This window comes from Erinaceus europaeus, chromosome 14 (assembly GCF_950295315.1).
Source record: "Erinaceus europaeus chromosome 14, mEriEur2.1, whole genome shotgun sequence".
NCBI classification, from domain to species: domain Eukaryota; kingdom Metazoa; phylum Chordata; class Mammalia; order Eulipotyphla; family Erinaceidae; genus Erinaceus; species Erinaceus europaeus.
In genome coordinates, this window is record NC_080175.1 from 47,430,400 (window position 1) to 47,502,308 (window position 71,909).

The following is a 71,909-nucleotide window of genomic DNA, read 5'->3' on the forward strand; positions in this document are numbered from 1 at the left end:
AGAAAGGAGCAATGAGAGGAAAGAGTTGGGGTTTGTTTTTTTGTTTTTTGAATTAGCTAAGAAGATCAAAAAGGGAAAGTGGAAGGAAGAGGGAGAGACAAATTCCTCTCACAATGGATAGGAAACCCAGTCACCTATCAATTGAAAAAACAACAACAGGTAATTTTGGTCAACCTGAAGAAGGAGGGGGCAAAAGGGACATGTGTATATATAATAGTAATAATAATAAAATAAAATAGAGTAAAAAACCCTAACAGTCTGCTGCTTGAACTGCTACAGATTGGCTACAGGTAGCCTGAGCAAAGACAGCCAATTATAGTAAGTTTCAAAAAAATAAATAACCTCCAGGAAGACTTTCCCCAGACAGGGCTGAGGCTCTGATTGGTCAGGTATTTTTGTTACTCAAGTAGAGCTCCAGCTACCTTAAAAAAAAAAAAAAAAAAAGAGGAGGAAAACAAAAAGAAAAAGGCTTCTAATGGCACTCCTGGTGAGCCAGGAATCTTGGTAAAGAAAATAGCTCAGTGGGAAGCCTGCTTAGAGTGGCTGCCCAGCCCCTTGGGGCTGTTTCTGGGGTGGGAGGTAGGCTTAAGTTCAGAAGTAATCAAGCCAAAAAGATTCTCCTTTGTCCATTTGGCCTCTGTTTGCCTGGCTAGAGTGGGTTATACGACTCTTTTTTTTTGGTCACCCTGACCACCCCTTGTTCTCCCTATCCAGAGAATCTCAGGTTGTAAGCTGCTTCTGTTTGGAGCTCATGGCAGCTGTTGTTTCCAAGTCGTCATCTTGGCTTCACCCCGTGTTTTCTTATTTTCAATGTTACTTATTTTTGCCCTAACTTTATTTCAGTTCTTTTGGTTGTTTTAGGGTTCTTTTGTTCTTCTTCTGTAGGTCTTTATGGTGTGCAATCAGGCTGTTTATTTGTGCTTTTTCTTGTTTCCTAATGTGTATGGCTATGAACTTCCCTCTCGAACTGCCTTAGCTATGTCCCAAATATGTTGATAGCTTGTGTCTTCATTTTCATTGAACTTTCAAAACATTCTGATTTCTTTATTTCTTCTGAACCAGTAGTTGTTACATAGTGCACTGTTGAGTTTCCATATTTTTGGATTTTACTAAATATTTGTTTGTTGTTAAATGTTAAGTTAATTCTACTGTAGTCTGAGAAGATGCTTGGGATGGTTTCGATGCTCTTGAATTTGCTGCTGCTGTCTTTGTGACCTAACATATGGTCTATCCTTGAGAATGACCCATGTGGACTTGCTGGGAGCCAAGGCCTTAACTAAGTCTCTCATATAGAAAGTTACAAAACATCCTGAAGGTAGCTGGTGAGAACATTTACAGGTAAAGAGGACATTCTGACCTGACCATTGGTTCCAGGAACTGAGATTACCATCTAGCTGCTTGCAAAGTCCCTCCCCCTCCTCCCTCCCCCACGACCTTAGCAACCTTAAATATCTTCATGTAACTATAGATACCTTTAGTGGATTTATCTTTGCTTCCTTACATGCTGGAGAGGCTTCTAAAGATGTTATAGCCCATGTTTTAAACTGCCTTTCTGTCATGGGCAAGCATAAAACCATCAAAACTGATAATGTTCCTGGTTACACTGGACAAAAATTTCAAGAATTTTGCCGCCAGTTACAAATTAGACACATTACTAGCATTCCTTATAATCCTCAATGCCCACCAGACTATCAAAAATTCACTCCAAAAATTAAAGAGGGGTGAATTATACCCCCAGAATGGGTCCCCTAGAAATATTCTTCATCATGCCTTGTTTGTTATTAACTTTCTAAATTTAGGTGCCCATGGCAAATCTGCTGTCGATCGCCTCTGGCACCCTGAGACAAATAAAGATTATTCCACATTTATGTGGAAAGACCCTGTCACTTTCAAATGGAATGGCCCCCAGATCCAGTCCTCATATGGGGGAGAGGTTCAGCCTGTATTTATGACACCAAGGAAGGATCAGCTAGATGGTTGCCAGAAAGGCTGATAAAACTAATTAATAATAGAAATGAATCCTGGGAGCAATCTTCTCCCTGAGAAAATTTACCTTTCTCTTTTTCAGGAAAATGATTGGATTCAAAATACTGACAGTGTTCCTGTGGATGGTCCTCTTGTGCCTACAGTGGCAAGAAAGGAGCCACCTCCCCATTTGCTTGGCGATTTTTCCTGACAGAAAACTACACCAACTATGCTAAAACACAAAATTTTGGTTATCTAGCTATGGCTGATTGCCGACCTTAATGGTGCCAATCTGCCATTTTGCTAAAGTTTACAGATTTTAAGACACAACCCAGAAAGGTTGCCCTTGCCCTGTGCTTTTTGTTTGACCAACGTCATTCCTATTGCACAGATAGATGGATTGAAGAGAATGTGGGCTGCCCTATAAATCATGTAACATCCATAATGTTAAGATCCTAAGAAGTAATGAAGTTATTACCCAGCTTCCCTATAATAGCCATAAATTTTTTCGCTCCTGCACAGGCTATACCTGGGTTGTTTGGGAACCCTGGGATTCCTGCTGCACCACGCCAGTCAAAGGAGCCATATATATGACCAAAGATGAAACCTGGCCTAGCAGCCGTATTTATATTTGGCGTGCTCTTGTTCAAGTTCAAACAACCCTCCATGCTGAAATTCAAACACATGAGAAGGAGCTAAATACACAGCTCTCAGCTTTATCTACACATCACCCCTTTTCCTGGCTATCTCTATTGAGAGAAGGCCTAGTGCTTGCCAATATCACTGGCCTTGGCAATGTTTCTGCATGTTTTCTTTGTGCCGTGTTAGGACGTCCCCCTTTGACGGCAGTTCCATATCCCACCTCATTAAATACTTCTGGTACATCTGGTAAGGCCTTTTCTCCCATTTTTGAAGTTTCTTTGTTCCTAGCTCCTGAACAAGAACAATTTAGGTTTTGTTATTCCAATGCTAGTACTAGGTTGTGCAATCAGACTGCCTCACCTACCACAGATCTTATTGCCCCTGATGGGTTTTTCTTTTGGTGTAACGGTACCCTTTTTAAAAATCTTTCTAGCCAAATAGATGAGAGATTTCTATGCCTTCCAGTTACCTTAGTACCCCAGTTGACCCTGCTTACTCCTGCTGAGTATTTAGGCTGGGACAGCCCCTCGTCCCCTAGAACAAAACGGGCTGTTTTTCTCCCTTTAGTGGCTGGTGTTTCTCTTGCAACATCCGTTGTGGCTGCTGGTCTGGCTGGAGGCGCCTTGGGTCATTCCCTTCTTACCACTGCTAAGCTCTCTCAACAATTCTCGCTGGCAGTGGAAGCCTCGGCCGAATCTTTAGCCTCCCTACAAAGACAACTAACCTCCCTTGCCCAAGTTGCCTTACAGAATCGGCGAGCTTTGGATCTCCTGACCGCGGAAAAGGGTGGCACCTGCTTGTTTTTGAAAGAAGAGTGCTGCTTTTATGTTAATGAGTCTGGTTTAGTGGAGACCCGGGTTCAACAGTTACACAAGCTTAGTGTTGAATTACAAGAACAAAAATTTTCTGCTGCCACTGATAGTTGGTGGAAATCCTCCATGTTCTCCCTTTTGATGCCCCTTATGGGACCCCTGATTAGTCTTTTGCTAATGATTACCTTGGGGCCCTTTATTTTTAATAAGATTACTGGCTTTATAAAACAACAAATTTACTCCTTGGCATCGAAACCCTTACAAATACATTACCACAGACTTGATTTGGCTGACAGAGGCTTGGCTGAACCTGAAGGTGACAGACCTTTAGGAGCTGCATAAAACTCAGATTTATGCACGCCAGCCTTGGCGTGGCGTGGGCACCGGCAAGGGGTGCAAGGCTAAGCACTGCAGGGGGAGGACCCTATAGTCCACCTCTGAGTCCCCCGTGAAGCAAACCTGATTTGCGTAGAGGTTGGTGTCGGTCTTCAGATCCCTCGCCGTGAGATTTCCCACCAAAAAGATAAAGGCTCTGCCTCTCCTCCCCAAAAGACATCAAGACCCGTATAAGATGCGGGAGGATCAGTTCTATATTTACCCTGCGGGAGGAATCAGGTCAATACTTCGCCCCTCTGGTTAATGCCCACTCATCTGTTGATGAGGTCTCCTATGTCTCACCCTCATTTGCCTGCCTCTTTTAAATTGTAAAAAGGGAGGAGATGCCGGAGGCCAAGGCCTTAGCTAAGTTTCTCATATAGAAAGTTACAAAACATCCTGAAGGTAGCCGGTGAGAACATTTATGGGTAAAGAGGACATTCTGACCTGACCATTGGTTCCAGGAACTGAGATTACCATAGCTGCTTGGAAAGTCCCTCCCCCTTCTCTCTCCCCCACAACCTTAGCAGAACTTCCTCCTTGCTTGTGCTTATATTGTTGCTGTGAAATAAAGTTTTTAGAGCTTGATCAGACCTCCTGTTTTGCTCTCGTTCTTTGTGTCTCTTGTCCTCCTCATTCTCTCGCCCCCTACCCTAGGTCTCCGGTGATAGACCCCGGAGGCTGGGGCATGGACTTGAGTAGAAAGTATATTCCAGTTTCTGTTGGTGAATGACTCTGAAAATGTCCAATAGCTCCAGTTTATCTATCTCTTCACTTTGCTCCCTAATTTCTTTTTTGATTTCTCTGACTGGATGATCTGTCAAGCTGAGAGAGTGGGGTGTTGAAGTCCCCTACTATGACTGTGTTGCTGTTAATATATTGCCGTGGCTCTATCAGTAGATATTTGATGTATTTAGATGGCTTCTCATTGGGTATTTAGATGTTAATAATTGTTAAGTCCTCTTGATTGACTGATCCTCTGAGCATTAAGTAATGTCCATCAATATCTTTTTTTTTTTTTTTCCTGCTTCGCCCATCAATATCTTTTTTAATTTTATTTAAAGTCTATCGTGGCAGATATGAGAATATCTGTTCTTGCACTTTATAGTGGGCCACTGGCTTATATGATAGTTTTCCATCATTTCACTTTATGTCTGTTTGTCTTGTTGAGTTAGGTGGGTTCCCTGTAGACAGCATATTGTTGGGTTGTGTTTTATGATCCATCTTCCTACTCTGTGCCTTTTAATAGGTGAATTCAGGCCACTGACATTTATTGATATCAAAGACTGAAGACATTTTAACGCCATTCTTGTAGATTTTGAGAGTGTTCTGATATATGCCATATGTATTGTGGTCTGACTGTTTATAGTCTGACCTTTCATAACTACTTTCAGGGCAGTCTTGGTGATAGTTGATTCTTTCAACTGTTGCTTGTCTGAGAAGGTTTTTATGCCTCCATCTAGTCTGAATGACAGTCTAGCAGGATACAGTAGTCTTGGCTGAAAGCCTTTCTCATTGAGCACTCGATAGATATCTTGCCATTCCCTTCTGGCCTGTAGTATTTGTGTGGAGAAATCAGCTGCTAACCTTACGTGTTTTCCTCTGTAGGTGACTCTTTTTTTTTTCTCTTGGCAGCCTTTTGGATCCTTTTTTTATCCTTATTCTGTGGGATAATTGTGAAAGCATGGTAAGAGCATAGGGGAACTCCCATCATAAAGATGGAGGTCTGAAAAGATACCCCACCTTTCAGCCTCTCCCTTCCAGGGGTTGAGTATGGACGGAAAAGCTTTCCTGACTCGGTTTCCCCATGTCACTCTCCCAAGCATCACAGGAACCTACACCCCCCAACACTTAACTTATTTCCTTGTTATAAACCAAATGGTTTGCCTGCTTAAAGTTCACTATAGTCACCTGCTGTGATCACACATACTCCACATAACACCATTCTGCCTTGACCACAAAGCTCTTCCTATTTCCTTAAACCCCTCCTCTACTTTGATCTAACTCCTCTATCTTCCTTCAAGGCTCCTCTCTGTCTGCTTCTACCTTGTTGAGATAATTAACATGTCCTTCTAACACCTTCAGCTAATTGACTCTCTTACCCAATTGCCACTAATAATTCCAGAACTCTCCCCTCTACCACTGTCAATTCCTTAGAACCTTCACCATGGGGGTTCTGACCTTTCAAAGCCCACCCTTGCCTCCACATGTGAAAAATGTCCTTTGTTCCCTTCTGCTATTTAATCCTGCCTTCTGTACAATAAACAGATCGTTTGTGACTAAATGGTCTCCTGGTCTTTTCCTGTTGTTGGCCACTAGAGGTAACACGAGAGTCCAGTATGGTTTACTTGTGCTGCAAGGCCACCTACGCCAGTACCAGCATTATTCCTTTTCATTCCAAATATGATGTGTCTTGGTGTCTTTAAGTCTAGGTAAATTCTGTTTGGGACCCTCTGGGGTTCTTGAACCTTTTTGTCTTTTATGTTGTCTAGACTAAAGAAGTTTTCAGATATTATGTCCTGTAGAATGCTTTCTTCCCCTCTCTTTTTTCCTGTGGTAAGCCAATAATGCATATATTGTTTTTTTTTTGAAGTCATCCCATAGGTCTCTATTGTTGTTTTCAGTATCTCTTAATCTCTTTGAGATCTCTTACTTTTTTAGTTCTAATTCATCCTCGAACTTGCTAATTCTGTCTTCAGCCTCATTTATTCTATTCTCTCTCCCCTCTACTGTTTTCTGGAATTCATCTATTTTGTTACTGTTCTGATACTGTGTTGGTATGCTTCTAGTTCTGCTTCTGGGACCCCTTCTGTTACATTGCTTGATGTTGTGGTCTATTTACATGGTTATTCTGTTACATTGGTTTGGTCTCGCTCCCCCTGCCTCTGGGAGATTTTGGTTTAGTCCTTACTGGTTCGCGCTTCTTCCTTCTCCCCGCCCCCTAAAGTATGTGTACTTCCTTGGTTCCTGATGCTGCTGCCGGAGGAGAAGGATGCAGGACAGAATGGGGTTGTGATTAGATTAGATTAGTTTGGTGGTAGGAGTATAACATAATGGTTATGCATAGATTAAATTAGTTTGTTGAACTACATCCCTGCTCGTAAATAAAGATTGAACTGCATTCTCAGCTTAGCCATGAGTCTCTGTCCCCCGCCCACGAAGCCAGCCTGGCGAAAATGACAGTACTGTTTCAGCTTGTTCAGCTAGTTCTGTTCTTAGCCCAGCTATTTCAGCTTTCAGCTCTCTAATGACCTCGAGAGACTCATTTGTTGTTTCTGCATTTATGTTGACAATTATTTCAAACTCTTTACCCACTCCTGTGATTATTTCCTTAACTAGTGTTTGGATATTGACCTCATTGTTTTGTGCTTCACCCTTTGGAGGGATTTTAGCTGGACTCTTGTCCTGGTTCACTTCTCCAATATTTCCTCTTGTTGGTTTGAACATTTTATATAGTATGTTATGAGGCCCCTTTCTCAGTATTTTTCAAATTACTGATCAGTCTTGCCTGGATTGCCTTGTGTCTAAGTAAGGTAATTAAAGGGTTCACAGTTGTGGAAATTAACAGTTGTTTGAATATTATTTCAATCCCTGAGCTGAAGCACAGTGACTGTTAAATCCTCTTTTGTTCTTTTTCTTCCCTGTAGGCTACGGGTGTCTTTGGGCTTTTTAACTATAAGTAGGCTTCTTAGCTTAATCACTCACTCCTGATCAAGAAAGAAATCAGTGTGGGGCAGAGATAATCCAGTGGTTATGGAAAGAGATTCCCACACTCCAAAGATCCAAAGCTCCAGGGTCAGTTTGGCTTCTCTTCCAAGCTGGACAGCACTGCTGGCCCCTGTGAGTTTCTAAACTAGTCCCATTTATAGTTTGTAGGTTCTGAGGCAATTATTCACCATATTCTCATCAGGAGAACAATGGGGAAAGGCTTCCACCACACAGCCCCACTACTAGGCCTCCATGGTGTAGATCTCCTCCTGAGTTTCCTGGTCAGTTCTCTGTCTCTCAATGTCAGCACAGGGCCTCCCCCCTCCTGCTCCAGCTTCTGAGGGCAGTAGCAATGGAGACTCAGTTGCATTTGATGAGCTCAATGGGAGTCCTCTCCTCACTTCAGCAGTCTTTTTGTTGGTGAAACAGACTGGAGGTGGTGCCTCTATTGATATAGGACTGTTACCAATCACTCAGTCTCTCAGGCTCCTCTCTGTCCATGAGACACACCTATTTGTACTCACTGGTGATTTGGTGGGTTTCTGAAGTTGATCTAGTCCTGTCTTGTTTTGGTCCCAAGTAATCTCCTTTTTCACCCTCTATTTCTTTTAACAGTGTTTTATGCTTTTCCTTGAAAAGGTCCTTTACAGCCTTTGTTAGATTTATTCCTAAGTATTTTATCTTCTTGGATTCAACTGTGAATGGTATTGCTTCCTTCAGTTTCATTTCTTCTGACCTATGTTTTGCATAAAGAAATGCCACAGATTTATGGGCATTGAGTTTGTAGCCTACTACTTTACTGAATTTTTTATGATTTCCAGTGGTTTCTTGGTAGCATTTCTGGGGTCTTCTAAGTATACTAACATATCATCTGTGAATAATAAGAGTTTAACTTTGTCCTTTCTAATTTGGATTCCTCTGATATGTATTTCTTGCATGATTGCAATGGCAAGGACTTATGTTGAATAAATATGGTGAGAGTGGGCACCCTTGTCTAGTTCCTGACTTTAGGAGAAAAGCTTTCAATTTCTCCCCCATTGACTATGATGTTAGCAGTGGGTTTATCATATATAGCCTTTATTATGTTCAAGAATTTCCCTTCCTCTCCCAGTTTCTTAAAGGCCTTTATCATAAATAGGTGTTACACCTTGTCGAATGCTTTACTGAATCAATTGATAGAATCATGCGATTTTTATCTTTCTTTTTGCTGATATAGTGGATTATGTTGATTGACTTATGGATGTTGAACCATCTCTGTTTTCCAGGGATGAATCCCATTTGATTTTGGTGGATTAGTCTCTTAATATATTGTTGTATTTGATTAGCTAAAGTTTTTTTTAAGTATCTTTGCGTCGATGTTCATCAGGGATATAGGTCTATAGTTTTCTTTTTTTTTTTGGCAGGGCCCTTTCCTGCTTTGGGGATTAGGGTGTGTTAGCCTCATAAAATGTATTTGGGAGTGTTCCCTCTTCTATTTTTCTGGAAGAGTTTGAGGAGGATGGGTGTTAGTTCTTCTTTAAATGTTTTGTAAAATTCATTAGTACAGCCATCAGGGCTTGGGCTTTTGTTCTTGGGTAGGCTTTTGATTACTCTTTCAGTTTCGTTACTTCCTCTTGTGTCAAGGTTGGTAGTGGGTATGACTCTAAGAATGTGTTCATTTCTTCTAAGTTGTCAAATTTGGTTCCATACAGATGTACATAATATTCTTGCATAATCTTTTGAATCTCTACCTCATCTATTGTAATATCTCTTCTTTCATTTTTGAGTGATTTTACCATAGCATTCTCCTTTTCTCTTGGTGAGTTTAGCTAGTGGTTTATCTATTTTATATATCCTTTCAAAGAACCAACTCTTGTTTTTATTAATCTTCCCAATGGTTGTCTTGTTTTCTATTTCATTGATTTCTGCTCTGATTTTGACCATTTCCTGTCTCCTGCTGACTGTTGGTTCTTTTTATTGCTTCACTTCTAATTGATTGAGGTGGGTTGTTAGATGGTTTACTAGTGATTTCTCCTGTTTACTAATGTGGGCCTGTATTGGTATGAACTTCCCTCTCAGCTCTGCTTTTGCTGCATCCCATAGGGTATGTAAATGGTTTCTTCATTTACATTAGTATTGAGGTAATTCTTGATTTCTTTTTTGATCTTTTCAATGACCCATTTATTGTTCAGCAGTATATTGTTTAGTCTCCAGGATTTGGGGAAATTTATTTTCCTTTTTTGGTTATTTCTAGTTTCATGCCTTTGTGGTCTGAGAGGATGCATTTTATAATTTTAATAATTAAATATTTGTTTAGACTGTCTTTGTGGCCTAGCATATGGTCAATCCTTGTAAATGTTCCATGTGTACTTGAGAAGAATGTGTATCCATTACTTTTAGGATGGAAATTTCTGTATATATCTACTAGGTCCATTTCATTTATGGTTTTATTTAAGTCTGCTATTTCTCTGTTGGTTTTTTTCTTGGTTTTCATCTGATTTGCTTCTCTCTGTTTGATGTGGAATATTGTTTAACTGTCTATGTCTTTGCTTTTTCATGTATGGTGTTGGTTATTGTTGGCCTGCAAATGGTCTTTGCCTTCCACTTATTTGTATAATCTGTGGCAGTGGGGGGAGGGGTGTTTTGGGCTATCTTGTGGGCTGAGTTCTGTCTTTTTCTTAAACTCAGATTGAAAAAAACAAAAATGAACACTCAAAAAATAATAAAAATAAAAACCCTAAGTCAAAGATTGAGAGGTTTTAAGCTCCAATTTCTTTTCTTCTGAGGAGTCTGATAACTGCATTACTGTCCAAGATGGTGCGGGTCAGTGCTGAGTGCTGTCTTCCCAGAGCTCTTGTTTCCACCGACGTCTTCCAACCCACTCCCCCGTTTCCCCAGCTGTGTACACTGGCACCCACCTGAGGCTGTGGATTTTTTTTCAGCTGTAGATTACGTGTCAAATTCGATCTTTTGTTGTGTACAAGAGTTTCAGGGAGAGCGAAGGTCTGATTGCAGCTACTCCATAAACCATGCCTCCCAGAAGTCCAATCTTAAGAATAATTTAGGTTCATTAGTTGATTCTGGGTTTTAGTTCTGCCTGAATGACTTTGAGCATCTTGACCTTGGGCAGATATCCTTGCATAGGCTGTACCTTTATCATGTTGAATGAACAGTCAGTGAATCCACACTCCCCAAACCCCAAGGATTCAGTTAGTATCTACTTGTTTCACACCTACACAGAGCTGTTTGCAAAGCCTGGTAATGGGGACCTCTGGAGGTACAGGGCTGTCTGATGAAATACAGCAGTGAGTGTGCTCATTACAAAGAACTGCAGAGACTCCGAAGTCTTATAGCCTTAAGAACACTGGTGGGGAAGTAAAGAGACCCACACTGTGCTAATTAAAATAAGTGCTGCAAGGAGTGCTGAGATTCCCACATAGATGTAATGGGCCTAGACCTCTAACAGATCCCTCTCTCCACAGTCACTGGTCATCTCCATCAGGAACATCACAATGGATCCCTTTGTGAAGCCCTACAGGACCTGGCCCTCAATGTGGATCAACAATGGTAGGGAATGTTCCAGTCTTCAAAGGGAGGTTGGACAACATATTCTACCTACCACCCGAAGAAGATGAGTCCTGAAATTAGTGCAGCCTATAATGTTCCTAACCATGACCACGGAAAGCAAGCTCAGACCTACAGGGATGGAGATGTTACATAGGCTCCTGTGCTAAATATGGACCCCAGATGAAATCAGCGGGGTTTACAGTTAACAGTATTTATAAAATTTTCCCTTATTTGGGAGCTACTCTCTTCCTTGATCCAACTTTCTAGTTTTTTTTTCCAAATATGACACCATCTCCCCAGACAATACCTGCATGCTAGCTGTCAGACTGAAGCAAAAACTAGTAAAGTCATAGGCCCATTGAAATATACCTAAAATAGGTCTACCAGCATTTTCCAAAATGGAAACCCCCAAATCTTCATCTGCAATATTCTTGTCTTGAGGTTCACGATTAGTCAACAATTTGTTCTACTTTCTATCATTGTTCTCCTGATGAATTGGGAGACATGGTGAATAATTGCCTCAGAATCCACGGAGAACAAACGGATTTGTTTAGAAGCTCACAGGGCCAAGGAGTGCTGCCTAGCTTGGCTTTGGCTGCTGGCAGAGTAGCTGAATTGAGCCCAGGGCTTTGGACCCTTGGGGTGTGAGAGTCTCTTTGCATAACCTATGTCCTAGCTCAACCCCACTATGTTTTATCTCTTGGTCAGGAGTGAGTAATTAAGCTAAAAATCTACTTAGAGTTAAAAAGCCCACAGGCTCCCATAACCTACAGGGAAGATAAAGAATATATGAGGTTTAAAGTGGATTAAAAAGTACTGAGAGCGGTACCTCATAACACACCATATGCAATGGTTAAACCAAGAAGAAACACACGAGAAATGAGTACAAAAGCCCAGATTAAAGCCCCCCCCCAAAGGTAGAAGCACATAAGAATGACCAGGGAACCGGGCGATAGTGCAGTGGGGTAAGTGTACATGGTGCAAAATGCAAGGACCGTATAAGGATCTTGACTCAAGCCCCCATCTCCCCACCTACAGTGGGGTCGCTTCACAAGTAGTGAAGCAGATCTGCAGGTGTCTATCTTTCTCTCCCCCCCTCTGTTCTTCCCCTCCTGTCTCAATTTATACTATCCAGCACCAACAACAACAGTGACAATAAAACTAACAACAACAACAACAAGGGCAACAAAAATGGAAAAAAATGGCCTCCAGAATCTCAAAGGATCCCAAACAGAATTAACCCAGATTTAAAGACACCAAGACACATCATATTTAGAATGAAAAGGAATAAGGATAAAGAAAGGATCCTGAAGGCTGCAAGAGAAAAACAAAGAGTCACCTACAGAGGAAAACACATAAGATTAGCAGAAGACTTCTCCACACAAACAACCACTACAAGCCAGAAGGGAATGGCAAGATATTTATTGAGTGCTCAATGAGAAAGACTTTCAACCAAGACTACTGTATCCTGTTAGACTGTCATTCAGACTAGATGGAGGCATAAAAACCTTCTCAGACAAGCAACAGTTGAAAGAATCAACTATCACCAAGCCTGCCCTGCAAGAATTTCTGAAAGTTTTCCTATAAACAATCACATCACTATAAACATAAAATACATCTGAACAATCAAAATTTAGAATAATGGCATTAAAATACCTTTAATCTGTATCAATAAATGTTAATTTTCTGAATCCACCTACTAAAAGGCACAGAGTAGGAAGATGGATCAGAAAACACAACCCAACAATATGTTGTCTGCAGGAACCCCACCTAATTCAATAAGAGAAACACAGACTCAAAGTGAAAGGATGGAAACTTTCATACAAGCCAATGGACCACAAAATAGAGCAGGAACAGCTGTTCTCATATCTGATGCAATAGACCTTTAAATAAAAAACAGTGATGGACATTATTTAGTGCTCAGAGATCAATCAAGAGGACTTAACAATTATTAACATCTGAGCAACCAATGAGAGGCCATCTAAGTACGTCAACTAAATGAAGAGGATCTATAAAATATGATGCTATAAGCCATAGACCTGGGTTGTAGCCGACAGTAAAGTACAGTAGTTGAAATGTGTAACATTTCTCAGTTTTTTGCATAACACCCTTAACACCCCACCTAGATCCTCTACCATTGTGTTCCAGAACCTGAGCTCCTCTCCCCTCACTACCAGAGTGCTTTACTTTGGTGCAGTATATGAAATAGAGTCCAGATTCTGCTTCATGTTTCCCTCTTTCTTTTTTCTTTCCTTTCTTCCTTCCTTTCTTTTTTTTTTATTTTACTTATGAAAAGGAAACACTGACTAAACCATAGGATAAGAGGGGTACAACTCCACACTGTTCCCACCACCAGAACTCCATATCCCATTCCCTCCCTGGATAGCTTTCCTATTCTTTAACCCTCTGGGCAAAAAGACCCAAGGTCATTGTGGGATGCAGAAGGTGGGAGATCTGGCTTCTTTTTCTTTTAATTTCTTTGTTGGGAAATTAATGTTTTACATTCAACAGTAAATACAATAGTTTGTACATGCATAACATTTCTCAGTTTTCCATATAACAGTACAACCTCACTAGGTCCTCTGTCATCCTTTTTGGACCTGTATGTTCCCCCCCACACACCCCAGAGTCTTTTATTTTGGTTCAATACGCCAATTCTAGTTCAGGTTCTACTTGTGGGTTTTTTTTTTTTTTTTCTGATCTTGTTTTTCAACTTCTGCCTGAGAGTGAGATCATCCCATATTTATCCTTCTGTTTCTGACTTATTTCACTTAGCATGAATTTTTCAAGCTCCATCCAAGATCGGCTGAAAATGGTGAAGCCACAATTTTTTATAGCTGAGTAGTATTTCATTGTGTGTATATACCACAAATTGCTCAGCCACTCATCTGTTGTTGGACACCTGGGTTGCTTCCAGGTTTTGGCTATTACAAATTGTGCTGCCAAGAACATATGTGTACACAGATCTTTTTGGATGGATGTGTTGGGTTCCTTAGGATATATCCCCAGGAGAGGAATTGCAGGATCATAGGGTAGGTCCTTTTCTAGCCTTCTGAGAGTTCCCCAGACTATTCTCCACAGAGGTTGGACCAATTGACATTCCCACCAGCAGTGTAGGAGGGTTCCTTTGACCCCACACCCTCTCCAGCATTTGTTGCTGTTACCTTTTCTGATGTATTCTCACAGGAGTGAAGTGGCATTTCATTGTTGTCTTTATTTGCATTTCTCTGACATTCAATGACTTGGAGCATTTTTGCATGTGTTTCTTGGCTGTTGTTATTTATCTTAAAAAGTGTTTGGGATCTGCTTGTGGTATGTAAAAGGATTCACAGTGGGAGCTGGGAACTGGTTTAAACAATACAAGGTTCATTAGGGTGAAGCAGGTAAAATGCAAAATAAGCACTTATCATCAAGGGTTAAGTGTACACTGGGTCTATAAAGTCTGAATATAGTTATCAAAAATTTAGTCCCATATCAAAAATTTAATCCCATAAGATAAACTCATAAGCTCTGGTAAAGGTTGCTCATGGCTGTAGAGGGGTCTAAAAGTTTACCAGCTAGCAGAGTCACACGTGTTCAGGAGAAGTAGCCATGGTGGAACCTGGCGGACCTCTGCCCCCAGATGCTTTTGACCAGGAGAAGCAGCAGCAGCAGCAGCAGCAGCAGCAGCCACAGAGCACCACATGCCCACATTCCCTTCTCTTCTTCTTCTAGCGTTTGCCCTTCTTCCGTAGCCAGTCAACAGCATCAAGTTGAGCCTGATGTAAAGTTTTGAGACCTCCTTTGAATCTGGAGAGGTGGCAGTCATTAGGGTGAAGCAGGTAAAATGCAAAATAAGCACTTATCATCAAGGATTAAGTGTACACTGGGTCTATAAAGTCTGAATATAGTTACCAAAAATTTAATCCCATAAGATAAACTCATAAGCTCTGGTAAAGGTTGCTCATGGCTGTAGAGGGGTCTAAAAGTTTACCAGCTAGCAGAGTCACATGGGTGTGGGGGCTTACTTCTGGGCTCTCAATTCTATTCTACTGGTCAGTGTGTCTATTCATACTCCAGTACCAAGCAGTTTTGATGACAATGGCCTTATAATACAATTTGAGATCTGGAAGTGTGATGTCTCCAATTCTGTTCTTCTCAAGATTTTTTTTGGCAGTTCTAGGTCTTTTCTGGTTCCAGATAAACATTTGTAGCATTTGCTCTATTCTCCTAGAAAATATGGTTAAGATCTTGATGGGGATAGCATTAAATTTGTATATGGCTCTGGGTAGTATAATCATTTTGATGATGTTAATTCTTCCAAATCATGAACATGGAATATCTTTCTACTTCTTTGTGTCTTTTTCAACTTCCTTGAGTAGTGACTCATACTTTTCAGTATACTAGCCTTTCACTTCTTTGATTAGGTTTATTTCTAGATATTTTATTGTTTTTGTTGCTATAGTAAAAGGAATTGATTTCTGGATTTCATGTTCTTCTAACTTAGTGTTTGCATAGAGGAATACCACTGACTTTTATATGTTAATTTTGTAGCCTGACACTTTACAGTATTGCCTGATGATTTCCAAAAGCTTTTTGCTGGATTCCTTAGGTTTTTCTATGTATACTATCATAGTAGTCATCATTGTCTGCAAATAGGGAGAGTTTGACTTCTTCTCTTCCAGTCTATATGCCTTTAATTCCTTGCTCCTGCCTGATTGCTATGGCAAGAAATTTCAATACTATGTTGATTAGTAATGGTGATAGTGGGCATCCCTGTCTAGTACCTGATCTGTGTGGAAATGCTTCCAGTTTTTCACCACTGAGTATGATATTGACTGTAGGTTTGCTATATATAGACTCCACTATCTTCAGGAATTTTCCATCTATACTAATTTTTTGTAGTGTTTTGATCTCAAAGGGATGTTGTATTTTGTCAAAGGCTTTCTGTGCATCTATTGATATGACCACGTGGTTTTTGGTCTTGCTTTTATTGATGTGGTGGATCACATTGATTGATTTACATATATTAAACCAACCTTGCATACCTGGGATAAACCCCACTTGGTTATGATGAACAATCTTTTTAATATACTGCTGTATCCGGCTGGCTAGAACTTTGTTCAATATTTTGACATCTATGTTCATCAGAGATATTGGTCTGTAGTTTTCTTTTTTGGGTTGTGTCCCTGTCCGCTTTTGGTATCAGAATGATGTTGGCTTCATAGAAGCTGGAAGGGAGTATTCCTGTGTCTTGAATCTTCTGGAAGACTTTTAAAAGTAGAGGTGTTAACTCTTCCTTGAAGGTTTTGTACAATTCATTTGTAAAACCGTGTGGTCCAGGACTTTTTTTTTTTGGCAATGTTTTTGATAACTGTTTCAATTTCATTAGCTGTGATGGACCTATTCATGTTATCTAGTTCTCTTTTACTTAATTTTGGAAGTTCATAGGTATGTAGGAAATCATCCATTTCTTCTAGGTTCTCTAGCTTGGTGGCATATAGTTGTTTATAGAAGTCTTGCATAATATGCTGAATTTCTGCAGTGTTTTTTGTGATATCTCCTCTTTCATTTATGATCTGGTTACTTGGATCTTCTCCCTTTTTTGTTTGTGAGTCTTGCTAAAGGTTTGTCGATTTTGTTCACTCTTTTGAAGAATCAACATTTACTTTCATTGATCTTCTGTATTGTTTTCTTATTTTCAATGTTATTTATTTCTGCCCTAACTTTAGGAATTTTTGTCCTTCTGGTTGCTTTAGGGTTCCTTTGCTCTTCTTCTTCTAGGTCTTTAAGATGTTCAATCACACTGTTTATTTGTGCTTTTTCTTGTTTCCTAATGTGTGCTTGTATGGCTATTAACTTCCCTCTCAGTACTGCCTTAGTTGTGTCCCAAACATGTTGATAGCTTGCGTCTTCATTTTCATTGAAGTGTCGAAGCAATCTGATTTCTTCCTTAATTTCCTCTTTTGTGGGACTATGTGGAAGTTTGGTAGAGCTTAGGGAAGCTCCTCCCATCTTCACTGATGGAGGTCTGAGAAGTCATCTCTCTTGTTAGCCTCTCTCCATAGAGATGAGCAAAGAGACAAAAGTCTATCAGACTCAGCTTTCCCTCTGTAAGACTCCCGAAATCCACAAATAGCCTATTTCCCCTATCCCCTACTGTCAGCCAAATGGTCACACTCACTCAAGGTTCACACATTCCACTTCACCTTTTGATCACAAAGGAAGAACACATCCTGTCACACACTCCTAACACCTGACAAGTGAAAAGCCCCCAAGACGTTATTTCCTGTAGCCCTTTTGATATCTTTAAAGCCTTGTTTTTCCTTCTCTATCTTACCTTACTGGTTCAACCCTATTCTTCTCTCAAATGCCTTTGTATAATTAAATGCCTGCATCAGGAGACTAATTGTATTGATCTTTATGTATCAAATCTTGTCATACGAACCCCTGCCATAGGGGCATGCTGACCTTTAAGAAACCTGTGAATTCTGACATATGTGAAAACTGTTCTTTGTCTAGCCTTCTATATCAATCTAAGCCTTCCCCCCAATAAACGAGTGTGTTCGTACCAGAATCCTCCCCGAGTTTCTTTTCACGCAGTCTCTTGAACTGGTGATGGAAATTCGGTAGTTTACCTTTCCAGCTGAGAGACCACCCACGTGAGCTCCAACACTCTTTGACCCAATAGTTGATAAGTAGTGTACTGTTGAGCCTCCACACTTTGAAACTATTACTAATCTTTCGTTGATTATTAAGTGTTAGTTTAATTCCACTGTGGTCTGAGGAGATTCTTGGGATGATTTCAATGCTCTTGAATTTGCTGATGCTGTCTTTGTGGCCTAACATATGGTCTATCCTTGAGAATGACCAATGTGGACTTGAGTAAAATGTGTATTCCCCCTCATGCCTATGGACATTTAATCTTTGACAAAGGGGCCCAGACTATTAAATGGGGAAAGCAGAGTCTCTTCAACAAATGGTGTTGGAAACAATTGGTTGAAACATGCAGAAGAATGAATCTGAACCACTGTATTTCACCAAATACAAATATAAATTCCAGGTAGATCAAGGACTTGGATGTTAGACCACAAACTATCATATACTTAGAGGGAAATATTGGCATAACTCTTTTCCACATAAATTTTAAATACATCTTCAATGAAATGAAACCAATTACAAAGAAGATTAAGGCAAGTATAAACCTATGGGACTACATCAAATTAAAAAGCTTCTTCACAGCAAAAGAAACCACTACCCAAACAAAGAGACCCCTCACAGAATGGGAGAAGATCTTTACATGCCATACATCAGACAAGAGTTTAATAACCAACATATATAAAGAGCTTGCCAAACTCAACAACAAGACAACAAATAACCCCATCGAAAAATGGGTGGAGGACATAGACAGAATATTCACCACAGAAGAGATCCAGAAGTCCGAGAAACACATGAAAAATGCTCCAAGTCTCTGATTGTCAGAAAAATGCAAATAAAGACAACAATGAAATGCCACTTCACTCCTGTGAGAATACCATACATCAGAAAAGGTAACAGCAGCAAATGCTGGAGAGGGTGTGGGGTCAAAGGAACCCTCCTACACTGCTGGTGGGAATATCAATTGGTCCAACCTCTGTGGGGAACAGTCTGGAGAACTCTCAGAAGGCTAGAAAAGGACCTACCCTATGATCCTGCAATTCCTCTCCTGGGGATATATCCTAAGGAACCCAACACATCCATCCAAAAAGATCTGTGTACACATATGTTCTTGGCAGCACAATTTGTAATAGCCAAAACCTGGAAGCAACCCAGGTGTCCAACAACAGATGAGTGGCTGAGCAAGTTTTGGTATATATATACAATGGAATACTACTCAGCTGTAAAAAATGGTGACTTCACTGTTTTCAGCTGATCTTGGATGGAGCTTGAAAAATTCATGTTAAGTGAAATAAGTCAGAAATGGAAAGATGAATATGGGATGATCTCACTCTCAGGCAGAAGCTGAAAAACAAGATCAGAAGAGAAAACACAAGTAGAACCTGAAATGTTTTTGGCTTATCGCAACAAAGTAAAAGACTCTGGGGTGGGTGGGTGGGGAGAATACAGGTCCAAAAAGGATGACAGAGGACCTAGTGGGGGTTGTATTTTTATATGGGAAACTGGGGAATATTATGTATGTACAAACTATTGTATTTAGTGTTGAATGTAAAAGATTAATTCCCCAATAAAGAAATTTAAAAAAATATGTATTCCAGTTTCTTGGGATGAATGACTCTGAAAATGTCCAATAGTTTATCTGTCTCCTCATTTAGCTCCCTCCTTTCTTTATTGATTTCTCTGACTGCATGATCTGTCAAGTTGAGAGAGTGTGGTGTTGAAGGCCCCTACACTATGACTGTGTTACTGTTAATATATTTCTGTAACTCTTTCAGTAGATGTTTGATGTATTTAGATGGCTTCTCAGTGGGTACATAGATGTTAATAATTGTTAAGTCCTCTTTATTGACTGATACTCTGAGAATTAAGTAATGTCCATGAATATCTTTTTAAATTTTATTTATTTTAAAGTCTATTGTGGAATATATAAGAATAACTGTTCCTGCATTTTATTGTGGGCCATTGGCTTATATGATAGTTTTCCATTACTTCACTTTATGTCTGTGTTTGTCTTGTTGAGTTAGGTGGATTTCCTGTAGACAGCATATTGTTGGGTTGTGTTTTATGATCCGTCTTCCTATTCTGTGCCTTTTAATAGGTGAATTCAGCCATTGACATTTATTGATATTAAAGTTTGAAGATATTTTAATGCCATTCTTGTAGGTTTTGAGAGCGTTCTGATAGATGGCATATTTATGGTGGTCTGTTTATAGGGGACCTTTCATAACTACTTTCAGGGCAGTCTTGGTGATAGTTGATTTTTTCAACTGTTGCTTGTCTGACAAGGTTTTTATGCCTTCATCTAGTCTGAATGGCAGTCTAGCAGGATACAGTAATCTTGGTTGAAAGCGTTTCTCATTGAGCACTAGATAGATATCTTGCCATTCTCTTCTGGTCTGTAGTGTTTGTGTGGAGAAGTCTTCTGCTAATCTTATATGTTTTCCTCTGTAAATGACTATTTTTCTCTTCTAGCCTTCTGGATCCTTTCTTTATCCTTATTCCTCTCCATTCTCAATATGATTTGTCTTGGTGTCTTTAAGTCTAGGTAAATTCTGTTTGGGACCCTCTGGGCTTCTTGAACATTTATGCCTTTTATGTTTTCTAGTCTAGAGAAGTTCTCACCTATTATGTCCTGTAGAATGCTTTCTTCCCTTCCCTCTCTTTCTTCCTCTGGTAAGCCAATAAGGCATACATTTTTTCTTTTGAAGTCATCCCATAGGTCTGTTGCTGTTTTCATTATCTCTTAGTCTCTTTTTGATATCTCTTACTTTTTTTTGAGTTGTCTCTAATTTCTCCTTGATCTTGCTAATTACGTCTTCAGCCTCATTTATTCTATTCTCTCTCCCCTCTACTGTTTTCTGGAGTTCATCTATTTTTTTACCCTGTTGTGATACTGTTTTAGCTTGTTAAGCTAATTGTGTTTTTAGCTCAGGTATTTCAGCTTTCAGCTCTTTAACCTTGAGATAATTAGTGTTTTCTTCCAGAGTCTCATTTGTTATTTCTGCATTTCTGATGACAATTCTTTCAGACTCTTTACTCACTCCTGTGATTATTTTCTTAACCAGTGTTTGGATGTTGACCTCACTATTTTGTGCTTCACCCTTTGGGGAGCTTTTAGCTGGACTATTGTCATAGTTCATTTCTCCAATATTTCTTCTTGTTGGTCTAACCATCCTATATAATATGTTCTGAGGTTTCTCTCTCAGTACTTTTCAAATTACTGATCACTCTTGTCTGGATTGATCTGTGTCTATGTAAGGTAATTAAAGGGTTCACAGTTGTGGAAATTGACAGTTGAATATTATTTTAATTCCTGAGTTGGAGCACAATGGCTGTTATAGCATCTTTTGTTCTTTTTCTTCCCTATAGGTTATGGGAGCTGGAGGGCTTTTTAACTATAAGTAGGCTTCTTAGCTTACTCACTGACTGCTGACTAATAGATAAAGCAGGGTGGGGCAGAGATAATCCAGTGGTTATGCAAAGAGACTTTCACAGCCCCACCCCTAGGCCACAGAGGTGTAGATCTTCTCCTGAGTTTCCTGGTTAGTTCTCTGTCCCCTGGTGTCAGCACAGGGCCTCTCCCCAGTGGCTCCAGATTCTGAGGGCAGTAGCAATGAAGACTCACTGTTGTATTTGGTGAGTCTTAGGGGAGTCCTCTCCTCCCTTCAGCTGTCTTTTTGTTGGTGAAACAGACTGGAGGTGATGTCTGAACTGGTAAACTTCTGGACTGTTACTAGCCACTTAATTTCTCCCTAGACTCCTCTCTATCCACAAGCCACATGTGTTTGCACCTTCTTTCTTCCCTTCTTAAAAATAAGGATAGAGAGAAATTGAGAGGGGTGGGAGAGGCAGAGAGAGGAAGAGAGAGAGAGAGAGAGAGAGACTTGTAGAACTGATTCACTTCTTGTGAAACTTCTCCCCTTTAAGTAGGGAGTGGAGGCTTGAACCTGAGTGCACATGGTAAGTTATGCTCAGCTGGATGCACCACTGCCCAACCCTATAATTCTTAAAAAATCATTTTTATTACCATTAAGATTATCACTGGAGCTGGATCCCTGTATGATGAATCTTCCACTCTAAGCATATATATATATATGGCAGAAATCAAGAAGGGAGGGAGGATAGAGCGGGTGAAAGAGAGAGACACCTGCAGTGCTGTTTCACATCTTGTGAATCCTCCCCCTGAAGGTAAGGACTGGGAGTTTTAACCCTGGGCTTTGTGTGCTAAACCTGATGCACCACCACCCAGCCTTAAGAATGTTCTTTTTCTCATCTACAGCTGTAGGCAAAGAGACCCTTCAGATGGAAAGAAAAACTCAGCCAGTGTAACACCATGAAAGCAAATTGTGCTTCCTTTGGTCCCTTCTGACCCAACTTATCTGTCTTGTCCTGTGACTCTGGATGACTCTTTTAGCATTTGGATCATCCAGGATCTGCTTCTGAGTGACAGGAAGGAAGATGGGAGGGGGTGGCGGTGGCTGGGACTCCTTACTTCCCTCAGGTAGTGCTTCCCACCTCCTGCTCTGGCACCATCTGTGGGACTCTCTCTGTAGTCTTTCCTGCTTGGGGATCCATTATTGTCCCCTGCCATTTCCCTTCTGGCCTGGGAGTGGCCAGAAATTAGGATACCTACTCCTTGCTCACATTTCAGACACAGCCCCTATCCTCCTGCCTACTTTATCCTGTCATGTTTGCTACTGGGAGCCTGCTGTGGGCAGCCGGGGAGGAAGCCCATGCAGGGGTCAGCAGTGGGGCTGGAAAGTGTCTGTGCTCTGGGGACTGAGCAGGAATTAGTGTCCTGGGTCATCCTTGTGAGAACGCTTCTTGGAGACAGTGGTGGGGAACTAGGTATCTCAGGCTGAGAGAGAACCAGACACAGGTGACTAAGAAAGTTGTGGTACACATTCATGGTGCTTCCAGTGTGGGCAGGATTTCACTCACAATGAGGCCTGAACTCTACTGGGTAAGCTATTTCTGCCTCCCCCTCTCTTCCTCTGTCTCTGTCAGTAAATAAAGTAAATAAATAAAAAAAATTATGGTATATATACACAGTAGAATACTGCTCAGCTACTAAGAATGAGGAATTCACCTTCCTCACCATATGTGGAATGGAGCATGGAGGAATCCTGTTACATGAAGTAAGCCAGAAAGAGAATGGTGAACATGAGATGTTCATGGCCAGAAGTTAAGAAATAAGAATAGAAGGGGAAACAAAATAGAACTTGGACTGAGTTTGATTTATTGCACCAAAGCAAAGGACTTTGAAGTGTGAAGATGGGGGTTTTCCCATCCTGGTACATGATAGTGGAGGAGGACCTAGGCTGAGGGTGAGAGTGTCTTGCAGAATACTGACATATTCTAGACATGTACCAAGAACTGCAAACCACTAATTCCCCCAATAAAAAAAAACAAAGACAAATACAATGTTAGCAACATTAAAAAAAAAAAAAGAATAGCACTAGGATATTTATTTCTTTCCAAAGTTGAGAACCACTGAATTAGAGTAGAAGGGGGAAGAGGCAGGAGCAGCAGTAGTTGTAAAAGCAGGAGTAAGAGAAAGAGGTAAGAATAACAGAAAGGGAAACTCAAAGCAGAATCTGACTGAATTTGGAGTAGGGCACCAAAATAAAAATCTCTGGGTGGAGGGTGAGGGTGAGGGTAGATGTTCAGCCTTAGTGGGATGGGGGGTGGGGTGGGACACAGACCTTTGGTATAAAAAAAAGCAGGAGTAAAAGGCAAAAAGGAATTCCAAGGTCGTAGACTCATACAAGTAGTAGTTTGTTCTAGGTGTTCTTGTGTTGCCACCCCATGATTTAGATAAAAGGAAAAATCCCCTCCAATCCTCTTGGAATTGGGGGGTGGTGGTGGTGATGGTGGGGAAATGAGGTTAATTTCTATCTTCCCATTTACTAAAATATTTAAATAAAGTGATGCCATACAAAGAAAATTCCAAGCTCAGATGAATTCACCACACATTTAAGGAAGAAATTATATCAAACCCAAACAAAATCTTCCATGACTTTGGGAACTGGGAACATTTCCTGAGACTTGTTTTATGTGGGAACTGTTAACCTGAGACCAAAACCAGGTAGGTATAGTACAGTGCAAGAGAAATAGTTCTTAGCATTGTGTTAGTGAGTAGAATCCAGCCATATATGACAGTTACAGGCTGGCTTTTTTGTCCTGAGAGAAAAGCTAATGAAACATCTAGAGAATGTGCCCCTGTCACAGTTCTAGAAGAACCATGAGATAATGAACTATGTCCTCATTTCCAAAGAGACTCTTTTAGGAAAAGATAGTCAAAGAACTTCTGGCCCTTATATCTTCTCAAAGATAGCTCTAACTCTGTAAGGTAAGGGATCACTTTGAAGTTGTGAGAGATGCTTTTCCTTTATCAATGAGTTAAGTCTGTTAGAAAGAACCTCCCTCTTAACTGACATTGTTATCTGCTTCACAATGATAGGGAGTGCTGACATCATAGCACCACCTGTGTATGAACAACCCAACACTTGGTGAATTCTGTGGAAATGTTACCTGATTTTACCCAGCTGTCTGCTCTGTCCAGCACCCTGAGCTGGGCTTTCCTTGGGTCATACACAGGGAAATCCCAAATGGCAACTGCCTAGGTCACACTCTGCCATGGATGGTCCCCTTCAGTTTGAAGCAGATTCTGGCTTGGCTGCCTGTGGTCACTTCTCTCTGGGAAGCATATGACCTGGGAATCAGAGAGAGATGCTTTCCCAAGGGAGAGCCAACATTTGTTGCAGGAAAGAGATGGGCTTGTGGTTCACTGCCCTGCTCTGAGGGAGATGCTAGCTAAGGGAATGGCCATCATCAGGGTGGGTGATGGATCTCGGTGTGCCAAGCAGGCTCAGGAATCACCATGCCAAATGTGGGATGTGGATCCTGCAGTCAGGGCTGTGTGTCAGCTCATTGGCATTGCCCAGCCTCCTTTTCTCTGTACAAACCACCACCATGCAGCCTCCTGGGGAGAGGCCCTGAAAGGCAAGTCTCTCTTTCCTAAGGGGCTCCATTGTATTATTACTGTTCTAAGGTTTACTTTATTTCAAGAGAGAGGGAATGAGGGAAGAAAGAGAAGGGAGAGGGAGAGGGAGAGGGAGAGGGAGAGGGAGAGGGAGAGGGAGAGGGAGAGAGAGAGAGAGAGAGAGAGAGAGAGAGAGAGATGGAAGCCAGCATTTCCACAGACATATGCAATGTAGGGGATCAACCCCAGGGACACAGGCACACAGATCCTGTGCTCTATCTGTTAACTCATTTTCCCAAAGCAGGGCTTTGGTTTTAGAGTTTACATTTGAATGTGGCTCATAGGGTTTCTGTGGTGATGAAATTAGTGGGATGACTGTTTGGACCCCTGCTGTTCCAGAACACCCACACAGTCAAAGCTGAGAGCAGGAAGGGGGGGGGCCTATTGGCAGCCAATCCCTGCAGAAAGCCATGTCAGGTGGTTTCTGAAAATCGAAACTTTGCTTCCTTTCTCTGAAGCATTTTTTCAGAAGCTACTGATCATGCTGCACGCTGAGGAGCATCTTGAGAGAACTTGCTTCAGGTCTGCCTTTGGTATTCAGAGGTAGGTGAGCCTCTCCTCTTCAGGGGGTGGAGGCCCCTCTCTAGACAACTTGACTGAGTGGAATCTAAGCCACTCTGTCTGCACCTGATGGGGGATCTGATGGCACTCCAGTGCCCACACACCAGGAGTTGCTGCCCCTAGATCTGCAGGCTGTTCTGCACAGTTGAGTGAGTTGCTCATTGCACAGAGACACCAGCTCAAAGGGACAGTCTCAGCATGCAGCCTTCTGACTTGGGTGTTTCTGACCCAGACCTGCTGCCACCTCACTGATACAAAGGCACCATATGTGCTAGGGGCAAGTGGTCCCAGCCCTTTTCTGCAGTAGAGAATTACTGCAGTGATGTGTACACATCTGGGGAGGCTTTTCAGGAGAACACATATGTGATCCATTGTCTTGGTGTGCCTGGGGACCAACAACATGAACCCAGCACAGTCCCTGGGACACTGGCCACCCCCCAAGGCTTTTCTTGGGAGTTGTGGTAAGATCTTGTGAGTTGATGTGTGTGACAAGCTGGCACAGGAGATATCAGTTCAGGTTGGGGGCCAGAATCCCTGAGGTCTTATTAATACAGATTCTGACACCAGGGAACCCAGAGAGGTGGGAGCTGCATTTCTACTAGCTTTGGGCTGCCAGCATTGAGAAACCAGGCTGTGACTTATAAGACTTTCCCTGTAAACACCTTGTCCCTCTCTCCTTCTTCTTACTAGTGCACAGGTAATAGTGTGGGCTCATAGGACCATCTCTCTCTGTGTGTCTCTCTTTCTCTCTCCCCCTTCCCCCCCCCCCCCCATCTATATGCTCTTACTGAGTCTGGGAAACAGCCACTGGCTTATCTGTATATGGGCTGGGGCTAGAGAAGCAGAATGAGAGTGAAGATGAGAGCCCAGAAGCAAGAATTGCAGAGGCCAGGTCTCTAACAGAAGTTGGAGGGCCTGGCCCTTTCCTCCATCCTTACTCCCCACTACCACCCCGCCTGCAGCTGGCTTTGCCTCTGACTCCTGGCTTCTCTGAACCTGTCTCTTGAGGACATTGAACTGATAGGTAGCAGTGCCAGGTTTGTCTCCCCTTCTCTCCCTTGCACCTACTCTGCCCCTACCCCTGCCAGTTGCATAGCTAGAGACCCAGGCATAATCCCTGCCCTCTGTTCCACCCCCTGCCTGATCTGCCTCAGTGGCCATCTCTAACTCCTCACTGTCACTCCTATCCCTCAGCTTCTGGGGCCCAGTCCTAATGTACCCCCTGCCCTCTTTTGTCCCCCCTCCCTTCTAGAGTTCAAGGAAGATTTACTATCTGCAACTGACTTCTGGATCTGCCTGCATGTCTATTGCCTGAAGATAAATCCTCAGCAAAGCTTGCTGGGCCTTCCTCCTGCACACCCCAGCACCCCCCGCCCAGACCACACCCAGGACCCAGCTTCTGTCTTCACTATATCTTCACACACAGACACCCCAGCCATTTCTTCCTTGTCCTTGGAGAACAGCACTTCAGAAGAGGTGGGGGATCTCTTGGCTCTGCATTAGGAGTGGGCATTATTCTGGTCCCTGTGCTCCCCACAGAACTCAAGGGTAGCTGGGGACCATAGGCTGCTCTGAGGTCATCTAGCTGGAGGCTCAGCTGCCTTTTCTTTCTGCTACAGGGTCATGGCCCCTTCACAGATCTTCTGGATATGGCTGCTGGTGGCAGGGACTCAAGGTGAGTTGAGTCCTTAGGAATGTGAGGTAACCCTCTCCTATAGGAACTTAAGGCAGTTTTTCCCAGTGCCAGCTCATGGGCATTGGTCTGTCCTCTTTCTTGCTTGAGGCCCTGGTGGTCCCAAGTCATAGTAATTTGTAGGCTTTTCAAGAGAGTCTCCATCCCATGGGAGTCATTGGGGCCAAGCAGAAGCACCTGTCCTGTCACCTGCCCAAATGCTGTCAGAGTCATGGGGTCAGTGCAAGCTGAGTCCTAGATGTCTGGTCTTGTTCTTTTTGCTCTGTGAGGCCCTGGAGGAGCTTCCTTATTCTGGCAACCACATGGAAGCCTGCTGCCACTCAGCTGAGCCAGGGCCATTCACCCAGTATTAGCTCCTGCCTGAATGTCAGCACTGTCAGAAACCTAAAGCAGGCCTGGAGCCAGGCTGTCACTCTGCATCTGGCATTTTATGCCTATGTTACCTAGGCAATCCCCCTCAAGCCTCCCAGTGGTCCTTGAGGTGGTCACAAGGCAACACCTCAAAACCCTCAAAATTCTTGGGGAGCCATTAGTAATATCCCTTAGGGTCCTGACACTCCTCTCTCACCTCCCTCCTGCCTTGTCTCTGAAAAAGAGGAGTCTCATACCTCTAGACAATTAAGAGCAACTTCAGCCCTTCCCCGAATATGTGTGTGTGTGATCTATTTGTGGGAGATCCTCTCCTGTCCCTGGGAGGACTCCTCAAGGATACATTGGGGGGCTTTAAAGCAGAACTATCATTGTGATCACTCACTATCATTGTGATCATTCAACTATCATTGTGATCATTCCGTTGGTGGGGGGACCTTAATGCTCCCAGCAAAGCACATGGCCTAGGTGCATGACCTGTAGTCTGCTGATCTTTGACTTCTGCAGGTGTGAAAGATGGGGACATGCGACTGGTTGACGGCAAGGGGGCCAATGAAGGCCGAGTGGAGATCTTTTACAGCGGCCAGTGGGGCACAGTCTGTGACGACCAGTGGGACCTGTTGGATGCTAATGTTGTTTGCCATGCCCTGGGTTTTGAGAATGCCACTCAAGCTCTGGGCAGAGCCGCCTTTGGACCAGGTAGATTATTCTGTGCTCTGGGTCTTCCAGGTTGAGCCAGCTGCCAGCTTCTAGCCCCAGGAAGGGACCCTCGCTTGGCATTGTGCTAGGTGCTGTACTGATGCCTGTGCTAAGAGGCTGGCGCCTGCACTCATTCCTACATACAAAGGCTGTGTGATTGTCCCTCAGGGCTTCACTATAAGGCTCCCTCCCACACAGAGCTCCATTCCCAGGGATTTATTTTCTAGAAGCAATGTCCCCACCCCATCCCAGGAGAAAGGAAAATTTTCACTAAGGCTGTAAACCAGGAATTTGAAAGAGAGAGGAGAGAGAGAAGTAATCTAAATTCAACCAAACATGTGGACACATAAATTTGTGTAAAGTAATGGGATGGATAGGAAGACAGACATTATGAGAGTGATGCTCAGTCCATAGCAGCACTGACAGCAATTTGTCTGACACTATACATGTGTGGGTCTTGCCCCTTGGGACAAGGTGGGTGACAGCTGACAAGGAGGGTTGCAGAGCACACCCTATCACTGATATTTGCAAGAATTCTTAGGGGCAGCTTGTGGATAGGAGCTGTTTTCCCCCAGGGCCCCAGGCCCAGCCTTAACCTCAGTCTCCCTCATCATGCGCACAGGAAGTGGCCCTATCCTGTTGGATGAGATGGAGTGCATGGGAACAGAGCCCTCCCTGGCCAACTGCAAGTCCCTGGGCTGGCTGCTGAGCAACTGCAGGCATGAAGAGGATGCTGGCGTCATCTGTGGCCATAGTGAGTGCCCACCTTGTCTTGCTGCAGGCCCTGCCAGCTTCTAGCTCCTCCTAGCACATGCCTTCCATGTGGGCTACCACCTATTCAATGCTCCATTCTGCACCACCTTTCCTGGAGCTGTTCAGAAATGTATCTCTCACCTGTTGGCCTGGCAGTGATCCACATTTCAGATGTGCATGGTGCCTGCACAAAGCAGGCTCACTGTTCGAAATGCCCACTCTTCCTTTGTTGCTTATCTCATTCTGAAACACAACCCACAGGTTGCCTGTCTGCTAGACCAAAATACTGAATGTGCTATCAATGTTTTCTTTTTCTTTTGCAGGTTATTGCTGGGGCTTAGTGTCTGCACAGCTCTACCATTCCTAGTGATTGTTATTTTATTAGTTATTTAACAATGCTCAACAAGATTGTGGGATAAGAGGGGTACAATTCCATATAATTTCCACCACCAGAGTTCCATATCCCATCCCCTCCATTGTAAGATTCCATATTCTTTATCCCTCTGGTAGTATGGATCCAGGGCCATTATGGGTGCAGAAGGTGGGAGACCTGGCTTCTGTAATTGCTTCTCCACTGGACAAAGGCCTGTTTCTATCTTTCCCTAGTGGAGTAGGGCTCTGGGAAGGTGGGTTTCCACGACACATTGGTGAAGTTGTCTTCTCAGGGAAGTCAGATTGGTGTTAGGGTAGCATCTGCAACTTTGTGGATGAAAAGCATTAAGATATAAAGCAGAACAAATTGTTTAATAATCAGGAACCTAAAAGTAAGAATATAGCAAATGAGATTTGAGGTCTCCATTTTGGAAAAAGCTATAAAGTCTATTTTAGGTATGTATATTCCCAGGGGCCAATGACTTTACTAATATTTTTATATAGAGAGATATAAAGGAAAGAAAGAAGGAGAGCCACGTGAAACACTGCTCCATCACTCATGAAGCTTACCCTCTGCAGGTGGGGTCAGTAGTTCTTGGTGGCAGGAATACCAGGTAACCAGGCTCATTCTCCCCTATTCACCAACAACTTCTAAGTGAACCTGAGCCTTAGGAACTGTCCTAGGATCTCCTCACCCTCACATTTATCTTTGAACCATCCACCCCTTTGGGTCCACACAGGTCTTGGGGGACAGGAAACATGGGCAGCCAGGGTGTTCACATGAAGATGGAATGGTCCACATTCTAGAGGATTCACAGAGTGGGGGTGGGAAGGGGTGAGGGTGAGAGTAACACCTGGGAAATTGGGCCCAGGAATGAGGAATCCCATATAAACATACCCATGAGGGGAAGAAGGGCTATTTGGAGACTCCTGAGGGTCTATGGTTCAGGGAGAAGTATTTCTGGGATGAAGAGTAAGCGTACTTGGTTAAATGGTGGGATTGATTCAAACCTACTTGTGGCAAAACCAAATGAACAGAATTGAACTCCCAGTTAGGGTTCAGTTGTGTGTGTGTGTGTGTGTGTGTGTGTGTGTGTGTGTGTGTGTGTGTACTATCCCCTGAACCAGCCTGGGGATTTCTCTCTAGAGGAGGTTGCTAGGAACCCAAAGTTACCATACTGATGAAACCTTTATTCTTTAGCCTATGAAACCAAGGGAAGGTTTGGGTTTCAGAAGGAAACAGCTGGATGATAGAAGATTCTGATTGATTGACAAGCATTTTATTTTCTTTTTTAGTTTCTTTATTGGGGTATTTACAGTTGACAGTAAAATACAATAGTTGTACATGCATAACATTTCCCAGTTTTCAGCATAACAATTCAACCCCCACTAGGTCCTCCTCTGGCATCATGATACAGGATCAGAGCCCTCATCCCAACCCATACTCTTTTACTTTGGTGCTATACACCAACTCCAGTCCAAGGTCTGCTTAGTGTTTTCTCTTCTGATCTTGTTTTTCAACTTTTGTCTGTGAGTGAGATCATACCATATTCATCCTTTTGTTTCTGACTTATCTCATTTATCCTTCCAATATGGGGCAAAGAAGGTGAATTTATCATTTGTAATAGCTGAGTAGTATTCCATATATACCACAACTTGCTCAGCCACTCATCTGTTCTTGGACACCTGGGTTGCTTCCAGGTTTTGGCTATTACAAATTGTACTGCTATGAACATTGATACACACAAATCTTTTTGGATAAAGATTTGTTAAAGATAAAGTTTTTGGATAAAGATAAAGTTCCTTAGGATATATTCTCAGGAGAGGAATTGCAGGGTCATAGGGTAGGTCCACTTCTAGCCTTCTGAGAGTTCTCCAGACTGCTCTCCGTAGGGGTTGGACCAATTGACATTCCCACCAACAGTGCAGGAGGGTTCCTTTGTCTCCATAACCTCTCCAGCATTTGTTGCTGCTACCTTTTTTCATGTGTGACATTCTTACAGGAGTGAAATGGTATCTCATTGTTGTCTTTATTTGCATCTCTCTGACAATCAATGACATGGGGCACTTTTTTCATATGTTTGTTGACCTTTTGTATTTCTTCTGTGCAGAATATTCTGTTCATATCCTATCCCTGTTTTTGGATGTGGTCATTTCTTTTCTGGTTGTTGAGTTTGGCAAGCTCTTTATATATTTTGGTTACTAAACTCTTGTCTGATGTATGGCATGTAAAGATCTTCTCCCATTCTATGGGAGGTCTCTTTCTTTGGGTGGTGGTATCTTTTGCTGTGCAGGAGCTTTTTAATTTTATATAGTCCTATTGGTTTATTTTTATTTAGTCTTGTTTATAATTGGATTTGTTTCATTGAAGATGCTTTTAAAATTTAGATGGAAAAGAGTTCTTCCAATATTTTCCTCAAAGTGTTTCATAGTTTCTGGCCTAACATTCAAATCCTTGATCCATTTGGAGTTTACTTTTGTGTTTGGTTAAATATAGTGGTTGAGTTTCATTCTTCTGCATGTTTCAACCCAATTTTTCCAACACCAATTGTTGAAGAGACTCATCTTTCCCCATTTAATAGTCTGGGCACCTTTGTTAAAGATTAGATGTCCATAGGTATGGGGGCTTACTTCTGGGCTCTCAATTCTATTCCACTGGTTAGTGTGACAAGGATTTTCAAAACATAGACCTTTGATCTCTGAAAGTCAGCACTTCCAAATCTCCCACATGGAGGTTTTGGTGGCATTTGGGGGAGTAGAGGTGCTAACCTGTCATATTAGGTGGGGTGAAGGTGGCATTTGCCTTAGGAACAGCACCTCCCAACTTCTAAGCATGAGTTTATGTGACTGTCTTTATGTGGCTTCTTGAAACATTTCTGGTAGATAAAGTAGGAGTGGGGCCTCAATATGGAGTGATGACATGAATTCCATGGGCCAAGAGTTCATGCCTTTGACCTTTGTTTAATTTTTTTTTTTTTTTTACCAGAACACTGTTCAGTTCTGGATTATGGTGGTACAGGGGATTGAACCTGGATGTTGGAGCCTCACACATAATCATTATGCTATCTACCCTCCGCCCTCAAAATTTTTTATTGAAAGAATTAATGATTTATAGTAAACAGTAAATACAGTGGAGAATACATGTGTAAAATTTGTCAGTCATCTGAAAAACACTCCCAACCGAGGTCCTCCTTCACCATCATGTTCCAGGACCTAATCTGCCTCTCCTTCCCCAAGTGCCTTACTTTGGTGCAATACACCAAACCCAGTCCAAGTTCTGGTTTCTGTTTCCCCTTCTGTTCTTATTTCTCAGCTTCTCTCCATGAGTGAGATCATTCCATATTGAGCCTTTTCTTTCTGGATTATCTCACTTAAAACATGATTCCTTCAAGCTCCATCCCAGATGAGGTGGAGAAAGTGAATTCACATTTTTTAAATTGATTTAATAGTGATCGATAAGACCATAGGATAAGAAGGGTTCAATTCCACACCATTCCCACTATCAGAGTTCCATGTCCCATCCCCTTCATTGGAAGCTTACCTATTATTTACCCCTCTGGGAGTATGGATCCAGGATCATTGTGGGGTGCAGAAGGTAGAGGGGCTGGCTTCTGTAATTGCTTCTCTGCTGGACATAGGCATTGACAAGCCCATACTCCTAGACTGTTTCTATCTTTCCCTAATGGGTAGGGCTCTGGGAAGGTGGGTTTCCATGACACATTGATGAGGTTGTCTGCCCAGGGAAGTCAGGTTGGTGTCATGGTAGTATCTGCAACCTTGTGGCTGAAAAGCATTAAGATATAAAGCAGAACAAATTGTTTAATAATTAGGAATATAAAGGTAAGAATATAGCAAATGAAATTTGAGGTCTCCATTTTGGAAAAAGATAGGAAGTCTGTGTTAGGTATGTTCCACGGGGCCCATGACTTTAATAATATTTACCTGAGCCCAACAGCTACCATGCAGGTGGGCTAAAGGTACTGTCTGTGGAGAAGGTGTCAGAGTTGGAAATAGAACTGGAAAGCTGGATCAGGGAACAGATTAACTCCCAAATATGGGAAAAGTATATAAGTACTGTTAACTATAAGCCCCATCAATGTGATCTGGGACCCATATTCAGCACAGAAGTTTGTGCAACCTCTGCATCTGGTCTTAGTTCACATTCTGTGGTTATAGCTAGGAACATTCTAGACCACACTCACTTCAGGACCCATCTTCCTCAAGTGGCAGAGTTTGTTTCCCTTCAGAAAGTGGGGCAGTCCTTACCATTGTTGTTCCATATTGAAGGCAAGGTCCAATACAGCCTAACAAGTTGGCCCATGATGCTGTTCCTGATGGAGATGACCAGTGATGGTTAGAGGTTTAGGCCCATCATATCTATGTGGGATTCCCACATAGGGCCCCAGATGATGGAGTGGCCTGGTAGAATTCACTATTTTTATTTTTTATTATTTAAAAAAAATTTATTTATAAAAAGGAAATACCAAAAAAAAAACAAAAAAAAAACAGGATAAGAGGGGTACAACTCCACACAATTCCCACCACCAGAAATCTGTATTCCCTTCTCTCCCCTGATAGCTTTCCTATTCTTTATCCCTCTGGGAGTACGGACCCAGGATCATTATGGGGTGCAGAAGGTGGAAGGTCTGGCTTCTGTAATTGCTTCCTCCCTGAACATGGGCATTAACACGTTGATCCACACACCCAGCCTGTCTCTCTTTCCCTAGTGGGGTGGGAGCTGGGGGAGGGGGGCCCCAGGACACATTGGTGGAGTTGTCTGCCCAGGGGAGTCTGGTAGGCATCATCTTAGCATGTGGAACCTGGTGGCTGAAAAGAGAGTTAGCATATAAAGCCAAACAAATTGTTGACTAATTGTGAACCTAAAGGCTGGAATAGTTCAGATGAAGAGTTGGGGGGACTCCATTTTGTAGACAGTTAGTAGGACTACTTTAGTTATATTCTAAAGGGTCCATGACTATACTAGTTTTTTTTTTAGCCTGACCTGACATCTGATATGGAGGTGGATCCAAGTTACTGTCTGGGCAGATGATGCCATGCCTGCAAAATGACCAGAAAGCTGCATCAGGGAAGAGAGTAGCTTCCAAATATGGGAAAGGTATATAAATATTGTTGACTGTAAACCCCATCAGTTTGATGTGATCTGGGACCCATATTCAGCTTAGGAGCCGATGTGACCTCTGCATCCTTGTAGATCTGAGCTCACATTCTGTAGTCATGAGTAGGAATGTTCCAAGCTGCCCCAATTTTAGGACCCATCTTCATCAGGTGGAACATAGAGTATGTTGTCCAGCCTCCTTTTGGAGGATGGAACATTCTCTGCTGTTGTTGATCCACGTTAAGGGCAAGGTCCTATGGGGGCCCACAAAAGGGTCTATTGCTTTTCCTGATAGCAATGACCATTAACAATGGAGAGAGGGAGTTATTCTAGGTCTAGGCCTATCATGTCTCTTTTCGGAACTCAGGACTCCCTGACTAGGTCCCCAGCTAATGGGATGGCCTGATAGTGACTGAGGAGCCATCAGAATTCACTGTTTTAAAAAAATTACTTATTTCTTTATTTATTTTCCCTTTGGGGATCCTTACACCAGTCTTTGTGCTTTGCTCCTCATGCGCTTAACCCGCTGCGCTACCTCCTAACTCCCAGAATTCACTATTTTAAATAAGATGTTCCCTTCTGCCTTATCTTAGAAACCAGAGCCATCCATATCCTGGACCTGTCCAGTGAGCTGCCCAAGGATCTCAGACAGATCTTTGACAGCCAGAGTGACTGTGACCTTTCTATCTGGGTGAAGGTGAAAAAGGAGGAAACCGAGGAGGAGGAGGTAAAGAAGGACTTGAGCATCTGTGCACATAAACTGATCCTGTCTGCCAACCCTGAGGCCCAGGCCCTGCTGAGAGGGCCAGGCAATGTGATCACCCTGCAGGTGGACTCTGAGTGCATGCCATTCATTACAGACTTCATCAGGTGAGCATCCTGGGGGTAGTGGTGGAGAGGGTCCCTGTGCACAACACACACATGCACATATGCTGCATACCTGCACATGCTTACACACTTGCTCTTGTATGTGCTCATGTTTTATACTTACACACTCTCCCATGTTCATAATCTCATGAAATTCTCTCCTCAACAGATTCCCCATATGTTATCTCCAAGGGGTTGAATTTTGAAAGATGGATTTTTTTTTTCAAAACAGGTACTGCTTCTTCTTCTTCTTCTTCTTCTTCTTCTTCTTCTTCTTCTTCTTCTTCTTCTTCTTCTTCTTCTTCTTCTCCTTCTCCTTCTCCTTCTCCTCCTTCTCCTTCTCCTTCTCCTTCTTCTTTTTCTTCTTCTCCTTCTTCTCCTTCTCCTTCTTCTTCTCCTCCTTCTCCTCCTTCTCCTCCTTCTCCTCCTCCTCCTCCTTCTTCTTCTAGCGTTTGCCCTTCTTCCGTAGCCAGTCAACAGTGTCCCAAAGCTTCATACAGCTGAAAATGACTCTGTTGAGGAAACAGCAGATAGCAGTTAGATAGAATAGTATGGCCTAGTTCCAGTACAGGGTAGGAACTTGGTAGGTATCGTGTGCCTGCCTAGTAGAGCTGTTTTCTGTCACAGATGTAAAAGCAGGGGTCAGGTGCTGGCTCAGAATAGAATCATTGTCCTGTCAAAGCCCAGTGATTCTTTGGTACACTCTGTGAGTCAGTAGCCCACCCTCTTGTGTCTGTCTTAGCCTTTGAAGGTCTCAGGAAACCCCTTCACTGAGGCCACATGATAGGCTTCCCACTTCTTTCTGCTTAGTCATTGCCAGGCAAACCAGATGTCAGTAACCCATCTCATCACTCAGTTCCTCTGGTCCTTTCCCCTATATTTCAGGATGTTTTCTTCTCTGATGGTGACACAAGGGCAAGGGCACCATGTGACCCACTTCCCACTCACACTAGGGCCTTCTGAGGTGGGGCAACCACACAATCAGCAGTCTGGGGCTGTCCCTTTGGAAATGAAAATTAAAACATTTGCACTGTCTCCCTCCTCTTTGTCAAGCACATCTATGGAGATGTTAGAGGCAAGGAGGGTAAATCCAATGTCCTGGCACTACTCTAGCTTTGCCTGCTTCAGGCTGTGGACAAGTGAATATCAAGCAAGTAGGCGGCAATTCAAGGGGTCCTTATTGACCTTGGGTTCATAGGGAAATGCAGAAACCACAGGATTTACTGCATGATAACCAAGTGGGAGCACATGCCCTGCCACTGCCTCTGGGCTTAGTGGACTCCTCAGCTCCTCAGGATACAGCAGCTCATAACTCCAGCTGCCTATCTCCAATTTCAGGTGGGTATAGGGGCTACGGGTCTGCAGAGAAGTTGGGAGCTTCCTAGGTAAGTCTTAGTGTTCATGAGAGGCTGCCTGACTTCAAGTATCCAAGAGCTTTGGAGAGCATATGTTTCTTCCTGCTGGCAGGATTCCATCAACCTCCATCTAGAACACTGTGGCAGTTCTGACCTAACTTTGACTCTATAAGCAAGCTCCCTTTGAATATGTTTATTTTATTTTATTTATTTATTTTATTTTATTTAAGAAAGGATTAATTAACAAAACCATAGGGTAGGAGGGATACAATTCCACACAATTCCCACCACCCAATCTCCATTTCCCACCCCCTCCCCTGATAGCTTTCCCATTCTCTATCCCTCTGGGAGCATGGACCCAGGGTCATTGTGGGTTGCAGAAGGTAGAAGGTCTGGCTTCTGTAATTGCTTCCCCACTGAACATGGGCGTTGACTGGTCGGTCCATACTCCCAGTCTGCCTCTCTCTTTCCCTAGTAGGGTGGGTCTCTGGGGAAGCGGAGCTCCAGGAAACATTGGTGGGGTCTTCAGTCTAGGGAAGCCTGGCCAACATCCTGATGACATCTGGAACCTGGTGACTGAAAAGAGAGTTAACATACGAAGCCATGAATATGTTTTCATGAAGTAAAATGAGTCCCTTAGGTGGGGGGTGGAACCACACAAGTGCTGACCATGTGGGTTCACAGCTATCAGGGGAAATAGAAAGTTATGAAAGGGCAGTACCCATTTCTCAGGGGCATAGGACATGTATGGGGTTAGAGAGATACTCATTAGATCCAAGCAAGGGACTCACTGACCCCTGTAGACCCCCCAGTGAGATCACTACTTCCACTGAACAGAAGAATGATGAGACAGGTTCTCTCTCTCTCTTTCTCTCTCTCTCATAGGTGAGGAAAAAGGAGGCTGTGGTGCCAGTGCAAATGATTCTAAGCAAGTGAGCTCAGAAAGTGGATCTGGAGCTGGGTGGTGGCTCATTTGGTTGAGTACATATATTATAATGTGTAAGGACCCGGGTCCAAGCCCCCAGTCTCTACCTGTAGGTTTGCAAGTGGTGAAGCAGTGGTGAAGGTGTCTCTCTGTGTCTCTTCCTCTTGACCACAAACTTCTCTCTTGATTTCTGGCTAACTCTATCCAATAAATGAAGATTAAAAAAAGTTAAAAAGTGTATGGTCCAGGAGGTGGCCCAATAGATAAAGCATTGGACTCTCAGGCATGAGGTCCTGAGTTTAATTCCTGGCAGCACATGTATCAGAGCCATATCTGATTCTTTCCTCCTGTCTTTCTCATAAATAAATTCTTAAAAAATAAAAAATAAAATTAATAAAAAGTGGGTCTAATAAAGACAAATCAAGGGAGAACTGAGCACCCCTGGAAATCACCAGCACCCTAAGAAGGCAGTAGGTCAGCAGGTTAGGGCCACCTGCTGTTCAGTAGGGGAAGGGACAGCCAGAATGACTTCTCTCTACCTCCCCAGATACTTCTACTCCCGAAGGATAGATGTTTCCCTGTCCTCGGTGAAGTGCTTCCACAAGCTAGCATCTGCCAATGGGGCTGAGCAGCTGCAGGTTTACTGTGACCACCGCTTTGCCACACTTCTGCTTCAGGACCCCTCTTTCCAGTTGCCCCTGGACCTTTATACCTATGCTCTGGCCATGCAGAACTCCAAGCTGGAGGGGGTTTGTGTGCAGTTCCTAGCTTGGAACTTTGAGGCGCTAATGCAAGCCAAGGTCTGGCCATATGTGCCAGTATCCTTGCTCCAGGATCTGCTGTCCAGGAGTGAGCTTGCTGTGCCCAGTGAATATGCTCTGCTGCAGGCTCTGGACATATGGAGCAGGGAGAATCACACCTCTCCTGAGGAAATAGTGAGCCTGCTGGAAAAGGTTCGCTTCCCTATGCTGCTGCCTGAGGACCTCTTCAAGTTGCAGTTCAACCTTTCCTTATACTGGAACCATGAGGCACTCTTCCAGAAGAAGATTATGCAGGCCCTGGAATTCCATACTGTGCCTTTCCTGCTGCTGACCCAGTACAGAGGCTTGAAACTCTCCATGGACACCTATAAACCCCGGCTTTATACTTCTGCTACATGGAGCACCTCTATTATGGACATTTTCTCTAAGGCCCAGGGCTCTTCATTCATAGAAAAGGACCACTATTATAGACCATATACATCCTCCTGGTACCCCCAGTACAAATTTCCACAGGTCACATCTTCTCACTCCCAGTTCTTCCAGACACCCCAACACACCAGCTTCCTCTTCCAGAACAAGCACATTTCCTGGTCTTTTAGATATCTTGCCACCCCCCAGAACTGCTGGGACTATGGGGGGTTCTCATGTTCCTCCACTGAGCTCCCTCTTCTGGGGCTCTCCAAGTCTGGCTACTCAGATCCTGCCATTGGCTATGAAAACAAAGCCCTGATGATCTGTAGGGGGAACTTTGTAGCTGCAGTTTCTGATTTCAAGGAACAGAAGGCCATGATCCCTGAACCCTTAAGCACCAGTGAGTCCAGGAATGCTTCCTTCTTTCCCTGCCCAGCAGGCTTTTTCAGCAGCTTCCGTATGGTCATCCGTCCCTTTTACCTGACCAACTCCATGAACCTGAGCTAGTCAGGAGGCTGGGGAGGAGGTGTCATTACCTTCCATCTAAGGAGTAATTTTCACCCAGTATTAAGCATCTTATGCTATTGTGCTATTGGAAAACTATATCATTTTTCAAAGAATCCTCTAGAAATTCACCCTTTCATGTGGTACAAAGATTCTTGTGATAATTTTTCTCAAAACCATACAAGTTGAAATTATTGAATAAAACTCATTTGAACACACTGTAATGGAATATTCAGGATTCTGTGATAGGGACCAGAGAGCCCTGGCACTACATGAAAATGCCTTAGTGGGGGATGTTGTGGCATCTCTTCTCTCTATTTCTCTAAGTGAATGAAAAAGTCAGCCTGTGGGTGGCAAAATGGCAAAATGTGCTTTGCCATGCATACAACCCAAGTTCAGTCAAGCCTGATACCCACCACATAGAAGGATGTTTCAGTCTTTCTCCCTCTCTTTTTCTCACTCTCATCCATCATCATCTCTGTCAACTATTTATCTATTAATTTCAGAACAGTCAACCAAGAGCAGTGAAGTCCTAGTGATGATAGCAAAAGTCAGTATGAATCTGCTATAGCTTTGTATTGGGGGAATTTACCAGTTTGGTTTGTTTCCCCTACACATTTAAAAGTTTGTCACACATAATCTTAACAAGGAATTGAGGAGAAAGCATGCTTTTTCAGGGATTTTAAACTTTATTCAAGAAAACTGAGAACATTCACATGTTGGAGAGAGAGAGAGAGGGAGGCGCCCCTCGGAGGTATTTACTCACATGATGACCTAGGCAGAAAGAGAAGCCACATTCACAGGTCTAGTTTATAACACTGAAGTCCCACCCTCACCTTTCTAAGCCACACCTGTCATTACTCCCATTTCCTGTGAAGCAATTGGGAATATGTGTTCCAGTCTGGTGACTTCCTGTCATTTTTGCCCTCAACAGTTTCTTCCTTGAATATAAAGGAGGTTTGATTTAACCCTCTTCCTTAAAGTATTACTGGGATTTAGAACATTCTAGAATCCTAGAATAAATTCAAGACTGTCAAATAAATGTCAGAAAGCATCTTACAAGAGAATGATTATATTTTCATTGACTTCCTAAAATAAGTATTGCATGAAATGTTCCAGAAAGTATCTTTCTGCTCCCAGAAATGGTTTTCTTATGATCCACTTCAGACAAATTCATCCATTTCCACATTAGGCCTCATGTCAGAGTTCAGAGAAACACAGAAACTTTCAAAACAGCAAGTTGAAATTTCCACTACTTCTTAGAATTTCAAAAGTAAGTGATAATTTGCTGAAGTATCTTCCTTGAAAAGAAGTAGGTTTGATTTAACCTACTTCTTTAAAGAAGAGTCAGACTCTTCTTTAGAGTTTGACTGGGATTTACAGCAGCTTCATTCTAGAACTCCAGGTCATGACAGTGAAAGTAATAGAAAGTATCTTTAAAAATGTTTCTATTTATTAACTCTCTACAGTGAGTGTTCCATGAAACAATTCAGAAGTAACTATGTTTTCCCAGTAAATATTTCTTTTATTTATTCTTTTTTTTTTGCCTCCAAGATTATTATTGGGGCTCGGTGCTGGCACTACAAATCCACTGCACCTGGATGCCTTTTTTTTTCAACTCTGTTGGGTAGGACAGAAAAAAATTCAGAGGGGAGGAGGAGATAAGAGGGAGAGAAAGACAGAAACCTGCAGACCAGCTTCACTTCTTGTGAAGTAGATCCCCTGTAGATAGGGAGTGGGGGGTTAAACCCAGATCCTTGTGTGGGTCCTTGCACTTGTCACTGTGTGCACTTAACCAAGTGTACCACCACCCACTCCCCCAGAAAATGTTTCTTTGTGACTCATTTCAGGCAAATTCATCCATTTTTCACATTAGCTACCTAAACTATCTGCAAAAGGACTGTTCTCTCAGGTTGGCCATATGCCATTTTGCAGAGTCATAGCATTTAGCCAACCTAGCCTTGTGCAACACCGCTTCCCCTCAGCAGACTTTGCATAGGTTCACCCAGCATGCTGACTGCCTTAAAATTCTGTTGGGAGCCCTAAAGTTACCTAAAGCTGCCTGCAAGAGGACTCTTCTTTCAGACTAGTCCTAGGCCATTTTACTGAGTTATAACATTCAGCCATCCTAAACCTGCCTACCCTCACTTATTCTCAGCAGTCTGCAGTAGTCCATCTGGTGCCCTGACTGGCTTAAACTTTCTGTTTCACCCTTGTTGGGAGCCCTAAAGTTACCTGCAAGAGGACTGTTCTCTCAGACTGGCCCTATGCTATTTTTTACGTTCAGCCAGCCTCACTCTGCCCACTTTTGCTGCCCCTCAGAAGTCTCTAGAGGCCCATTAACAACCTAATTGACTTAAATTTTCTGTTTAACTCCTGGTGGGAGCACTAAAGCTACATGTGAGAGGACTGTTCTCTCAGATTGCCATATGCCATTTACTTGAGTCATGGCATACTGCCTAGCCTTGCCTACACCTGCTTCCACGCAGAAGATATTCCAGGGGCCCACATGGTCCCCTGATCAACTTAAACTTTCTGTTTCACTTCTGTTGGGACCCCAGAAGCTACTTGCAAGAGGACTGTTCTCTCAGCCTGGCCCTATGCTGTTTTGCTGAGTCATAGAAATCAGATGGGTCCTGCCCACCTTTGCATCTCCTCAGCAGATACTCCAGTGGCCCATGCAGAACCCTGAATGAATTAAAATTTCTGTTTCAGCTCCTTGGGATCCCTTAAGATACCTACAAATGGACTATTTTTTCAGCCTAGTCCTTTGCCACTTTGATGAGTCATGTTGTTCAGCCAGCCCAGCCCCACTCACCACTGCTTACACAAAGCAAGTTCTCCAGGGGCCCATCCTGTGCCCTGATTGGCTTAAACTTTCTGTATAACCTCTGTTGGGAGCCCTAAAACTGCCTGCAATAAGACTGTTTCCTGAGGGGCGGAGCCAAGATGGTGACTTTGGAGCCACAGCTGCCATGAGCTCCAAGAGGCAGCAGCTTACAACCCGGAATCTGCTGGATCTGGTAGGATACTGGGCTGTCTGTAGGAGAGTGAACAAGACCTGGTCAGAGTGACACCAAAATACAGTCCCATAACTCTCTCTTGGGCTGACAAAGGGAGATCAGGGGGACAAAGGAAAATCCTTTGATTATTTCTGAGCTCAGCCCCACCCCACCATACCAGCCCTCAGGGGCAGCTCAGCCTCTCTTAACAGGCTCCCCGGTGAGCTATTTTCTTCACCAAGATTCCTGACTCACCAAGGGTGTCATTCCAACCCTCTTCCTTTAACTTCTCTCTCTCTTTTTTAAGTGGCTGGAGCTCTATTTGAGTGACAAAATACCTGACCAATCAGAGCCTCATCCCTACCTGGGAAAAACCACCTGGAGGGTTTTTTTATTATTATTATTATTATTCTCACAATTGGCTGTCATTGCTCAGGCTGCCTGCAGCCAATCAAGTAGTCCAAGCTGCAGACTGACTGTTAGGGGTTTTATATTCTATTTTATTTTATTTTATTTTATTACTACTATTATTATTTACACATATCCCTTTTCCATCCACCTTCTTCAGGTTGACCAAAATTAACCATTGTTGTTTTTTCCATTGCTAGGTGACTAGGTGTCCTATATATTGTGAGAGGAACTTGTTTCTCTCTACCTCTTCTCTCTACTATCCTTCTTCCTTCCTTCTAGCTAATAAAAAAAATTGTTTCCTTTCACTGATATTCTTTTTTCTTCTTTCTTTCTTCCTTTATTTTTTATTATTTTCCTCCTTCATCCTTCTTTTGTTTTCTGAATTCACTGATACTCGCTTGTAAATTATTTAGTATGCAAGCAATAGTAAACCTAATAATCACAGAAATGAAGACAACTATGAAGGAAAGGGCTATCAGAATTAGGGAAACAACACAGGAGAACCTCAAAGAAAATACAAGATACCTTGAGGTAATTAGGGAAATGAAAGCTGAAATAGCTGAACTAAAAGGCCAACTAAAAGAACAAATTAACACTATAACTGAACTGAAGAAAGAAGCTGAGGGAAGGGAAAGCAGAGTAAAAGAAGCAGAAAACAGAATTATCCAGACAGAGGATGAGCTAGATAAAACTAAGAAAGTGGTAAAAGAGCTCAAAAAGAGATTTAGAGACACTGAAAATAACAACAGAGACATATGGGATGATCTCAAAAGAAGTAACATTCATATCATTGGCCTACCAGAGGAAGAAAGAGAGGAAGGGGAAGTAAACATTCTAGAGGAAATAATAAAAGAAAACTTCCCAGACCCCAGACCTAAAGAACAGAAAAGACATCAAGATTCAAGAGGACCAGAGAGTCCCAAACAGAATCAATCCAGACCTGAAGACACCAAGACACATCATAGTTACAATGAAAAGAAGTAAGGATAAAGAAAGGATCCTAAAGTCTGAAAGAGAAAAACAAAAAGTCACATACAGGGGAAAACCCATAAGATTATCAGCAGAATTCTCCATTCAAACCTTAAAATCCAGAAGAGAATGGCAAGATATCTATCAAGCCCTGAATGGAAAAGGGTTTCTACCAAGGATACATTATTCTGCTAGACTTCGATTCAAACTAGATGGAGGGATCAAAACCTTCTCAAACAAACAACAGTTAAAGGAGACAGCCATCACCAAATCTTCCCTGAAAGAGGTTCTAAAAGACCTCTTATAAACAAGAACATCACCATAATACTTAGCATATAGCAGAGCAAATATAAAAGTTGTTGAACAATACATTAAATTGATAATATCAGTAAATGTCAATGGATTAAATTCACCCATTAAAAGGAACAGAGTGGGAGACTGGATCAGAAAACACAACCCAACCACATACTGCTTGCAAGAATCCCATCTGACCCAACAACACAAACACAGACCTAAAGTGAAAGGATGGAAAACTATCATACAGGCTAATGGACCACAAAAAAAGGCATCTAATGGTTGCCTACCATTGCCCAGACTGGCTAAAATTTATTGTTTCAAGCTTCTTGGTAAACATAGACCTGCATACAGCTACATGCAAGGGGAATATTCCCTAGGCCATTTCTGCTGAGCCATGGTATTCATCCAGCCTAGCCCCACCTACCCCCACTGTCCCTGAGCAGTCTCTTTGTGTCTATCCATCCACAGACTAGATAAAAAAAAAAAATCTGTTTAATGCCTTGTGGGAACCCTTGAGATGTCTCCAGCTACCTGCAAGAGGGATATTGTCTCACACTGCCACTAGGCCATATCTGCTGAGTCATGGCATTCAGCTAGTCTAGCTCTGCCCACTCCTGCTTTCTCACAGCAGAGTCTCTGGGTGCCTAACAACACTCCGACTACCTACAAATTTTTTTAAATGCATCTTGAGATCCATTGATCTGTCTACAGCTACTTGCAAGTGGACTCTTTTCCAATACTGCCCAGAGGATGAGTCTGCTGAGTCAAAGTGTTCAACCAGCGTATCCCTTTCTCTCAGCAGGGTGTCTGGGTGCCTACCTGCTATCCAACAGTCTAGAAGTTTACATTTACTGTGACTTGGGAAACCTAGAGCTGTCTACAGCTACCTGTAAGAGGGTTGTTCTGTCACACTGCCCATAGGCCATTTCTGCTGAGTTATGGCATCTAGCCAAGCTATCCAACCCCCGCTATCCCCTCAGCAGATTCTGTGGATGTATACTGGCACCCAGACAGGATAAACTTTTTTTGTTACTTATTAGTTTGGAACACTACAGCTACCTGCCAGAGGGCTCTTCTCTCACACTGCCCCCCAGGCCATTTCTTCTGAGTCATTGGGTTCAAGTAGTCTTGCCCTGCCCACCATCACATTTCCTCAGCATAGTCTCTGGTTGCCTACCTGCATCCAGACTGGTTAAAACTTTGTTACATGCTTCTTGGGAGCCATAACGCTGCCTACAGCTACCTGCAAGAGGGCTGCTGTCTCACACTTCCCCTAGGCCATTTCTGTGGGCCATGAATGGCTTTCAATTAGCCTACACCCACCCACCTCTGCTTTTCCTAAGCAGAATCTCTGGGGGCCTACTGGCGCCTAGACTGGATAAAACTTTACATTACACTTCTCTTGAGAGTCACAGAGCTGCCTAAAAGATACCTGCAAGAGGGCTATTTCTGCTGAGTGGTAGCATTCAGCAAGTTTAGCACCACCCACCCCAGCTTTCCCTCAGTAGAGTCTCTGGGTGCCTACTGGCACCCAGAATTGCTCAATTTTTTGTTTCATGCCTCATGGGAGCCCTTGACCTGACTACAGCTACATGCAATAGTGTTCTATTGCATGTTCACACTGTCCCTAGTCTATTTCTGCTGAGTCATGACTCACAGCCAACCTAGCCTTGACCACAACTACATTCATTCACCATAGTCTCTGGGTGCCAAGTAGTACTTACACTGGCTAAAAGTTCTCATTTCACTCCCTACAGCTACCTGCAGGCAGACTGCTCAATCACACTGATTCTAGGCCACTTTTTCTGAGTCATGGTGTTCAGAGAGCCTAGCCCTGCCCACACCTGCTTTGTCTCAGCAGTGTCTCTGTGTGACTATGGCATCCAACCAGTTAATATATTTCATTTCATGCCTCTTGAAAGCACTAGTCCTACCTAGTACTTTTGGTTTCACACCTCTTCAGACCCCAAAACCTGCCTACAGTGATTTTCAAGAAGGTTGCTCTTTCACACTGCCTCTATTCCATTCCTGCTGAGTCATATCATTCAGCCAGCCTGGCCTTGCCCACACCAACTTTCATTCAGCAGAATCTTTGGGTGTCTCTCTGGACCTCATACTTTCGAAAACTTTTGGTTTCATGATTTGAGAGAATTAGACCTGTGTACAGCTTCCTTCAACAAGGCTGTTCTCTCATACTGCCCCTAGGCCATTTCAGCTGAGTCATGGTGTTCAGCCAGCTGAGCCCAGCCCACAACCGAGTTCCCTCAGGATAGTCTCTAGGTGCCTAGCAGAGCATAAAATGGCTGAAACTTCATTTCACCACTCTTTAGAAACTTTGACATGCCTAAAGCTACCTGCAAGTAGGCTCTTCTCTCACACTCCCCCTATGCAATTTCTGCAGAGTCATAGCATTCAACGAGCCTAGCCCCATCCACCTCTGCTTTTCCTATGCAGAGTATCAGGGTGCCTACTGGTGCCCAGACTGGCTTTTCATTTTACTCCTCTTCCGAGCACTAGATTTCACTACAGCTATCTGCAAGAGGGCTATTCTCTCACACTGCCCTAATCCAACTCTACTGAATCATGGCATTCAGCCAGCCTAGCCTTACGCACCCCCGATTTCTTTCAGCAGAGTTTCTAAATGCCTTCCAGTGAATAGACTGTCTAACACTTTTAGTTTCATGACTTTTTAAAAAAATTTCTTTATTGGGGGAATAATATTTTACAGTTGACAGTAAATATAATAATTAGTACATGCATAACATTTCACAGTCTTCCACATAACAAAACATCTCCCACTAAGACCTCTGTCATCCTTTTCCAGAACTTATATCTCTCCCCATCCACCCCAGAGTCTTTTACTTTGGTGTAATACAACAACTCCGGATAAGGTTCTACTTGTGTTTTCTCTTCTGATCTTGTTTTTCAACTTCTGCCTGTGAGTGAGATCGTCTCATATTTCATATTCATCCTTTTGTTTCTGACTTATTTCTTTTACCATGGTTTCTTCAAGCTCCATCAAAGATGGACTGAAAATGGTGAAATCACTATTTTTAATAGCTGAGTATTGTTCCATTGTGTATACATCCCACAACTTGCTCAGCCACTCATCTGTTGTTGGACACCTGGGTTTTGGCTATTACAAATTGTGCTGCTATGAACATAGGAACACATGAATCTTTTTGTGTAGGTCAAAGTTCAGAGTGCCATTATGCCAGGCTAGCTTCGTGGTGGGAGACAGACGACCAGGGACACATGGCTGAGCGGAGAAGCAGTATTTCTTTACTCACGAGTGAATGGTTCAAGAAACTAATCTAATCTAATCACAACCCAAATCTGTCCCAACTCTCTCTCCTCCAGCTGCAGAGTCAGTAACCAAGGAAGTATGTACGATAGGGGGTGGGGAGAAGCAAGAAGCACGAAAAGGTAAGGACTAAACCAAAATCTCCCAGAGGCAGGGGGAGTGAGACCAAACCAATGTAACAGAATGACCATGAAAATAGGCCACAATGCCAAGCAGTGTAACAGAAGGGGTCCCAGAAGCAGAACTAGAAGCATACCAACATTTTTGGATGGGTGTGTTGGGTTCCTTAGGATATATCCCCAGGAGAGGAATTGTAGGATCATAGGGCAGGTCCATTTCTAGCCTTCTGAGAGTTCTCCAGACTGCTCTCCACAGAGAGCAACTGACATTCCCACCATCAGTGCAGGAGGATTCTTTTGTCCCCACAACCTCTCCAGAATTTGTTGCTGCTACCTTTTCTGACGTATGACATTCTCACAGGAGTGAAGTGGTATCTCATTGTTGTCTTTATTTGAATCCCTATGAAAGTCAATGACATGGGGCATTTTTCATATGTTTATTGACCTTTTGGATACAGAATATTCTGTTCATATCCCTGTTTTTGGATGGGATCATTTCTTTTCTTGTTGTTGAGTTTGGCAAGCTCTTTACATATTTTGGTTACTAAACGCTTGTCTGATGTATGGCATGTAAAGCTCTTCTCCCATTCTGTGGGAGGTCTCTTTCTTTGTGTGGTAGTTTCTTTTTCTGTGCAGAAGCTTTTTAGTTTTGTTTATTTTTTATTTAGTCTTGTTTATAATTGGATTTGTTTCATTGAAGATGCTTTTAAAATTTAGATGGAAAAGAGTTCTTCCAATATTTTCCTCAAAGTATTTCATAGTTTCTGGTCTAACATCCAAATCCTTGATTTATTTGGAGTTTACTTTTGTGTTTGGTTAAATATAGTGGTTGAGTTTCATTCTTCTGCATGTTTCAACCCAATTTTTCCAACACCATTTGTTGAAAAGACTCTGATTTCCCTATTTAGTAGTCTGGGCACCTTTGTCAAATATGAGATGTCCTAGGTGTGGGGGCTTACTTCTGGGCTCTCAATTCTATTCCACTGGTCAGTGTGTCTATTCATACTCCAGTACCAAACAGTTTTGATGACAATGCCCTGTCGAGAAATTGTGAGGATATGGTTGAGCTTTGCAGGGCTTGACTTGAGGTGACATCCATCCTCTCATCTTATCAGACTTATTATCTACATAATGACTGTTTTGCCTGAAAGATACCCACCCATTCCATTCCTCTGATCTATCTTCTTTCTACCCTCAAGACCCTCCCTGCCTCCAGGGTATTGTTAATCCCTCGCAACATTTGCTAAGGAAGTTGCTAACTTTCCAGCCCCTTTTGCCTTTCTCTGGCCCTTTCCTAGCCATTTCTGTTTCTGACTTGCCACTTCTGGGTCAGACCTTTGGCTCTCTGATCAATAAAGAATTGAATTGTGTCTCCACCACTAGTCTGTTCTTGAGTCATCTCCCTTGCATCGCTGAGTGAGTAGCAGCCCAGGCTGGCTCCAGCCGACTTCCCTCCAACCCAGAGAGTATGCACCCGGGAAGAGGCACCCCCCACATTAGCCCAGCATTGACCCTATAATGCAGTTTGATCTGGGAGTCTGATGCCTCCAGTTCTTTCCTCTCAAGATTGTTTTGGCAACTATAGGTCTTTTCTGGTTCCAGATAAACATTTGTAGCATTTGTTCTATTCTCCCAAAAAATTTGGTTGGGATCTTGATGGGGAAAGCATTAAATTTGTATATGGCTCTGGGTAGTATATTCATTTTGATGATGTTAATTCTTCTAACCCATGAACATGGAATATCTTTCCAGTTCTTTGTGTCTTTTCCCATTTCCTTGAGTAGTGACTCATAATTATCAGTATATAAGTCTTTCACTTCTTTGGTTAGGTTTATTGCTAGATATTTTATTGTTTTTGTTGCTATAGTAAAAGGAATTGATTTCTGGATTTCATGTTCTTCTAACTTAGTGTTTGCATAGAGGAATGCCACTGACTTTTGAATGTTAATTTTATAGTCTAACACTTTATTGTATTGCCTGATGATTTCCAAAAGACAATTGCTGGATTCCTTAGGTTTTTCTATGTATACTATCATGTCATCTGCAAATAGTGACACTTTGACTTCTTCTCTTCCAGTCTGTATCCCTTTAATTTCTTGCTCCTGCCTGATTGCTATGTCAAGTAATTCTAACACTATGTTGATTAGTAATGGTGATAGTGGGCATCCCTGTCTAATGCCTGATCTGAGGGGAAATGCTTCCAGTTTTTCACCATTAAGTATGATGTTGGATGTAGGTTTGCTATATATGGACTCCACTATCTTCAGGAATTCTCCATCTATTCCCATTTTTGTAGTGTTTTGATCATAAAGGCATGTTGTATTTTGTCAAAGGCTTTCACTGCATCTATTGATGTAACCATGTGGGTTTTGGTCTTGCTTTTATTGATGTGGTGAATCATGTTGATTGATTTACATATATTAAACCAACCTTGCATTCCTGGGATAAACCCCACTTGGTCATGATGAACAATCTATTTAATAGACTGCTGTATCTGGTTGGCTAGAATTTTGTTCATCTATGTTCATCAGAGATATTGCTCTGTAGCTTTCTTTTTGGGTTGTGTCCCTGTCTGCTTTTGGTATCAAAATGATGTTGGCTTCATAGAAGCTGGAAGTATTCCAGTGTCTTCAATCTTATGGAAGACTTTTAAAAGTAGAGGTATTAGTTCTTCTTTGAAAATTTTGTAGAATTCATTTGTAAAACCATCTGGTCCAGGACTTTTATTTTGGGGGAAGTTTTTGATAACTTTCAATTTAATTAGCTGTAATGGGCTTGTTCATGATATCTAGTTCCTCTTTACTTAATTTTGGAAGTTGGTAGGTATCTAGGAAATTGTCCATTTCTCCCAGGTTCTCTAGCTTGGTGACACATAGTTGTTCATAGGAGCCTCACATGATGTTGAATTTCTGTGGTGTCTTTTGTGATATCTCCTCTTTCATTTAGGATCCAATTTATTTGGGTCTTCTCCCTCTTTTGTTTTGTGAGTCTGGCTAAAGGTTTGTTGATTTTGTTCACTCTTTCAAAGAACCAAAATTTACTTTTGTTGATCTTTTGTATGCTTTTCTTAATTTCAATGTTATTTATTTCTGTGCTAACTTTAGTCATTTCAGTTCTTCTGGTTGCTTTAGGGTTCCTTTGTTCTTCTTATAGGCCTTTAAGGTGCTCAATCAGGTTGTTTATTTGTGCTGTTTCTTGTTTCCTAATGTGTGTTTGTGTGACTATGGACTTCCCTCTCAGAACTGCCTTAGCTGTGTCCCAAATATTATGGTAGCTTCTGCCTTCCTTTTCATTGAACTTTGTAAACATTTTGATTTCTTCCTTTATTTTCTCTTTGACCCAGTAGTTGTGAAGTAGTGTACTGTTGAGCTTCCACATTTGGGACTATTATGGATATTTTGTTTATTGTTAAGTGTTAGTGTAATTCCACTGCGGTCTGAGAAGATTATTTCAATGTTCTTGAATTTGTTGATATTGTCTTTGTGGCCTAACATATTATCTATCTTTGAGAATGACCCATGTGGGCTTGAGTAGAATGTGTTTTCCAGTTTCTTGAGGTTAATGACTCTGAAAATATCCAATAGTTCTAGTTTATCTCCTCTTTTAGCTCCCTCATTTCTTTATTGATTTTCTGCCTGGATGATCTGTCAATCTGAGAGAGTGGGATGTAGAAATATCCTATCACTGTGTTACTGTTAATATTTTGCTGTAGCTCTTTCAGTAAATATTTGATGTATTTAAATAGGCTCTCATTGGGTGCATAAATGTTGATAATTGTTAAGTCCTCTTGATTGTCGACTGATCTTCTGAGCATTAAGTAATATCCATCCCTATCTCTTTTAATTTTATTTATTTTAAAGTTTATCTTGTCTAATTTTATTTATTTTAAAGTCCATTTTGTCAGATATGAGAATAGCTGTTCCTGCCCTTTTCTGTGATCCATTGATTTGTATGATAGTTTTCCATCCTTTCATTTTTAGTCTGTTTGCCTTGTTGAGTTGGGTTGAGTCTCCTGCAGAGAACCAGTAAACTGCCGGATTGTTACCAGCCACTCTATCTCTCCCGAGGCTCTTATTTGTCCATGAGCCAAAGGTGTTTGCAATCACTAGTGATTTGGTGGGTTCCTGAAGTTATTCTAATCCTGTCTGTTGCCATCTCAGGTGATCTAATTTTCATGACTCTTGAGAGCCCTAGGCCTGTGTACATGTACTTGTAGGAGGGCTTTTCTCTCACAACAAACCTAGGCTGATTCTGCTGAGTCATGGCTGTGAATCACCCTAGCTTTGCCTATCCTAACTGACACTCAGCAGAGTCTCTGAATGCCTTCCTGGTTACACATTTAGTTTCATGCAAGAGTTTCACTGCCACTAGGCTGTTTCTTCTGAGTCATAGAATTCAGCCATCCTATCCCTGCCCACCCACACTTTCTTCCAGCAGAGTCTCTGGGTTCCTTTTGGTGTCCAGACTGGCTAAAATTTTTGTTTCTCTCCTCATGTGAGCCCTTGAACAGCCTATAGCTACCTTCAAGAGGGCTGTTATCTCATACTGTCTCTAGGCCATTTCTTCTGAGTCAGCCTAGGCCCAAGCACCTCACATCCCTCAGCTAAGACTCTCGGTCCCTACATGAGCCTAGACTGGTGAAAATTTTCATTTCATGCCTCTTGGGAGCTCTAGCCCTGCCTACAGGTACTTACAAGAGGACAGGTCATTCACATTGTCCCTAGGCCATTTCTGCTGAGTCATGGCATTCAGCCATGCTAGCCCTGCCCATCCACACTTTCCCTTAGCAGAGTCTCTGGGGGCCTACAAGTGCCCATACTAGTTAAACATTTCATTTTAGTCCTCTTGGAGGCTCTAGACCTAATTACAGCTACCTGTACGAGGGCTGTTCTCTCACTCTATCCCTTGGCTCTTTATGCTGACTCATGACATTCAGCCAGCCTAGCCATGCACACCCATACTTTCCTTCAACAGTGTCTCTGGGTGCCTACCTGTGACTACAAGCTAAAAGTTTTAATTTCAAGACTCCTGGGAGACATAGACCTGCCTAAAGATTACTGTGAGAGGGTTGTTCTCTCACATTGCCAGTGGGCTCTTTCTTCTCAGTCATGGAATTCAGCCAACCTAGCTTTGCCCACTCCACTGTCACTCTGTCACCTATGCCCATACTGGCTAGAACTTTTCGTCTTATGAGTCTTGGGAGCCCTAGACCTGTCTATAGCTGCCTGCAAGTGGGCTGTTCTTGCACACTGATGAGTCATGGTTTCAGCCAGCATAGCTTCACAACCCCCACTTTCTGTCAGTAGAGTCTCTGGGGACCTACTGGTGCCCACATTATTTAAAAATTTTGTTTCACACATATTAGGTTTTTTAGACTTGCCTACAAGTATCTGAAAGAAGGCTGCTCTTTCATACTGCCCCTAGATCATTTCTGCTGAGCCAAGTCTTTTAGCCAGACTAGCCCTGCCCACTCCTGCTTTTCCTCAGGATACCTACCTGTGTCCAGAGTGGCTAAACATTTCATTTCTCACCTCTTGTGAGACCTAGTCATGCCTACAGTTATCTGTCAAAAGCTGTTCTCTCACACTGCCACTAGGCTGTTTCTGATGAGTCATGGTATTCAGCTTGCCTCACCCCACCCACAACCCTTTCTGACAACAGAATCTCATTAAAAAGACTCATTAAAGGAGTTGGGTGGTAGTGCAGTGGCTTAAGCACATGTGGTGTGAAGCACAAGGACCTGCATAATGATCCCAGTTTGAGCCCCCAGCTCCCCATCTGCAGGGGAGTCACTTCATAGGTAGTGAAGCAGGTCTGCAGGTGTCTATCTTTCTCTCCTCCTCTCTGTCTCCCTCTCCTTTCTCCAATTCTCTCTGTCCTATCCAATGATGACATCAATAACAACAACAATAATAACTACAACAACAATAAAAACAACAACAAGGGCAACAAAAGGGAAAATAAATAAATATTAAAAAAAGACTCATTAAAACTTTTTGTTTAAGTAGAACCTGAACTTGAGTTGGTGTATTGCACCAAAGTAAAAGACTCTGGGGTGGGTGAGGGGGAGAGTACAGGTCCAAAAAGAATGACATAGGACCTAGTGGGGGTTGTATTGTTATGTGGAAAACTGAGAAATGTTATGCATGTACAAACTATTGTATTCACTGTTGGATGTAAAACAATCCCCCAGTAAAGAAATTAAAAAAAAAACTTTTTGTTTAATCCTTCTTGGGAACCCTATACTTGCCAAAAGTTACCTGTAACAGGCTATTACACTGTAACAGGCTCTTATATTGCTCTTATACTGTTCCTTGGCTATTTCTACTCAGTTCAGCCAGCCTATACCTACTTTCCCTCAGCAGAGTCTATGGGTGCCTATAAGCACTCAGACTATTTAAGACTTCATTTCATGCTTCTTCAGAGCATGGGTCTTCAGTAAAGCTACCTGCAGGAAGGCTGTTCTCTCACACTTCCCCTTGGCCATTTCTGCTGAGTTGTGCCAATCAGTCTAGCCTTGCCTATCCCACATCCCTCAGCATTCTCTGGGTTTCTACCATTGCACAGACTGGCTTCTCACCTCTTGGTAAGCTTAGACTTGTGTACAGTTACCTGAAAGAGGGTTGTTCTCATACTACCATGAGGCCATTTCTCTTGAATCATGAAGTTCATCCAACCTAGGCCCACCCACCCATACTTTTCCTCAGCAGTCTCAGGTGCCCAGACTGGTTAATGTTTTTGTTTGAAGCATATTACAGAATTTAAACCTGCCTACAGCTACCTGCAAGAGGGTTATTTTCTCACACTGCACATAAGACATTTCTTCTGAGTCCTCACATATTGCCTACATCTACCTGCAATAGGGTTATTCTCTCATATTGCCTCTTGGCGATTTCTGCTTGCAATGGCATTCAGATAGCCTTGTCACACCCATACCTGCTTCTGCTCAGCAGTCTTTGGGTGCATATTGTCACCAAGACTGGCTAAAAGTTTTCATTTCACTCTTCTTTGGAGCTGACTACATCTACCTACAAGAGTGAGAGGGAATTGCAAATAATATATATATATATATATATATATATATATTGCAAATAAAAAATATATATATATAAATCATCAATCATTCAGCTCTCAAAAGATTAATGAGTGTTTAATTAAGTGAAATTAAGCTAAGATTAATAAGTGTTGAAATACCCTAAGAATTAGAGTATTTTATTTAGAAAGTTGATAGTGTTCTTAGTTTGTATTAGAGTGCTTATTTTTAGGGCAGTTTTGACTTGTTTGTAAAATCCTAAATGTATTCATTGATAATATAGCTATTTAGAAAGAGTGTTTGCTAAGCAGAACCTAGAGTCGGTGCATTGCACCAAAGTAAAAGACTCTGGGGTGGGGGGGGGAGAATAAAGGTCCTGGAAAAGGATGACAGAGGACCTAGTAGGGGTTGCATTGTTATGGAAAACTGAGAAATGTTATGCATATACAAACTATTGTATTTACTGCTGAATGTAAAACATTCATCCCCCAAGAAAGGAAAAAAAAATTAAAAATAGAGTGTTTGTGTGGCCATATAAAGAGCTAAATGCTTTATTTAAGAATGTACTAAAAGGTGTGACTACTTAGAATAAGTTTACTGATAAGATGTTATGCTTAAATGATAACTAGAGTATTATAAGAAATATGAATACTAGCAACCAATAGCACAGCTATATACAAGATACTGGGTACTGTACAGCAAACCCTAACAAAAGGACATTTCAAAGTTAACCCAATTACCAAATAATGTGATGATAACATTAACTATTGATTGTCTTTTGGAACCCTAAGACAGCAGGAACCTCACATCTCCACTATAGAGCCTCTACTTCCCCCAGTCCTGGAACCCTTGGATAGGGCCCACTTTCCCGTATGCCTCTCCCAATCCATATCAAATAATATTGCATCTGCCGATTGCAACCTAATCAACACAAGGATTGCCACCTCAATATGCTTCAGCTCAGACTGTGTCCAGAGACTTCACTCTCTTTTCAGTCACCATGTTCCAGATGTCATTAGGATGCCGGCCAGGCTTCCCTGGACTAAAGACCCCACCAATATGTCCTGGAGCTTCCCCAGAGACCCACCCTATTAGGGAAAGAGAGAGGCAGGATGTGAGTCTGGACTGACCAGTCAATGCCCATGTTCAGCGGGGAAGCAATTACAGAAGCCAGACCTTCTACCTTCCGCAACCCTCAATGACCCTGGGTCCATGCTCCCAGAGGGATAGAGAATGGGAAAGCTATCAGGGGAGGGGGTGGGATATGGAGATTGGGTGGTGGGAATTGTGTGGAATTGTATCCCTCCTACCGTATGGTTTTGTTAATTTATCCTTTCTTAAATAAAAAAAAAGAAATATGAATACGGATAGTGTATTTTAGAATAGTAGAATTAGAATATTAGAATGTTATGTTAATTTTTAAAAAAGAATGTTATATTAGAAGACAAGTCTGACTTGTCCAAAGTGAAAAAATTCAGATTAAGGACCAATGTCCCAAGAGTCTAGAGTCTGCTCCTCCCTTACTGCTATCTGAACTAACATTCCCAAGTGGTGGCCCACTCAAGACAATCCCTCTGGAAACCCCAGAACATTCCCTGGAATTGCTCATCTAAAAATAAGTAATCACTTCCAGACATTTGCTTCCATAACTTGTACTTACCACACCCTCTGCCCAGATTTAGGGTATAAATATGTACCCGTGTTCCCAATCTGAGCCTTAGGTTCTCAGTGCTAACTGAACTCTTGGCCCTGCTGAAACAAACTCCTTTCATCTTCACCCACCTGTGGCTGCTGTCTCATCTATACTTTGCAGAGTATTGTCTGGATACAGTTCAGAGAAAATTCACCATCAAGAGTGCTGTTCTCTCACACTACCCCTTGGCTGTTTATGTTGTCATGGAATTAAGACAGCCTAGCCTCACCCAACACCTCCTCTGCTCCGCAGAGTCTCTAGGGGCCTATTGGCATCCTGACTGGCTAAAACTTTTTGTTTCGTGCATGTTCTCTCACACTTCCCCTAGGCCTTTATGTTGAGTCATGGCATTCTGCCAGCTTAGCCCTGCCCAACCCTGCTTCCCCTCAGCAGAGTCTATGGAGGTACCAATGCCAAGAGTAGCTAAAACTACTTGTTTCACACTCTTGGATTATGCCTGAGCTACCTACAACTAGATATGCCTGAGCTACCTACAACAGGGCTGTTCTCTCACTGCTGAGTATGGTGTTTTGCCAGCCTATATCAACCCACCCTCAAGTCCCCTCAGCTGAGTATGCAGGGGCCTATAGATATCTAGATTGGCTAAAACTTCATTTCACACCTCTTCAGAGTCCTAGAGCTGCCTACAGACATTTCTACACTTCCCCTAGGCCATTTCTACTGAATCATGGTTTTCAGCCATCACTAGCTGTGCCCCCCTCCCCACTTCCCCCTAGCAGAGTCTATGGGAAGAACACCAGAGCCTGTAATGACTAAAACTTTTCTTTTTATACTTGTTGGGAGCCATAGAGCTACCTAAATATACGTGACATAGGTTCTCACACACTACCTCTATGCCATTTTGCTAAGTCATAGCAATTAGCCATTGTAGTCCCACTCACTCATGCTTCCCCACAGCAGAGTTCCCAAGGATGAACTGGCTCACAGGCTGACTAAAACTTTCTGAAATATGCCAGTTGGGAGCCATCAAGCTACCTAAAGCTAACTGCAAGAGGGCTGCTTTTTCAGCCTTGTCTTATGCTGTTTTTGGTGAGTCACAACGGTCAGTCAGCCTAGCCCTTGATTCCCCTCAGCATAGTCTCCAGGAGCCTACTGAAGTAAAAAAAAAAAAAAATCCATATTATTGCTCAAAAGTAACCAAAGACTGAGACCTGAGGCCACATGGAGGGCAGGGAGTTACTTTTTTTTTATGTCTATTAACATAAAAAAGGCTGATTCCTACCAGACCTACATATGCTTTTCTCACACATCCAGCTTTTATCACTTTTCAAACTGGGCATGGAACAAGCTGATTGGTTAGAAACAAAGTCCATCAAGGTGCTGACAACAAAGGTGAGAGCAGGTTGGCTATGATCTGAGCCCACTACTCAGGATGCTGGAATGCAGAAGTGGATGTCCTCTAGGAGCCTAGAGATTTTTTTCATTTCATCTCCTCCTCTTGTACCCAGGAAATCTTTCCTGATATACTGGATTGCCTCAATTTTCATTCTCTGTACCAGCTGTAACTTAACTGTTTCTAAAGACAGACTCACATAAACTTTGCTAGCATGTTGACAGGCTCACAAGAGCAGAGAGAGAAACCATATCCTTTACTTTTCTAAGCCACACTGTTACTACTTCATATGTAAAGCTTTTTTCTCTAATATGGGAAAGCCCTGTGTCTGGGAAGCATGTCACAGTATGGTCTGTGCTCTTTAGGTTCTACCTGTTTATTCCCTAACCCCAACATTTCCTCATCTAGGAGTATGAACCAGAATTCTTTTTGGGATGTTAAAGGATGGAGTTTCAACACTTCTGTAAGTGCTTCCAGCTGATATGTGGGCAGTTGCCTGGTCAATACATACTCCTAGACACATTTATCTGTCCTTACTATTTGTTAGTGGGGCAGGGCTCCAGAGAGATGAGGTTTCTGGACAGTTTAACATGTAGTCATCTGTCCAGGGTGGTCAGGATGGGAGCATCTGGAACTTGATGCCTGGAAGGTGGCAAGGCATACAGATGTTTTTATTTATTTATTTTTTAAGTGAATTTTTAAAAATATTTATTTTATTTATTTATTCCCTTTTGTTGCCCTTGTTGTTTTATTGTTGTAGTTATTATTGTTGTTGTCGTTGTTAGATAGGACAGAGAGAAATGGAGAGAGGAGGGGAAGACAGAGAGGAGGAGAGAAAGATAGACACCTGCAGACCTGCTTCACCACCTGTGAAGCGACTCCCCTGCAGGTGGGGAGCCGGGGTTCGAACTGGGATCCTTAGGCTGGTCCTTGTGCTTTGCACCATCTGCGCTTAACCCGCTGCGCTACAGCCCGACTCCCCATACAGATGTTTAATAAGTGGAGAATAGGATTAGTATCAGTGAGAGTAAGAAACTCATGATGAGAGGTAAAATAAATAAATAAACAAATAAATAAAACACACACACACACCCATGAATTCTGATGTCTCTTTAGTCACTACCATGCCACCCCATCAGCTGGGGCCCTACTCGGGGAGTCCTGAGTTTCCCAAACAGACATGATGGGCCTAGACCTCAAATAAATCCCTCTCTCCTTTGTTACTGGTCATCTGTATCAGAAACAACACAATAGGCCACTTTGTGGGCCCCCATAGGACCTTGCCCTGAATGTGGATCAACAACGGCAGAGGACCTGGATGTTAGACCAGAAACTATCAGGTACTTAGAGGAAAATATTGGCAGAAACCATTTTCTGCATGAATTTTAAAGACATCTTCAGTGAAACGAATCCAATAAACCCATGGGACTACATCAAATTAAAAAGCTTCTGCACAGCAAAAGAAACCAATACCCAAACAGAGAGAACCCTCACAGAAGGGGAGAAGATCTTTACATGCCATACATTAGACAAGAGACTAATAACCAAAAGATATAAAGAACTTGCCAAACTCAACAATAAAAAAAAAAACGAATAACCCCATCCAAAAATGGGGAGAGGACATGGACAGAATATTCACTACAGATGAGATCCAAAAGGCTGAGAAACATGTGAAAAAGTGCTCCAAGTCTTTGATTGCCAGATAATGCAAATAAAGACAACAATGAGGTACCACTTCACTCCTGTGAGAATGTCACACGTAAGAAAATGTAGTGGCAACAAATGCTGGAGAGGTTGTGGGGTCAAAGGAACCCTCCTGCACTGCTGGTGGGAATGTCTGGTCCAACCTCTGTGGAGAGCAGTCTGGAGAACTCTCAGAAGGCTAGAAATGGACCTACCCTATGATCCTGCAATACCTCTCCTGGGGGAATCCAAAAAGAGGGAGGTTTGAAGCCATGTCCTACGAGTCTTGAACTCCGTTCCCTCAAGTCTTAGACCCGGGTGTCAGTAGGCTCGAACCCTTGTCCTACAGGCCCTATCCTGGTCCTGTGAGTCTTGAACCCGGGTCCCATGAGGTTCAATACGAGTCCCACCAGGCTCAAAACCCGGGTCCTGCAAGGCCAGAACCCAGATTCCGCAAGGCTTGGACCTGGGTCCTGCGAGGTGCAAATCTGGGTGCTGTGAGCCTTGAACCCAGGTCATGCGTGGCTCCAACTTGGGTCCCGCCAGACTTGAACCCAGGTGCCTTGAGTCTTGAACCCTGGTCTCAGGTGGCTGGAACCCAGGTCCCTCAGGCTCTGTCCTGCGTGCAGTGAGGCTGGAACCCAGATCCCATGAGGCTTGAACTCTGGTCCCTCCAGGCTTGAACTTGGTTCCAGTGAGGCTTGGACCTGGGTGTCAGGAGGCTTGAACCTGTGTCCTGCAGGCCCTATCCCAGGGCCCGTGAGTCTTGAACCCGGGTCCCGCAAGGTCCAAACCCGGGCCCTGTGAAGCTTGAATCCATGTTCCCTCAAATGAAAAGCTTGAATCCGCGTCCCGCGGGGCTCGAACCCGGGTCCTGCCAGGCTCAAACCAGGGTCCCACCAGGCTTGAACCCAGGTCCTGCGAGTCTTGAAACCAGTTCCCGAGAGTCTTGAACCTGGTTCTCAGGAGTTTTGAACCTAGGTCCCTCAGGCTCTATCTGTGAGGCTTGAACTTGGATCCTGCAAGGCTAGAAGCCAGTTACTTCGAGGCTCGAATCTGGTTCAGAGACTTAAACCCTGGTCCTACGAGGCTTGAACCTGGGTCCCTTGAGGGCAAGTTTTTAATTTGGTTCCTGTGAGTCTTGGAACTGGATGTCAGGAAGCTCAAACCCAGGAGTTGCAGGCTCTATCCCATGTCCCATGAGGCTTGAACCTGAGTCCCTCAAGGCTTCAACCCAGGTCCCTCGAGTCTCGAACCCGGGTCTCTTGAGGCCTGAAACCAGGTCCCTCAAGGCTTATACCTGAGTTCCATGACTCCTATACCCAGATCCCATGAGGCTTGAAGCCGGGTCCTGAAAGGCTCAAACCCAGGTCTCAGAACCTAAAAGCCTGAACCTGGTTCACGCGAGGATTGAACACAGGTCCTGAGGGGCTCAAACATGGGTCCCATGAGTCTTGAACCGGGTTTCTGGAGGCTCAAACCTGGGTCCAGGGAAGCTTGAATCTTAGTCCTGTGAGTCTTGAATTCGGTTCCCGTGCATCTTGGAACTGGGTATCAGGAGGCTCAAATCCGAGTCCTGCAGGCCCTATCTCAAATCTGGTTCTTGCCAGGCTCGAACACAGTCCTGTAAGGCTCAAACACAGCTCTCACAGGCTCTATTCCAGGTCCCTCAAGGCTTAAACCCTGGTCCCACGAAGTTTGAACCCGGGTCCCTCAACTGCAAAGCTTGAACCCGGGTCCCACCAGTCTTGAACTCGGGTCCGGCGAATCTTGGACCTGGGTGTCAGGAGGCTCAAATCCAAGTCCCACAGGCCCTATCCTAGGACCCATGAGGCTCGAATTCAGGTCCCTCAAAGCTAGAGCCCAGGTCCTGCAGCCGCAAATCTTGAACCTGAGTACTGCAAGGTTCGAAACCAGGTCCCATGAGGCTTGAACCTTGGTCACGTGAAGCTCAAAATTGGGTCCTGCGATGTTTGAACAGGTCCCTCGAGTTGTGCAACTGATTCCCTCCAGTCTTGAACCAGGTGTCAGGAGGCTCAAATCTGAATCCCGCAGACCCTATCTCAAACCTGGTTCTCACCAGGCTCAAAAATAGGTCCCGTGAGGCTTGAACCCGGTCCTGCAGGCTCTAACCCAGGTTCCTCAAGGCTGGAATTCTGCTCCTGTGATGCTTGAACTTGGGTCCCTCAAATGCAAAGCTTGAACCCAGGTCCCAAGAGTCTTGAACTCGGGATCTGCGAGTCTTGGACCCCAGTGTCAGGAGGCTCGAACCTGGGTCTCGCAGACCCTATCCTGGGTCCCGTGAGGCTCAAACCCGGTCCTGTAAGGCCGTACTACAGGTCCTACTAAGCTTGAACTCGGGTCCATGAACTGCAAAGCTTGAACCTGGGTCCCAGGAGGCTCGAACGTGGGTCCAGTGAGATGTGAACCTTGTTCATGAGAAGCTTGAACCCAAGTACTGCGAGGCTTGAACCCTGGTCATGCGAGGCTCAAACCCGGGTACCGCCAGGCTTGAACACAGATCTCTCAAGTCGTAAGCCAGTTCCCTCGTGTCTTCAACTGGGTGTCTGGAGGCTTGAACCTGAGTCCAGCGAAGCTTGAACTTGGGCCCCATGAGTCTTGGAACCGCATGTCAGGAGGCTCAAATCCATGTCCCGCAGGCCCTATCTCAAACCTGGTTCTTGCCAAGCTTGAACACAGGTCCCAAGAGTCTTGAACCTGGTCCTGAAAGGTTAGAGCCCGGGACCCGTGAGGCTTGAACCCTGGTCATGCAAGGCTCAAACCCAGGTCCAGCCAGTCTTGAACACAGGTCCCTTGAGTCTTGAAACTGGTTCCTGTGAGTCTTCAACCTGGGTGTCAGGAGGCTCGAACCTGGGTCCAACAGGCTCTATCCTGGGTCTAGGTGAGGCTTGAACACGGATCCCACAAGGCTTGACCCCGGGTATTGCGAGGTTAAAACCCAATTCCCACGAGGCTCAAACCTGGTCCCAGGAGGCTCAAACCCGGGTCCTGCGAAGTTCTAATCCAGGTCCTGCAGGCCCTATCCCAGGCCTGTCGAGGCTTGAACCCTAGTCCCATGAGGCTCAATACCGAGTCCCTATGAGGTTCAAACCCAGTTCCCTCAGGCTTTATCCGGGGTTCCTTGAGGCTTGGCCCTGGGTCCCATGAGGCTCGAACCCAGGTCCTGCAAAGCTTGAACCCAGGTCCTGAGAGTCTTGAACTCGGTTCCCATGAGTCTTGGAACCGGATGTCAGGAGGCTTAAATCAGAGTCCTTCAGGCCCTATCTCAAACCTGGTTCTTGCCAGGCTCTATCCTGGTTCCCTCGAGGCTGGAATCCTGGTCCCGTGAAGCTTAAGTTGGGTTCCTCAGATGCAAAGCTTGAAACCAGATCTCGTGAGTCTTGAACTCGGTTCCCATGAGTCTTGCTACTGGGTGTCAGGAGGCTCAGTCCCACATCCTGCAAGGTCTGTCCCGTGTCCCGAGAGGCTTGAATCAGGGTCCCACAACCACAAATCTTGAATGCAGGTTCTTCAGGCTCAATCCCAGGTCCCTTGTGGCTTGAACTCTGGTCCCATGAGGCTTGAACCCTAGTCCCTCGAGGCTTGAACACGCGCGAGTTTTGAATTTAGTTCCTGCGAGTCTTGGAACTGGGTGTCAGGAGGCTCAAACCAGGGAGTCACAGACTTTATCCCGAGTCCCAGAAGCTTGAACCCAAGTCCCATGAGGCTCAAACCCAAGTTCCTAAAGGCTCGAACCCAGGTCCTGTGAGGCTTGAATTGTGGTCACAAAAGGCTTGAAAACGGGTCATGAGGGGCTCAAACCCTGGACACATGAATCTTGGACCAAAGATTTAGGAGGCGTGAACCCAGGTCCTGGGAGGCTTGAACCCTGGTCACACAAGGCTTAAACCCATGTATCTCAAGGCTAAACCTGTATATTGCGAGTCTTGAACCCTAACCCTAACTGCAATTCTTGGACCCAGGTATCAGGAGGCACAAACGCAGTTACCTTGAGGCCTGAAACTGTGTCCCACGAGGCTTCAACTGGGGTCCTGCAAGGCCAAAACCCCAGGCCCCATGGAGCTTGAACCACGGTCCCTCAACCACAAAGCTCAAAACTGGGTCCTGCTAGGCTTGAACTCGGGTCCCATGAGGCTTGGAACCGGGTTTCAGGAGGCTCAAACCAGGGAGTTGCAGGCTCTATCCCATGTCCCATGAGGCTTGAACCTGAGTCCTGCCAGGACTGATCCCAGGTCCCTCGAAACTCAAACCCAGATCCCACGAGGCTTGAACACGGGTCACTCAAGTCTCGAATCCGGATCCAGAGAGGCTTGAACCTGGGTCCTGTGAGGTGCAAACATGGGTCCTGGGTGGCTTGAACCCATGTCCTGCGAGTCTTGAACTCGGTTTCTGCAAGTCTTGGACCCGGGTGTCAGAAGGCTCAAACCCGTGTCCCACAGGTCCTATCCCAGGTCCCATGAGTCTTGAACCTGGGTCCTGCGAGGTTCAAACCCAGGTCCCTAGAAGCTTAAGCCTGAACCCCTCAAACACAAAGCTTGAAGCTGGATCCTGTGAGGCTCAAACCCGGGTCCCACCAGGCTCAAAACCCAGATCTCGCGAGGCCCGAACCCGGATTCATGAGGCTTGGACCTGGGTCCTGCAAGCTGCAAATCTGGGTGCTGTGAGGCTTGAACCCAGGTCACGCGAGGCTCCAACTCGGATCCCACCAGGTTTGAACCGCAAGTCTTGAACCCAGGTCTCAGAAGACTGGAACACAGGTTCCTCAGGCTCTGTCCTGGGTACAGTGAGGCTAGAACCCGGATCCCACAAAGCTTGAACCCGGGTACTGTGAGGCTCAAACCCAGATCCATTGAGGATTGAACAGTGGTCCCTCAAGGCTTGAACTCAGTTCCTGTGAAGCTTGGACCCGGGTATCAGGAGGCTCAAACCCATGTCCCACAGACCCTATCCCGGGTGCCATGAGTCTCGAATCTGGGTCCCGTGAGGTCCAAACCCGGGTCCCACGAAGCTTGAACCCAGGTTCCCTCAACCACAAAGTTTGAAGCTGGGTCCCACAAAGCTCAAACCCAGGTCCCACGAGGCTTGAACCCGGGTCCCGTGAGGCTTGAACTCTGGTCACACAAGGCTTGAACCCAAGTCCTACGAGTTTTGGCACTGGGTGTCAGGAGGCTCAAACCAAGGAGTTGCAGGCTTTATTCCGTGTCCCATGAGGCTTGAATCAGGGTCCTGTGAGGCCCAAACCCAGATCCCTCAAGGCTCGAACCCGGGTCCTGCAAGGCTTGAACCTGTGTCCTGCAAGGCTTGAACCCGGGTCCTGTGAGGTATGAACCCAGGTCCTGTGAGGTGCGAACCCAGGTGCCGTGAGGCTTGAACCCGTGTCCCGCAGCCCCTATCTCTGGTCCCGTGAGTCTCAAATCTGGGTCCTGCGTGGTTCAAACCTGGGTCCCACAAGGCTTGAACCTGGGTTCCGCAAGTCTTGAGCCTGGGTCCTGCAACCGCAAAGCTTGGACCCATGTCCCGTAAGGCTTGAAACTGGGTCCTGCGCGGCTCAACACAGGCGCACGAGGCTCAAACAAGAGTCCTGAGAGGCCCAAAACCAGGTCTCACAAGGCTTCATCCCAGGTCCTGCCAGGTGCGAATCTGTATTCCAGGAGGCTTAAACCGTGGTCACGCAAGGCTTTAACCTGGGTCCCGTGAGTTTTGGAAAACACGTGTCAAGAGGCTCAAACCAGGGAGTTGCAGGTTCTATCCCATGTCCCATGAGGCTTGAAATCAAGTCTTGCGAGGTCCGAATCTGGGCCCCTCAAGGTTTGAACCCATGTCCCTCCAGGCTCAAAACTGGGTCCCGCGAGGCTTGCAAACCCAGGTCTTGGGAGGCTTGTACCCTGGTCATGTGAGGCTTGAGACCCTGTCCTGCGATTCTTGAACTCGGTTCCTGCTAGTCTTGGATCTGTGTGTCAGGATGCTCAAACATGGGTCTTGAAGGATCTATCCCCAGTCCAGTGGGGCTGGAACCCAGATGCCGCAAAGCTTGAACCCCGGTACTGCGAGGTTCGAAGCCGAATCCCAAGAGACTTGAACCCGGGTCCTGCAAGTTGTGAATCCGTGTCCTGGAAGGCTTGAACCCTGGCCACAGGACACTCAAACCCAGGTCCCACTAGGCTTGAACCCTGGTCCTGTGAATCTTGAAACCGGGTTTTGTGAGGCTTGAACCTGGGTCTCAGGAGGCTTGAACCCAGGTCCTGAGAGTCTTGTGTCAGGAGGCTCAAACCTGGGTCCAGCAAGGCTCGAACCCGGGTCCCACAAGGTTCAAATCGGTTCCTGCTTGACTCCACCTTGGGCCCATGAGGCTCTAACCAGGGTCCCGTGAGGCTTGAACCCAGGTCCTGTGAGTCTTGGAACTGGGTGTCAGGAGGCTCAAACCAGGGAGTTGCAGGCAATATCCCATGTCCCGTGAGGCTTAAATCCGAGTCCCATGAGGCCTGAATCCGGGTCCCTTGAGCCTCAAACCCAGGTCCCGCCAGACTCAAAACTGGGTCCCGGTAGGCTTGATCCCTGGTCATGCAAGGCTTGAACCCAAGTGCCATGAGTCTTGAACCCGCATCTCAGGAGGCTCAAACCTGGGTCCCGCAAGCTCTATCCAGGGTCCAGTGAGGCTGGAACTCGGATCCCGCAAAACTTGAACCCGGGAACTGCAAAGCTAAAAAATGGATCCCGTGTTGCTTGAACCCTGGTCCAGCAAGGCTTGAACTTGGTTCCCACGAGGCTTGAACCTGGGTCTCACAAGGCTTGAACCCAGGTCCCTCGAGGCTCAAATCGGGTTCCAAGAGGCTCGAACTCAGGTCCTGCGAGTCTTGAAACCAGGTACCGTGAGACTTGAACACGGGTCTCAGGAGGCTCGAACCCAGGTCCTGCAGGCCCTATGCCAGGTCTAGTGAGGCTCAAACCTGGATCCCACAAGGCTTGAACCCAGGTCCTGCGAGACTGAACCTGGGTCCTGAGAGGCTCAAACCTGGGTTTCAGGAAGCTCGAACCCGGGTCCCATGTCTTAAAACTGGGTCCTGTGCAGCTCGACCCAAGACTGAGAGACTCACAAGGCTAGAACCTGGGTCCCACGAGTCTTGGAGCCGGGTGTCAGGAGGCTAGAACCTGGGTCCCACTAGACCTGAAAACGAGTCCTGCGAGGCTTGTATGTGGGTCCCATGAGGGTTGAACCTGGGACCTGTGAGTTTTGAGCCTGTGTCCTGCAACCGCAAAGCTTGGACAGGGATCTTGTAAGACTTGAAACAGGGTCCAGCAAGGCTCAACCCGGGCCCACGAGGCTCGAACATGGGTCCCGTGAGGCCCGAACCCAGGTCTCACGAGGCTTGAACCTGAGTCCCACGAGGTGCACACCCAGGTCCTGTGAGGTGTAAACCCTGGTCATGCAAGCCTTGAACCCAGGTCCCAAGAGGTCCAAACCTGGGTATCATGAAGCTTGAACCCAGGTCACTCAACTGCAAAGCTTGAAATCTCACAAGTTTGGCAGCTATGTAAGTCTTCCCTCCCAAAACACAAAACATCCTGAATCTTCCCACTGGAGCCCAGCATTCCTTAAAAAAATTTAAGCCTGGTGTTCCCGGAAGATGGTGGACTGGGAAGCTGCTAGTGGCTTGAGCTCTGACCACATCTTCTGGAAACGGTAGGATTTTCTGCCTTTAGTAGGCCAGTCAATAAGGGGTCCTAGCGGTGACACCAAGGAGGTGACTATAACTTAATTTGGGTTAAAAAATAGAGTAGCGGGGGTAGGGCGGTGGCGCAGTGGGTTAAGCACACGTGGTGCAAAGCGCAGGGACTGGTATAAGGATCCCGGTTCGAGCCCCCAGCTCCCCACCTGCAGGGGAGTCACTTCACGGGTGGTGAAGCAGGTCTGCAGGTGTCTATCTTTCTCTCCCCCTCTCTCTGTCTTCCCCTCCTCTCTCCATTTCTCTCTGTCCTATCCAACAACAAAGCAATGTCAACAATGGCAATGATAACTGCAACGAGGCTGCAACAACTAGGGCAACAAAAAGGGGGGGGGGGAAATGGCCTCCAGGAGCAGTGGATTCATGGTGCAGGCACTGAACCCAGCAATAACCCTGGAGGAAAAAAAATAGAGTAAAAAGAAAGGGAAAAAAATTTTTTCTTTTAAATTATTAATCCCAAAGTGCACCTCCTCCCCCTTCCCCCCCATAACCAGTCCCTGGGGACCAGCTCCTAGCAGGCTCCCCTGCTGAGCTTCTTTCTTTACCAAGATTCCTGTCCCACCAGGAAGTATCATTCATTCTAAGTCTATTCTCTTCTGAAACCTCTGGCCTTTTTTCTTTCTAAGTAACCAACCCCCCCACCCCACCCCGCATAGCTAATTAAAGAATTAAAAATAAATAAATAAAAAACTCCTTTCACCACTCTTTTATTACTGTTCTTTTTCTTATCTTTTTCTTTTCTTTTCTCTCTCTCTTTTTTTTTCTTTTTCTCATTCTTGTCATCCTTTCTTCCTTAATCCTACAGCTTCCAAAGCCACAGGCCCCATCTCCCACACCACCAAACAGTGTGCTTTCACTGAATTCACAGACACACGTTTGGGAATTATTTTGGGGAAGAAATCTGAGTCAGAGTGGACTCTCACTGCGAGTATCTCTGCTCAACTTCTCTTCCTCCTTTAGCTACCCCTAGAATATACAGTGGATAGTAGATTTGCATAACTGTCTATTTCAGCTATCCTTGTCTAGTCCTGAGGGTTTTTAAAAAATTTTTTAAATTTTTTTTCTTTCTTAACAATCAGCTGCCTCTGATCACGAGGTTTGAGGTAATCTAGGACAGGGTTTTTTTTTTTACCCTGCTCTATTTTATTATTAATATTATATAAAGGCATATGTCTTTCCCCCCCTTTAGGTTGATCACAGTTAACTCTTAGGGTATCTTTCATTGCTAGGGTAGTGGGCATCTTATCTATTGTGGGAGGACTTGTCTCGTTACTCCTACCTCCTCTACAGACTCTCCCCTTCCTCCTCCTAGCTAATTAATAAAATAAAATTAAATTAAGTTAAAAATAAAGTAATCAAAATAATTTTCCTTTCACTGCTCTTTAATAACAGCTCTTTTTCTTATCTTTTCTCTCTCTTGTTTCTTTTTTCTTTGTTTTCTTTTCTTTTTATCTTGTCATACACTTCTTCCTTCCTTCTTCTTTGCCTTTTTGAATTTGTGAATTATTCTGGGGAAGAAATCTGACTCAGAGTGGACTCTATATGTGTATCTCTGCTCTACTTCCCTTTCCCCTCTTGTTACCCCTAGAATATACGGTGGATAGTAGATTTGCATAACTGTCTATTCTTGCTATCCCATCTTTCTTTTCTCTTTCTTCTTCACTGGGATTGGTTATTATTTTTTCACAGACTGGAGAAATTGTTTGGCTGACTGGTAGTGATTAAACTGCTTCAATACTTCCTTCAGTTGCTATTGTAATTCCTGAGGTTGGTGAGTGCAATTGTCATAAAGGTGTTTAGTACAGTGTTGCTTGTACTCAAGACACAACAACTGAGGAACAACAGAGCATAAAAAAGAAACACATAAATCAAAAAAGTGGGTAAATCAAAAACAAATAAAACTGCTACTCCAATGAATGAAGACAAGAGCCAAGAAGAAACTACAAATCAGCCAGAAGTAACCATAGATAAAAAAGTATGCAAGCAGTAATAAACTTATTAATCACAGAAATGAGAACATTGGAGGAAAGGAATGGCAGTATTAGGGAAACAACAGATGAGACCCCCAAGGAAAATACTGATTACCTTGAGGCAATTAGAGAACTGAAAGCTGAAATAGCTGTAATGAAGAAAGAAGCTGAGGCAAGGGAAAGCAGACTAACAGAAGCAGAAAAAGAATTAGTCAGACAGAGGATGAGTTAGAGAAAACTAAGAAAGAGGTTAAATAGCTCAAAAAGATATTGAGAGACCCTGAAAACAACAACAGAGACATATGGGATGATCTCAGAAGAAGTAACATTCGTATAATTGGCCTACCAGAGGAAGAAAGAGAGGAAGGGGAAGCAAAAATTCTAGAGGAAATAATAGAAGAAAACTTCCCAGACTTGAATAACAGAAAGGACATCAAGATTCAAGAGGCCCAGAGAGTTCCAAACAGAATCAAACCAGACCTGAAGACACCAAGACACATCATAGTCACAATAAGAAGGAGTAAGGATAAAGAAAGGATCCTAAAGGCTGCTAGAGAGAAACAAAAAGTCACATACAGGGGAAAACCCATAAGATTATTTGCAAACTTCTCCACTCAAACTCTAAAAGCCAGAAGAGAATGGCAAGATATCTATCGAGCCCTGAATGAAAAAGGGTTTCAACCAAGGATAATATATCCTGCTAGACTTTCATTCAAACTAGATGGAGGGATCAAAACCTTCTTAGACAAACAACAGTTAAAGGAGGCAACCATCACCAAGTCGGCCCTGAAAGAGGCTCTAAAAGACCTCTTATAAACAAGAACATCACTATAATACTTGCAATATATCAGAGCAAAAAAAATTTATTTTGAACAATGGCACTACAATACATTAAATCCATAATATCAACAAATGTCAATGGCTTAAACTCACCCATCAAAAGGCACAGAGTGGGGGGATGGATCAGAAAACATAACCCAACCATATGTTGCTTGCAAGAATCCCATCTGGCACAACAAGATAAACACAGACTTAAAGTGAAAGGATGGAAAACTTTCATACAGGCTAATGGACCACAAAAAAGGGCAGGAACAGCCATTCTCATCTCAGACACAATAGATTTTAAATTAAAGAAAGTAATAAAAGATAGGCAAGGACATTACATAATGATTAGAGGATCAATCAGCCAACAAGACTTAACAATTATTAACATCTATGCACCCAATGAGGAACCATCTAAATACGTCAAGCACTTACTGAAAGAATTTCAAAAATACATCAATAGTAATACAATAATAGTGGGAGACTTCAATACCCCACTCTCACACTTAGACAGATCAACAAAGCAGAGAACCAACAAAGATACAAGAGAATTGAATGAAGAGATTGACAGAGTAGACCTCTTGGACATTTTTCAGAGTCATTCACCCCAAAAAACTGGAATACACCTTCTTTTCAAATCCACATAACACATACTCAAGGATAGACCACATGTTAGGCCACAAAGACAGCATCAATAAATTCAAGAGCATTGAAATCATCCCAAGTATCTTCTCAGACCACAGTGGAGTAAAACTAACATTTAACAACAAACAGACAATTATTAAAAGTAACAGAATTTGGAAACTAAACAACATACTCCTTAAGAATCACTGGGTCAGAGATTCACTCAAGCAGGAAATTCAAATGTTCCTGGAAACAAATGAAAATGAAGACACAACCTATCAAAATATTTGGGATACAGCTAAAGCAGTACGGAGAGGGAAACTTATAGCCATACAATCACATATTAAACAAAGAAAAAGCTCAAATTAACGACCTTACTGCACACCTCAAGGACTTAGAGGAAGAGAAACAAGGAACCCTAAATCAACCAGAAAGACAGAAATCACTAAAAATAGAGCAGAAATAAACATCAAAAATAAAAGAACAAATACAAAAGATCAATGAAGCCAAATGTTGGTTCTTTGAAAGATTAAACAAAATTTACAAACCTCTAGCCAGACTCACCAAACAAAAAAAGGAGAAGACTCCAATTAATAGAATTGTATATGATGGAGGAGATATCACAACTGACACCACAGAAATCCAGAAAATCCTGCAAAACTTCTATAAAGAACTATATGCCACCAAACTAGAGAATCTGGAAGAAATGGAACAATTCCTAGAAACATATGCCCTTCCAAAATTGAACCAAGAAGAACTACAAAATCTAAATGCACCAATCACAGAAAAAGAAGTTGAAACTGTTATTAAGAACCTCCCCAACAACAAAAGTCCTGGACCAGATGGCTTCACAAAGGAATTCTACAAAACTTTCAGGAAACAGTTAGTACCCATACTTCTTAAGCTTTTTCATAAGACTGAAGAAACAGGAATACTCCCTTCCACCTTCTATGAAGCCAACATCACCCTGATACCAAAAGCTGATAGGGACAGAACAAAAAAGGAAAACTACAGACCAATATCTCTGATGAACATAGATGCCAAAATATTAAACAAGATCTTGGCCAACCGGATAAAGCAACATATCAAAAAGATTGTTCATCACGACCAAGTGGGATTCATCCCAGGAATGCAAGGCTGGTTCAGCATCCATAAGTCAATCAATGTCATTCACCACATCAATAAAAGCAAAGCCAAAAACCACATGATTATCTTAGTAGATGCAGAGAAGGCCTTTGACAAAATTCAATACCCATTCATGCTCAAAACTCTATAAAAAATGGGAATAGATGGGAAATTCCTCAAGATAGTGGAGTCTATATATGGCAAACCTACAGCCAACATCATATTCAGTGGACAGAAGCTGAAAGCATTCCCCCTCAGATCGGGGACTAGAAAGGGCTGTCCACTGTCACCGTTACTCTTCAATATAGTATTGGAAGTTCTTGCCATAGCAATCAGGCAAGAGAAAGAAATCAAAGGAATACAGATTGGAAGGGAAGAAGTCAAGCTCTCACTGTTTGCAGATGATATGATAGTATACATAGAAAAACCTAAAGAATCCAGCAGAAAACTACTGGAAGTTATTAGGCAATATAGCAAGGTATCAGGCTACAAAATCAATGTACAAAAATCAGTGGCATTTCTTTATGCAAACACTAAATCTGAAGAAGAAGACATCCAGAAATCGCTCCTATTTACTATTTCAGCAAAATCAATCAAATACCCAGGAGTAAAGCTGACCAAAGAAGTGAAAGACTTGTATACT

At 43.5% G+C, this 71,909-nt stretch overlaps 1 protein-coding gene across 4 annotated transcripts; it reads left to right on the plus strand.

The window, feature by feature from the left end:
* The first annotated feature begins 25,195 nt into the window (after positions 1-25,195).
* On the plus strand, positions 25,196-39,339 carry LGALS3BP (galectin 3 binding protein). 4 transcript variants are annotated; one of them, XM_060171883.1, is made up of 7 exons: positions 25,203-25,272; positions 26,543-26,766; positions 26,910-26,965; positions 27,860-28,051; positions 28,674-28,805; positions 34,886-35,162; positions 37,987-39,339. In XM_060171883.1, the coding sequence occupies exons 3-7, from the start codon at positions 26,914-26,916 to the stop codon at positions 39,116-39,118; spliced, it is 1,785 nt and encodes a 594-aa protein (XP_060027866.1). In that variant the 5' UTR covers positions 25,203-25,272; positions 26,543-26,766; positions 26,910-26,913; the 3' UTR covers positions 39,119-39,339. The 4 variants fall into 4 exon arrangements, with proteins under 4 accessions (XP_007533029.2, XP_060027867.1, XP_060027868.1 ...); XM_007532967.3 differs by lacking the exon at positions 26,543-26,766 and having other exon boundaries at positions 25,196-25,272; XM_060171884.1 differs by lacking the exons at positions 26,543-26,766; positions 27,860-28,051 and having other exon boundaries at positions 25,196-25,272.
* The last annotated feature ends 32,570 nt before the right edge of the window (positions 39,340-71,909 follow it).

What these genes read in the sequence shown, in the direction of transcription:
- LGALS3BP (XM_007532967.3), top strand. Translation starts at nt 25,211, where the DNA reads ATGCTGCACGCTGAGGAGCATCTTGAGAGAACTTGCTTCAGGTCTGCC. An exon ending in TCTGCCTTTGGTATTCAGAG is followed by an intron (nt 25,273 to 26,909) that starts GTAGGTGAGCCT and finishes TTTCTGCTACAG; the next exon opens with GGTCATGGCCCCTTCACAGA. An exon ending in TGGCGTCATCTGTGGCCATA is followed by an intron (nt 28,806 to 34,885) that starts GTGAGTGCCCAC and finishes GCCTTATCTTAG; the next exon opens with AAACCAGAGCCATCCATATC.